Source organism: Mytilus galloprovincialis, chromosome 8, assembly GCF_965363235.1.
Source record: "Mytilus galloprovincialis chromosome 8, xbMytGall1.hap1.1, whole genome shotgun sequence".
Taxonomy (NCBI): domain Eukaryota; kingdom Metazoa; phylum Mollusca; class Bivalvia; order Mytilida; family Mytilidae; genus Mytilus; species Mytilus galloprovincialis.
This window is the reverse complement of record NC_134845.1, coordinates 43,731,884-43,803,972: the sequence shown is the minus strand read 5'-3', so window position 1 is coordinate 43,803,972 and position 72,089 is coordinate 43,731,884. Positions and strand designations below refer to the sequence as shown.

At 36.2% G+C, this 72,089-nt stretch overlaps 1 protein-coding gene and 2 long non-coding RNA genes across 3 annotated transcripts; 2 read left to right on the top strand and 1 right to left on the bottom strand.

The window, feature by feature from the left end:
• Positions 1-207: 207 nt before the first annotated feature.
• LOC143042006 (uncharacterized) lies at positions 208-6,440 on the top strand. Its single transcript, XM_076214210.1, has one exon. It carries the CDS (start codon positions 939-941, stop codon positions 1,968-1,970), a length of 1,032 nt encoding a protein of 343 aa, XP_076070325.1. The 5' UTR covers positions 208-938; the 3' UTR covers positions 1,971-6,440.
• Positions 6,441-30,566: 24,126 nt separating this feature from the next.
• Positions 30,567-71,738, top strand: LOC143043306 (uncharacterized). Its single transcript, XR_012968303.1, has 5 exons — positions 30,567-30,725; positions 40,571-40,681; positions 41,210-41,285; positions 43,397-43,653; positions 71,521-71,738. It is a non-coding gene; the product is annotated as an uncharacterized LOC143043306 (long non-coding RNA).
• Positions 33,412-34,390, bottom strand: LOC143043305 (uncharacterized). Its single transcript, XR_012968301.1, has 2 exons — positions 34,329-34,390; positions 33,412-33,801 (listed from the first exon to the last, which is right to left on the bottom strand). It is a non-coding gene; the product is annotated as an uncharacterized LOC143043305 (long non-coding RNA).
• Positions 71,739-72,089: the final 351 nt, after the last annotated feature.

Genomic DNA, 72,089 nt, shown 5'->3' with positions numbered 1-72,089 from the left:
ATCGCTTCGATCCAAATAAGCCAAATTTTCCTTAGGATGTAACGAACAATTTGTAAAAAGAATTTTGTCGCTATCTTTTTTTGTTACAAAGGAGATGCACTCTGATGATAAACAGTGAATAGGGAGATAACTCTTACAAAGAAAAATGTTCGGCTTAGCAGGGTTAAATGTAAAAGCGCATAAACTGTACGATACAATAAGATTTATTCCTATGAAGAATAAATCCGGTTATCGGAGGAAAGTGGGCATACGTTTTGGGAGTTGTTCCGCTTTGTACACGTTATGGAATTAATATATTATAAGTGACGTTGATTATTTTAACCTTGATAACTGTGACGTCATTCATTCTTTCTTTCCCACGCCACAGCAGAGACAAGACGTAGAAAATTAGGTTCCGTATAAATTAACAAATGTTGTTTCAAAAGATAAAAAATTTGGTTGAATATTGAATTTTATCTATTTAACTTGGTATATTGAATGAATGTCTTTCAAAAAATCGTAATTTTATTGAAGTTTTGAAAGTTTGGAAGATAGGAAAAAGCACATGGTCTTGATCCTGTTAAGATATTTTTTAATTTGCCTTTCTCTTCTGTTAAGATAAACGAGAATTACTATGATATGTCATTGAGATTTTTATTTGTTTGTTCAATTCAGTTGAACTTATGAATTTCGTTTCCAGAAAATAGAAATGTTAACAGACTGATAAAAACTACGCACATGGTTTTATGACACGTGTCGCATGGACGTATGCGAATTGGAAACTATTGTTGTATGAAACTTTTACAACAGCTACGATGCGAGCAATTGGAAGTGAAACCAATAATGAATAAATGTAGATAAATAAATAAAAATAAATAAATAAAATATAACTTTTCAAAGGTGATTTCACTAATATTATTGTAGTATTTTTTAGTTTAAAAACCATACATCGTACAGAAATGGGGAAGACAGTGCGTATGTCGCAAAGGCCTTCTAAAAGTCCGTACGCAGCCAAGAAAAGGTTAAGGTCATCAGCACAGCAGTCCGACGAGGTTATATACCAAAGAGTACAGCCAAGGGATGTACCGGCACAGTTGGGAAACGGATCTAGTAATGTCGCTGGACAGCCTACTTCCACGCAAGTTTCAGCTCAGATGACTCCAGAACTTAGGAATGAAGTTATTCAGACGGTCAATGCCCTTGTTCACTCACCAGCTACTGTTACATCCCCTGATTCAATCAATGAAAGTCAACAATTGAATACAGGTATAACACCTAATATTTTACCAGTATATAGTGTAAATGATAATCTAGGTTTAAATGTTTCACAACAAACTCAGGACAAAATAATTAATGGTGAATATGTAGATTTAAGTATTTTGCTTACAAATGCAAGCACAGAGCAATCAAGTTCTTTAACTTTAGATACAAATGGACAGCTGGTTATCCAAGCAAAACCAAGTAAAAAGATTACTGATATTAGCACATGGATAGATGCTTTCCTAATTTACACAAGTATTTATGTTGGTGTGCATTTAGAAGACACACAAACTATTTTAAAATATATGTATTCGGTTAAGTTGGGTGCAAGTCGTTCAATTGGGCTAGGTTGGAAGGACTATGATCAACAGTTTCGTCTAAAGAAAGCTAGAAATCCAGCTTTGTCATGGGCTACAGTTGACCAAGAACTTTGGCTGTTATATATTCATACAGGGCAGTCAACTGCACCTAGTTCTGGGGTTAATATGGTTAACACATACAGGAAGTGTTACGAGTACAATAACAAAGGTGCATGTATGTTACCACAATGTCGATACATTCACAAATGTTTGAAATGCAATGGTTCCCATCCTGCCATCAATTGTAGGGTCCCTCAAAATGGGACTGGTTCACGAAGGGGTAATTTTCGTCCGTTCAATAGAACAAATTTCAGACAAACCGGAAGTGGAACAGATGCAGGTAGACAGATACCCTTTATCCGAAATACATAGGCTGTCAAAATCTCCAATTAAGGTCGAAGTTTTATTAAAATTGGTTACAAATTATCCTAATCAGGTGGACAAACAGATTTTATCTGATGGTTTTTTATATGGTTTTAAAGTGGGTTATGGAGGACCAAGGTTGCCTACAAATTGTCATAATTTAATTTCAGCATATCAAAACAAAAAAAAAAGAACTTGAAATTAAACTTTTAAAGGAGTTAGAGTCGGACCGAATTGCGGGTCCATTTTCATGCAGGCCATTCAAAAATCTACGTTTATCTCCAATAGGTCTTGTTCCTAAAAAACCGTCTGGATGGCGTCTCATTCATCATTTGTCATATCCATTTGGAAAAAGTGTAAATTCTTTTATTGATCCTCAGAATTGTTCTGTACAATACACTTCTTTTGACAAGGTTCTTGATACTATAAGTGAAATAGGACCAAAATCGCTGATGGGACGAATGGACGTGTCCTCGGCATTTAGATTGATACCATTACATCCCGATGATTTTGATTTATTTGGTTTTAAATTTGATGATAATTACTTTTTTCAAAAAGCGTTGCCAATGGGGTTAGCGGCTGCGTGTAATTTGTTTGAAAAGTTTGCCACTTTTGTTGAATGGTTGGTAAGGTTGAGATCGGGACAGGAATCTGTGGAGCATTATCTGGATGATTTTTTCTTTGTCGGGAAAGTAGATTCAAACAATTGTTTAATACTTATGAACACTTTTCAAAATGTTTGTACCGAAATGGGCATTCCTCTAGCGGAAGATAAAACTACTGGTCCATCAAGTAAAATAACTTTTCTGGGTTTAGAAATTGACACTATAAACATGGTTATAAGAATTCCGCTTGATAAGTTGAGAGAAACAAAAAAAAATTATCCTTCATTTTAAAAAGTAAAAAGGTTACACTAAAAGCGTTACAATCACTAGTTGGTTTATTGAATTTCTGCGCAAGAGCAATTCCTGCAGTGAGAGCTTTCAATAGACGCTTTTGTGACGCAATGTGTGGAGTAGTTAAACCAGAACATTTTATTCGAGTTTCTGTTAGCATGAAAGAGGATATACATATGTGGTTAACATTTCTAGAATTATTTAATGGAAGTTGTAAATTTGATAAAAATATCTGGTTGACAAATGAACAGTTAAATTTGTACACTGATAGTACAGGAAATTCCAAACTGGATGTGGAGTATTTTTTTCTGGAAAATGGGCATACTTTGATTGGCCCGTTCAATGGCACGAAACAGAAATAATGAAAGATATGACATTTTTAGAACTTGTACCAATACTATTGGCCATATATCTATTTACGTCCGAATTGAGGGACAAACAAATTATGTTTCACACAGATAACTGTTCTTTGGTTGCTATTTTGAATAAAAAATCATCAAAATCGAAACGAGTTATGCAGTTGGTTCGACCGCTCGTATTGCAAACAATGGTGTATAATATGCAATTTAAAGCATGCTTTATCGAAGGACGTCTCAACTGCATAGCAGATGCAATTTCTCGTAAACAGTGGGAAAGATTCAGAAGCATAGATCCAGCTGCAGATCCATTACCAAAACCAATACCACGAGATTTTCTGAGGCTGATATCGATGTTGAAATTAACAAACTAGTGGATTCTTCAGTATCAGTGAACACTAAAGAGACATATCGTACAGGTTTAGTGGTTTTCGAAGCGTTCCGTAAATTGTATAATTATGATATCATTTGGCCACCACTTTTATCGCATGTAACTACATTTATTGCTTATATGTCACTCAACAAAAGGGCTTATAGGACAGTTAATTGTTATCTGTCTGCAATAAATTTTCGTTGTAAGTCAATGGAACATTCTGGGTTTTCAAAAAATTTCCTGGTTCAAAAAATGGTTGAGGGTTTAAAACGTATAAACAAATCTAAAGATACAAGATTGCCAATTACAAAGGAAATATTAATACGTATCATTGATAAATTACCAAATGTTTGTTCTTCAAAATTTGAAGCAAGCTTGTTTTCATCTGCGTTTTCGTTGGCTTATCATGGGTTTTTTAGGATAGGTGAAATAGTACGCAATAAAAAGTGGCAGGCGCACCAAGTAATAGCAATTGAGAACGTTACACTGTCAAAGAAAGATTACATTGAAATTGCTAAAATTGTTATCCCATTCTCAAAAACTGATCAATATGGTCATGGTACAGTTATAGAAATAACGGAAACTAAACTAAAAGATTGTCCAATTTATTGGTTGAAAAATTATTTAATGCAAAGACCAAAGGTTAAAGGCCCCTTATTTTGTCACTTCGGAGGATGTCCAGTGACAAGGTACCAGTTTTCATGTGTTCTAAGTAAGGTTTTAATACATGTAGGGATAACCGATTCGGTTTCATTTCGAACACATTCTTTCCGTATCGGTGCTGCTTCAAGCCACTTTGAAAAGGGAACCTCTGAAGAAGAGATAAAGAGACTAGGTCGCTGGAAGTCAAATGCATTTAAGGGGTACATTCGTTAACTAGTTGCAAAGTACGACAAGATCTGATATTGATTTTCTTTCAAAAAACTTTAAATTCAATTAATGCAAAATTTATGTACACCAGCTTGTTAAATATCCAATTAACAAATTTACAATTCATACTTTTTTATTAGATGAATCTTCAAGTCAACAAGAACTCAATTCAATTTGGGTTGTTGGGTCTTCGATTGTAAAACATGCGTTTATAGAAGCGAAAAGATCATTTGATGGCTGTAGTTTAGGACTACATAGAAAAAGTTACAGGGTATGGTGGCAAGGTAAAGGTGGCATGAAATGGGGGGAGCTTGTACCAAGAATAAAATTTCTTCTGCAAATTGAATCCCCTCCTAAAATTTTAGTTATACATTGTGGTGGTAACAGTATAGGGGCTATATCACTCTTTGATTTTAGAGAAACCTTGAGGTCTGATATTATGAAATTACACGAAATGCTTCCACAAACAAAAATTGTGTGGTCCCAGATTCTCCCGCGTTTTAAGTGGAGATATGGTAAAAACCAACAAGCAATGAATATAGCAGCCACAAGAATTAATAACTTTGCCGCTTGGCTATGTATACAATTGGGAGGGTGTTACATAAAATACCCGGAAATATCATATAACAATCCCGGAATGTTCACATCTGACGGCGTTCATTTATCTGATTTGGGAAATTGTTTTTTCTTATTTCATTTACAGGCTTATTTAATGAATATGGTCATTTAAAAGTACGGTCACGGCGGTTGTGTTATGTCGCTACCGCATTTGTGGCGGTGGTCGAACTCAGTGTCCAATAACACTCGGAATAGCCACTGAATTCGACCATATGGCGAAAATAGCGACACAACATCTACAAATATATTAGGCTTCTTATAATGGAATTATGTATCCGCTGAGCTTCTGTTTCCCAGGGCCAGCATCCGATATATTTTGGAAGCAATAATGTTAATAAGGATATTATGTTGATATATAAGAAAATGACATTATAAGGAATAACAATAAGGTGGAAATAAGCAATAAGGAATGGACAATAATGTGGAAATAAGGAATGGACAATAAGGTTTAATTATATTATATACATGTACTAGGGACTTGCCAATTATGTTTCTCGGCAGTCCCATTCTTTGTGAAGCCGTGGCCGTACAATTTTGTACTTTTGCCAAATAAATATTTCTTACTTTATATTTGTATGTCATTTTGGCCCAACGTTGTCTCAGATAATAAGATTTATTCCTATGAAGAATAAATCCGGTTATCGGAGGAAAGTGGGCATACGTTTTGGGAGTTGTTCCGCTTTGTACACGTTATGGAATTAATATATTATAAGTGACGTTGATTATTTTAACCTTGATAACTGTGACGTCATTCATTCTTTCTTTCCCACGCCACAGCAGAGACAAGACGTAGAAAATTAGGTTCCGTATAAATTAACAAATGTTGTTTCAAAAGATACCCACCCACCCACCACTTAAATGTAATTAATATGTATATATGTTATATCATGTTGTTCGATGTTCTGCTGTTTTTGTTCTATTTTTCAGGTTGAAAAGATTGTTAGTTTATTTCAATTATAATCCCAGTCCTTCGTCACGGCTTCAGACAAAGACTTCCAGACTTCCACCATTTGGCGAAAATAGCGACACAACATCTACAAATATATTAGGCTTCTTATAATGGAATTATGTATCCGCTGAGCTTCTGTTTCCCAGGGCCAGCATCCGATATATTTTGGAAGCAATAATGTTAATAAGGATATTATGTTGATATATAAGAAAATGACATTATAAGGAATAACAATAAGGTGGAAATAAGCAATAAGGAATGGACAATAATGTGGAAATAAGGAATGGACAATAAGGTTTAATTATATTATATACATGTACTAGGGACTTGCCAATTATGTTTCTCGGCAGTCCCATTCTTTGTGAAGCCGTGGCCGTACAATTTTGTACTTTTGCCAAATAAATATTTCTTACTTTATATTTGTATGTCATTTTGGCCCAACGTTGTCTCAGATAATATGAGAAATATCTAAGCGACATATTGCGAAACAAACATTTGTCGCAATATCAATATTAGGCGGAAGAAAAAAAAAAAAAAAAAAAAAAAAAATAATAATCAGAAGAAATACAATAGGTCTTTCCACAGAAAAGTGGAAAGACCTAATAATTAAAAACCAATTGTTCAGAGAACAATTGAAAGTCTTTCCACACCAAAGAAATTATGATAATAAGATAGTTTCTTCATACTGATGCGATTAATAATGGTTTAATTATATTTTTGAGTGATATAAGGGAAATAATATGTAACTTCCGGTGAAATTAATGTCACTTCCGGTCTCATATGATAGCTTCTTTCACACTGATTCCAAAAATATATAGTTTTTATATACTTTTGTATGTAGAATAGGAGATAATTGGTCACTTCCGGTTTGTTGGAAGTCGTTTTTAGTCGTCAGTAATAAGTTTATGTATCTGTTCAAGACCCATTTTTACCTTTGGGCATTTACTAATATTTACTTTTATTTCAACAGTTTTTATTATGACTGAAAATATATTGCAGTTCATGACTTTTAGTTAAACAGTGCACTGGCCGATATTTTTTCATCAGAGTAAGAGATTAAACCTTACGTTCCGGAATGGACACATCTTATTATGTACGTATTCCGGTCATCTTTACTGTCCATATCAATCATATTTTATCCTGCACCCCGAAGTAAGTTTCAGCTGGCCACGATGGTTTCATGATGGGTACAAGACAGAAACAAATATGTAATTGTACTGTCGTGTGCTTTTCGCAAGTCGGTCGTGTTTACAAAACTTTGAATTTTTCGACAAAACTAAGGACATTCTTATCCCAGGAATAGATTACCTTAACCGTATTTGGCACAATATTTTTGGAATGTTGGATCCTCAATGCTCTTCAACATTGTACTTGTTTGGCTTTATAAGGATTTAGCTCTGAGCGTCACTGGTGAGTCTGATGTAGACGAAACGCGCGTCTGGCGTATTAAATTATAATCCTGGTACCTTTGATAACTTTTTTCATATCAACTACTTGTTTTTGAATAAAAGCGTAAACCGTATCAGTGAATCAAAATTAATTCCAAAAATATGCCATCATTAATCACCTGACAACACTATCGTATTTAGCATATCTGTTTAAAGTTTGGTAATGACGACATTTTTGCGCTTTGTAAAGAATATTACCTGATACAAGATACATTATAGGATGTGAAATACCTGAACATACAAATGTACGAGATGTCTGCTTGCTGTTTACGAATATGTATTTTGATTTCTTAGCAATGACTTCTAACATTCGATGATAGAACTATAAGTTGATTATATTTGTCTTCTTCATTTTTTTTATTCGATATACTTAGAATTATTCGAAAAAAAATCATTTGAATTCCAATAAAAAAGTTGTTAAAGTGTGGAACACTTCGTCAAACGATATGGTCACTGGCGAACTTGGCACCATTCACCAGAACTTACCATTTCGTCTACATAAGACTCACCGTGAGGAACACTCCGTCAAATTATATGGTCACTGGCGAACTTGGCACCCTTCACAAACACTTACCGTTAGGAACACTCCGTATAATGATATTGTCACTGGCGAACTTTACACACTTTACAAGCACTTACCGTGAGGAACACTCCGTCACATGATATAGTCACTGGCGAACTTAAAGTGAGGAACACTCCGTCAAATGATATGATCACTGTCGAACTTTAAGTAAGGAACACTCTGTCAAATGATATGGAACTGGCGAACTAAAAGTGAGGAACACTTCGTAAAATGATATGGTCACTGGCGAACTTAAAGTGAGGAACACTTCGTCAAATGATATGGTCACTGGCGAACTTAAAGTCAGGAACACTCTGTCAAATGATATGGTCGTTGGGGAACTTAAAGTGAGGAACACTTCGTTAAATGATAATTATGGTCGCTGGCGAACTTAAATTGAGGAACACTCCGTCAAATGGTATGGTCACTAAGGAACTAAAGACAGGAACACTCTGTAAAATGATAAGATCACTGGCGAACTTAAAGTCATGAACACTCTGTCAAATGATATGGTCACTGGCGAACTTAAAGTCAGGAACACTCTGTCAAATGATATGGTCACTGGCGAACTTAAAGTGAGGAACACTCCGTCAAATGATATGGTCACTGAGGAACTTAAGTCAGGAACACTCTGTCAAATGATATGGTCACTGGCGAACTTAAAGTCATGAACACTCTGTCAAATGATATGGTCACTGGCGAACTTAAAGTGAGGAACACTCCGTCAAATGATATGGTCACTGAGGAACTTAAGTCAGGAACACTCTGTCAAATGATATGATCACTGGCGAACTTAAAGTCAGAAACACTCTGTCAAATGATATGGTCGTTGGGGAACTTAAAGTGAGGAACACTTCGTTAAATGATAATTATGGTCGCTGGCGAACTTAAATTGAGGAACACTCCGTCAAATGGTATAGTCACTAAGGAACTAAAGACAGGAACACTCTGTCAAATGATATGGTCACTGGCGAACTTAAAGTCATGAACACTCTGTCAAATGATAACGTCACTGGCGAAATTAAAGTGAGGAACACTCCGTCAAATGAAATGGTCACTGAGGAACTTAAGTCAGGAACACTCTGTCAAATGATATGATCACTGGCGAACTTAAAGTCAGAAACACTCTGTCAAATGATATGGTCACTGGCGAACTTAAAGTGAGGAACACTCCGTCAAATTGTATGGTCACTGGCAAACTTAAAGTCAGGAACACTCTGTCAAATGATATGGTCACTGGCGAACTTGAAGTCAGGAACACTCTGTCAAATGATATGGTCGCCGGCTAACTTAAAGTGAGGAACACTCCTTCAAATGGTAGGGTCACTGGCGAACCTAAAGTCAGAAACACTCTGTACAATTATATGGTCATTGGCAAACTTAAAGTGAGGAGCACTCCGTGAAATGATATGGTAACAGAGGAACTTTAGTCAGGAACACTCTGACAAATGATACATTGTATGATCCCTGGCGAACTTAAAGTGAGGAACACTCCGTCAAATGGTATGGTCACTGGCGAACTTAACGTCAGGAATACTCTGTCAAATGGTATGGTCACTGGGGAATTTAAAGTCAGGAACATTCTGTCAAATGATATGGTCACTGGCGAACTTAAAGTCAGGAATACTCTGTCAAATGATATGGTCACTAGCGAACTTAAAGTCAGGAATACTCTGTCAAATGAAATGGTCACTGGCGAACTTAAAGTCAGGAACACTGTCAAATGATATGGTCACTGGCGAACTTGAAGTCAGGAACACTCCCGTCAAATGATATGGTCACTGGAGAACTTAAAATGAGGAACACTCCGTCAAATGATATGGTCACTGGCGAACTTAAAGTCAGGAACACTCCCGTCAAATGATATGGTCACTGGCGATCTTAAAATGAGGAACACTCCGTCAAATGATATGGTCACTGGCTAACTTAAAGTCAGGAATACTCTGTCAAATGATATGGTCACTGGCGAACTTGAAGTCAGGAACACTCTGTCAAATGATATGGTCACTGGCGAACTTAAAGTCAGAAACACTCTGTCCAATTATATGGTCATTGGCGAACTTAAAGTGAGGAGCACTCCGTGAAATGGTATGGTCACTGAGGAACTTTAGTCAGGAACACTCTGACAAATGATATGATCCCTGGCGAACTTAAAGTCAGGAACACTCTGTCAAATGATATGGTCACTGGCGAACTTAAAGTCAGGAATACTCTGTCAAATGATATGGTCACTGGCGAACTTAAAGTCAAGAACACTCTGTCAAATGATATGGTCGCCGGCGAACTTAAAGTGAGGAACACTCCTTCAAATGGTAGGGTCACTGGCGAACCTAAAGTCTGAAACACTCTGTACAATTATATGGTCATTGGCGAACTTAAAGTGAGGAGCACTCCGTGAAATGATATGGTCACAGAGGAATTTTAGTCAGGAACACTCTGACAAATGATATGATCCCTGGCGAACTTAAAGTTAGGAACACTCTGTCAAATGATATGGTCACTGGTGAACTTAAAGTGAGGAACACTCCGTCAAATGGTATGGTCACTGGCGAACTTAACGTCAGGAATACTCTGTCAAATGGTATGGTCACTGGCGAACTTAAAGTCAGGAATACTCTGTCAAATGATATGGTCACTGGCGAACTTAAAGTCAGGAATACTCTGTCAAATGATATGGTCACTGGCGAACTTAAAGTCAGGAACACTCTGTCAAATGATATGGTCGCCGGCTAACTTAAAGTGAGGAACACTCCTTCAAATGGTAGGGTCACTGGCAAACCTAAAGTCAGAAACACCCTGTACAATTATATGGTCATTGGCAAGCTTAAAGTGAGGAGCACTCCGTGAAATGATATGGTCACAGAGGAACTTTAGTCAGGAACACTCTGACAAATGATACATTGTATGATCCCTGGCGAACTTAAAGTGAGGAACACTCCGTCAAATGGTATGGTCACTGGCGAACTTAACGTCAGGAATACTCTGTCAAATGGTATGGTCACTGGCGAACTTAAAGTCAGGAACACTCTGTCAAATGATATGGTCACTGGCGACCTTAAAGTCAGGAATACTCTGTCAAATGATATGGTCACTGGCGAACTAAAAGTCAGGAATACTCTGTCAAATGAAATGGTCACTGGCGAACTTAAAGTCAGGAACACTGTCAAATGATATGGTCACTGGCGAACTTGAAGTCAGGAACACTCCCGTCAAATGATATGGTCACTGGAGAACTTAAAATGAGGAACACTCCGTCAAATGATATGGTCACTGGCGAACTTAAAGTCAGGAACACTCCCGTCAAATGATATGGTCACTGGCGAACTTAAAATGAGGAACACTCCGTCAAATGAACTTGAAGTCAGGAACACTCTGTCAAATGATATGGTCACTGGCGAACTTAAAGTGAGGAACACTTCGTCAAATGATATGGTCACTGGCGAACTTAAAGTCAGGAACACTCTGTCAAATGATATGGTCGTTAAGGAACTTAAAGTGAGGAACGATTCGTTTTATGATAATTATGGTCGCTGGCGAACTTAAATTGAGGAACACTCCGTCAAATGATATGGTCACTTAGGAACTAAAGAGAGGAACACTCTGTCAAAGGATATGATCACTGGCGAACTTAAAGTCATGAACACTCTGTCAAATGATATGGTCACTGGCGAACTTAAAGTCGTGAACACTCTGTCAAATGATATGGTCACTGGCGAATTTAAAGTGAGGAACACTCCGTCAAATGATATGGTCACTGAGGAACTTAAGTAAGGAACACTCTGTCAAATGATATGATCACTGGCGAACTTAAAGTCAGAAACACTCTGTCAAATAATATGGTCACTGGCGAACTTAAAGTGAGGAACACTCCGTCAAATTGAATGATCACTGGCGAACTTAAAGTCAGGAACACTCCGTCAAATGATATGGTCACTGGCGAACTTGAAGTCAGGAACACTCTGTCAAATGATATGGTCGCCGGCGAACTTAAAGTGAGGAACACTCCTTCAAATGGTAGGGTCACTGGCGAACCTAAAGTCAGAAACACTCTGTCCAATTATATGGTCATTGGCGAACTTAAAGTGAGGAGCACTCCGTGAAATGGTATGGTCACTGAGGAACTTTAGTCAGGAACACTCTGACAAATGATATGATCCCTGGCGAACTTAAAGTCAGGAACACTCTGTCAAATGATATGATCTCTGGCGACCTTAAAGTCAGGAATACTCTGTCAAATGATATAGTCACTGGCGAACTTGAAGTCAGGAACACTCTGTCAAATGATATGGTCGCCGGCGAACTTAAAGTGAGGAACACTCCTTCAAATGGTAGGGTCACTGGCGAACCTAAAGTACGAAACACTCTGTCCATTTATATGGTCATTGGCGAACTTAAAGTGAGGAGCACTCCGTGAAATGGTATGGTCACTGAGAAACTTTAGTCAGGAACACTCTGACAAATGATATGATCCCTGGCGAACTTAAAATCAGGAACACTCTGTCAAATGATATGGTCACTGGCGAAATTAAAGTGAGGAACACTCCGTCAAATGGTATGGTCACTGGCGAACTTAACGTCAGGAATACTCTGTCAAATGGTATGGTCACTGGCGAACTTAAAGTCAGGAATACTCTGTCAAATGATATGGTCACTGGCGAACTTAAAGTCAGGAACACTGTCAAACGATATGGTCACTGGCGAACTTGAAGTCAGGAACACTCCCGTCAAATGATATGGTCACTGACGAACTTGAAATGAGGAACACTCCGTCAAATCATATGGACACTGGCGAACTTAAAATGAGGGACACTCCGTCAAATGATATGGTCACTTGCTTACTTAAAGTCAGGAATACTCTGTCAAATGATATGGTCACTGGCGAACTTGAAGTCAGGAACACTCTGTCAAATGATATGGTCACTGGCGAACTTAAAGTGAGGAACACTCCGTCAAATGGTATGGTCACTGGCGAACTTAAAGTCAGGAATACTCTGTCAAATGATATGGTCACTGGCGAACTTAAAGTCAGGAACACTGTCAAACGATATGGTCACTGGCGAACTTGAAGTCAGGAACACTCCCGTCAAATGATATGGTCACTGACGAACTTAAAATGAGGAAAACTCCATCAAATGATATGGTCACTGGCGAACTTAAAATGAGGAACACTCCGTCAAATGATATGGTCACTGGCTAACTTAAAGACTTCAAGTCAGGAATAATCTGTCAAATGATATGGTCACTGGCGAACTTGAAGTCAGGAACACTCTGTCAAATGATATGGTCACTGGCGAACTTAAAGTGATGAACACTTCGTCAAATGATCTGGTCACTGGCTAACTTAAAGTCAGGAATACTCTGTCAAATGATATGGTCACTGGCGAACTTAAAGTCAGGAACACTCTGTCAAATGATATGGTCACTGGCGAACTTAAAGTGAGGAACACTTCGTCAAATGATCTGGTCACTGGCTAACTTAAAGTCAGGAATACTCTGTCAAATGATATGGTCACTGGCGAACTTAAAGTCAGGAACACTCTGTCAAATGATATGGTCACTGGCGAACTCAAAGTCAGGAACACTCTGTCAAATGATATGGTCACTGGCGAACTTAAAGTCAGGAACACTCTGTCAAATGATATGGTCACTGGCTAACTTAAAGTCAGGAACACTCCCGTCAAATGATATGGTCACTGGCGAACTTAAAGTCAGGAACACTCCGTCAAATGATATGGTCACTGGCGAACTTAAAGTGAGGAACACTCCGTCAAATGGTATGGTCAGTGGCGAACTTAAAGTGAGGAACACTTAGTTAAATGATATGGAACTGGCGAACTTTAAGTAAGGAACACTCCCGTCAAATGATATGGTCACTGGCGAAATTGAAGTGAGGGACACTCTGTCAAATGATATGGAACTGGCGTACTAAAAGTGAGTCAAACTCCCGTCAAATGATATGGTCACTGGCGACTTTAAAGTGAGGAACACTCCTTCAAATGCTATGGTCACTGGCGAACATAAAGTCAGGAACACTCCCGTCAAATGATATGGTCACTGGCGACTTTAAAGTCAGGTACACTCCTTCAAATGATATGGTCACTGGCGAACTTAAAGTCAGGAACACTCCCGTCAAATGATATGGTCACTGGCGAAATTGAAGTGAGGGACACTCCGTCAAATAGTATGGACACTGGCGAACTTAAAGTGAGGAACACTCCTTCAAATGATATGGAACTGGCGAACTTAAAGTGAGGGACACTCCGTCAAATGATATGGTCACTGGCGAACTTAAAGTGAGGAAAACTCCAGTCAAATGATTTGGTCACTGGCGAACTTAAAGTGAGGAAAACTCCCGTCAAATGATATGGTCACTGGCTAACTTAAAGTCAGGAATACTCTGTCAAATGATATGGTCACTGGCGAACTTGAAGTCAGGAACACTCTGTCAAATGATATGGTCACTGGCGAACTTAAAGTGAGGACCACTTCGTCAAATGATATGGTCACTGGTAAACTTAAAGTCAGGAACACTCTGTCAAATGATATGGTCGTTGGGGAACTTAAAGTGAGAAACACTTCGTTATATGATAATTATGGTCGCTGGCGAACTTAAATTAAGGAACACTCCGTCAAATGATATGGTCACTTAGGAACTAAAGAGAGGAACACTCTGTCAAAGGATATGATCACTGGCGAACTTAAAATCATGAACACTCTGTCAAATGATATGGTCACTGGCGAACTTAAAGTCATGAACACTCTGTCAAATGATATGGTCACTGGCGAATTTAAAGTGAGGAACACTCCGTCAAATGATATGGTCACTGAGGAACTTAAGTAAGGAACACTCTGTCAAATGATATGATCACTGGCGAACTTAAAGTCAGAAACACTCTGTCAAATAATATGGTCACTGGCGAACTTAAAGTGAGGAACACTCCTTCAAATGATATGGAACTGGCGAACTTAAAGTGAGGGACACTCCGTCAAATTGTATGGTCACTGGCGAACTTAAAGTCAGGAACACTCTGTCAAATGATATGGTCACTGGCGAACTTGAAGTCAGGAACACTCTGTCAAATGATATGGTCGCTGGCGAAATTAAAGTGAGGAACACTCCTTCAAAAGGTAGGGTCACTGGCGAACCTAAAGTCAGAAACACTCTGTCCAATTATATGGTCATTGGCGAACTTAAAGTGAGGAGCACTCCGTGAAATGGTATGGTCACTGAGGAACTTTAGTCAGGAACACTCTGACAAATGATATGATCCCTGGCGAACTTAAAGTCAGGAACACTCTGTCAAATGATATGGTCACTGGCGAACTTAAAGTCAGGAATACTCTGTCAAATGATATGGTCACTGGCGAACTTAAAGTCAGGAACACTCTGTCAAATGATATGGTCGCCGGCGAACTTAAAGTGAGGAACACTCCTTCAAATGGTAGGGTCACTGGCGAACCTAAAGTCAGAAACACTCTGTACAATTATATGGTCATTGGCGAACTTAAAGTGAGGAGCACTACGTGAAATGATATGGTCACAGAGGAATTTTAGTCAGGAACACTCTGACAAATGATATGATCCCTGGCGAACTTAAAGTTAGGAACACTCTGTCAAATGATATGGTCACTGGTGAACTTAAAGTGAGGAACACTCCGTCAAATGGTATGGTCACTGGCGAACTTAACGTCAGGAATACTCTGTCAAATGGTATGGTCGCTGGCGAACTTTAAGTCAGGAATACTCTGTCAAATGATATGGTCACTGGCGAACTTAAAGTCAGGAATAGTCTGTCAAATGATATGGTCACTGGCGAACTTAAAGTCAGGAACACTCTGTCAAATGATATGGTCGCCGGCTAACTTAAAGTGAGGAACACTCCTTCAAATGGTAGGGTCACTGGCGAACCTAAAGTCAGAAACACTCTGTACAATTATATGGTCATTGGCAAACTTAAAGTGAGGAGCACTCCGTGAAATGATATGGTAACAGAGGAACTTTAGTCAGGAACACTCTGACAAATGATACATTGTATGATCCCTGGCGAACTTAAAGTGAGGAACACTCCGTCAAATGGTATGGTCACTGGCGAACTTAACGTCAGGAATACTCTGTCAAATGGTATGGTCACTGGCGAACTTAAAGTCAGGAACACTCTGTCAAATGATATGGTCACTGGCGACCTCAAAGTCAGGAATACTCTGTCAAATGATATGGTCACTGGCGAACTTAAAGTCAGGAATACTCTGTCAAATGAAATGGTCACTGGCGAACTTAAAGTCAGGAACACTGTCAAATGATATGGTCACTGGCGAACTTGAAGTCAGGAACACTCCCGTCAAATGATATGGTCACTGGAGAACTTAAAATGAGGAACACTCCGTCAAATGATATGGTCACTGGCGAACTTAAAGTCAGGAACACTCCCGTCAAATGATATGGTCACTGGCGAACTTAAAATGAGGAACACTCCGTCAAATGATATGGTCACTGGCTAACTTAAAGTCAGGAATACTCTGTCAAATGATATGGTCACTGGCGAACTTGAAGTCAGGAACACTCTGTCAAATGATATGGTCACTGGCGAACTTAAATTGAGGAACACTCCGTCAAATAATATGGTCACTTAGGAACTAAAGAGAGGAACACTCTGTCAAAGGATATGATCACTGGCGAACTTAAAGTCATGAACACTCTGTCAAATGATATGGTCACTGGCGAACTTAAAGTCGTGAACACTCTGTCAAATGATATGGTCACTGGCGAATTTAAAGTGAGGAACACTCCGTCAAATGATATGGTCACTGAGGAACTTAAGTAAGGAACACTCTGTCAAATGATATGATCACTGGCGAACTTAAAGTCAGGAACACTCTGTCAAATGATATGGTCACTGGCGAACTTGAAGTCAGGAATACTCTGTCAAATGATATGGTCACTGGCGAACTTAAAGTCAGGAATACTCTGTCAAATGAAATGGTCACTGGCGAACTTAAAGTCAGGAACACTGTCAAATGATATGGTCACTGGCAAACTTGAAGTCAGGAACACTCCCGTCAAATGATATGGTCACTGGAGAACTTAAAATGAGGAACACTCCGTCAAATGATATGGTCACTGGCGAACTTAAAGTCAGGAACACTCCCGTCAAATGATATGGTCACTGGCGAACTTAAAATGAGGAACACTCCGTCAAATGATATGGTCACTGGCTAACTTATAGTCAGAAACACTGTCAAATGATATGGCCACTGGCGAACTTGAAGTCAGGAACACTCCCGTCAAATGATATGGTCACTGGAGAACTTAAAATGAGGAACACTCCGTCAAATGATATGGTCACTGGCGAACTTAAAGTCAGGAACACTCCCGTCAAATGATATGGTCACTGGCGAACTTAAAATGAGGAACACTCCGTCAAATGATATGGTCACTGCTAACTTAAAGTCAGGAATACTCTGTCAAATGATATGGTCACTGGCGAACTTGAAGTCAGGAACACTCTGTCAAATGATATGGTCACTGGCGAACTTAAATTGAGGAACACTCCGTCAAATGATATGGTCACTTAGGAACTAAAGAGAGGAACACTCTGTCAAAGGATATGATCACTGGCGAACTTAAAGTCATGAACACTCTGTCAAATGATATGGTCACTGGCGAACTTAAAGTCGTGAACACTCTGTCAAATGATATGGTCACTGGCGAATTTAAAGTGAGGAACACTCCGTCAAATGATATGGTCACTGAGGAACTTAAGTAAGGAACACTCTGTCAAATGATATGATCACTGGCGAACTTAAAGTCAGAAACACTCTGTCAAATAATATGGTCACTGGCGAACTTAAAGTGAGGAACACTCCGTCAAATTGTATGATCACTGGCGAACTTAAAGTCAGGAACACTCTGTCAAATGATATGGTCACTGGCGAACTTGAAGTCAGGAACACTCTGTCAAATGATATGGTCGCTGGCGAAATTAAAGTGATGAACACTCCTTCAAAAGGTAGGGTCACTGGCGAACCTAAAGTCAGAAACACTCTGTCCAATTATATGGTCATTGGCGAACTTAAAGTGAGGAGCACTCCGTGAAATGGTATGGTCACTGAGGAACTTTAGTCAGGAACACTCTGACAAATGATATGATCCCTGGCGAACTTAAAGTCAGGAACACTCTGTCAAATGATATGGTCACTGGCGAACTTAAAGTCAGGAATACTCTGTCAAATGATATGGTCACTGGCGAACTTAAAGTCAGGAACACTCTGTCAAATGATATGGTCGCCGGCGAACTTAAAGTGAGGAACACTCCTTCAAATGGTAGGGTCACTGGCGAACCTAAAGTCAGAAACACTCTGTACAATTATATGGTCATTGGCGAACTTAAACTGAGGAGCACTACGTGAAATGATATGGTCACAGAGGAATTTTAGTCAGGAACACTCTGACAAATGATATGATCCCTGGCGAACTTAAAGTTAGGAACACTCTGTCAAATGATATGGTCACTGGTGAACTTAAAGTGAGGAACACTCCGTCAAATGGTATGGTCACTGGCGAACTTAACGTCAGGAATACTCTGTCAAATGGTATGGTCGCTGGCGAACTTTAAGTCAGGAATACTCTGTCAAATGATATGGTCACTGGCGAACTTAAAGTCAGGAATAGTCTGTCAAATGATATGGTCACTGGCGAACTTAAAGTCAGGAATACTCTGTCAAATGATATGGTCACTGGCGAACTTAAAGTCAGGAACACTCTGTCAAATGATATGGTCGCCGGCGAACTTAAAGTGAGGAACACTCCTTCAAATGGTAGGGTCACTGGCGAACCTAAAGTCAGAAACACTCTGTACAATTATATGGTCATTGGCGAACTTAAAGTGAGGAGCACTACGTGAAATGATATGGTCACAGAGGAATTTTAGTCAGGAACACTCTGACAAATGATATGATCCCTGGCGAACTTAAAGTTAGGAACACTCTGTCAAATGATATGGTCACTGGTGAACTTAAAGTGAGGAACACTCCGTCAAATGGTATGGTCACTGGCGAACTTAACGTCAGGAATACTCTGTCAAATGGTATGGTCGCTGGCGAACTTTAAGTCAGGAATACTCTGTCAAATGATATGGTCACTGGCGAACTTAAAGTCAGGAACACTCTGTCAAATGATATGGTCGCCGGCTAACTTAAAGTGAGGAACACTCCTTCAAATGGTAGGGTCACTGGCGAACCTAAAGTCAGAAACACTCTGTACAATTATATGGTCATTGGCAAACTTAAAGTGAGGAGCACTCCGTGAAATGATATGGTAACAGAGGAACTTTAGTCAGGAACACTCTGACAAATGATACATTGTATGATCCCTGGCGAACTTAAAGTGAGGAACACTCCGTCAAATGGTATGGTCACTGGCGAACTTAACGTCAGGAATACTCTGTCAAATGGTATGGTCACTGGCGAACTTAAAGTCAGGAACACTCTGTCAAATGATATGGTCACTGGCGACCTCAAAGTCAGGAATACTCTGTCAAATGATATGGTCACTGGCGAACTTAAAGTCAGGAATACTCTGTCAAATGAAATGGTCACTGGCGAACTTAAAGTCAGGAACACTGTCAAATGATATGGTCACTGGCGAACTTGAAGTCAGGAACACTCCCGTCAAATGATATGGTCACTGGAGAACTTAAAATGAGGAACACTCCGTCAAATGATATGGTCACTGGCGAACTTAAAGTCAGGAACACTCCCGTCAAATGATATGGTCACTGGCGAACTTAAAATGAGGAACACTCCGTCAAATGATATGGTCACTGGCTAACTTAAAGTCAGGAATACTCTGTCAAATGATATGGTCACTGGCGAACTTGAAGTCAGGAACACTCTGTCAAATGATATGGTCACTGGCGAACTTAAATTGAGGAACACTCCGTCAAATAATATGGTCACTTAGGAACTAAAGAGAGGAACACTCTGTCAAAGGATATGATCACTGGCGAACTTAAAGTCATGAACACTCTGTCAAATGATATGGTCACTGGCGAACTTAAAGTCGTGAACACTCTGTCAAATGATATGGTCACTGGCGAATTTAAAGTGAGGAACACTCCGTCAAATGATATGGTCACTGAGGAACTTAAGTAAGGAACACTCTGTCAAATGATATGATCACTGGCGAACTTAAAGTCAGGAACACTCTGTCAAATGATATGGTCACTGGCGAACTTGAAGTCAGGAATACTCTGTCAAATGATATGGTCACTGGCGAACTTAAAGTCAGGAATACTCTGTCAAATGAAATGGTCACTGGCGAACTTAAAGTCAGGAACACTGTCAAATGATATGGTCACTGGCAAACTTGAAGTCAGGAACACTCTGTCAAATGATATGGTCGCTGGCGAAATTAAAGTGAGGAACACTCCTTCAAAAGGTAGGGTCACTGGCGAACCTAAAGTCAGAAACACTCTGTCCAATTATATGGTCATTGGCGAACTTAAAGTGAGGAGCACTCCGTGAAATGGTATGGCCACTGAGGAACTTTAGTCAGGAACACTCTGACAAATGATATGATCCCTGGCGAACTTAAAGTCAGGAACACTCTGTCAAATGATATGGTCACTGGCGAACTTAAAGTCAGGAATACTCTGTCAAATGATATGGTCACTGGCGAACTTAAAGTCAGGAACACTCTGTCAAATGATATGGTCGCCGGCGAACTTAAAGTGAGGAACACTCCTTCAAATGGTAGGGTCACTGGCGAACCTAAAGTCAGAAACACTCTGTACAATTATATGGTCATTGGCGAACTTAAAGTGAGGAGCACTACGTGAAATGATATGGTCACAGAGGAATTTTAGTCAGGAACACTCTGACAAATGATATGATCCCTGGCGAACTTAAAGTTAGGAACACTCTGTCAAATGATATGGTCACTGGTGAACTTAAAGTGAGGAACACTCCGTCAAATGGTATGGTCACTGGCGAACTTAACGTCAGGAATACTCTGTCAAATGGTATGGTCGCTGGCGAACTTTAAGTCAGGAATACTCTGTCAAATGATATGGTCACTGGCGAACTTAAAGTCAGGAATAGTCTGTCAAATGATATGGTCACTGGCGAACTTAAAGTCAGGAACACTCTGTCAAATGATATGGTCGCCGGCTAACTTAAAGTGAGGAACACTCCTTCAAATGGTAGGGTCACTGGCGAACCTAAAGTCAGAAACACTCTGTACAATTATATGGTCATTGGCAAACTTAAAGTGAGGAGCACTCCGTGAAATGATATGGTAACAGAGGAACTTTAGTCAGGAACACTCTGACAAATGATACATTGTATGATCCCTGGCGAACTTAAAGTGAGGAACACTCCGTCAAATGGTATGGTCACTGGCGAACTTAACGTCAGGAATACTCTGTCAAATGGTATGGTCACTGGCGAACTTAAAGTCAGAAACACTCTGTCAAATAATATGGTCACTGGCGAACTTAAAGTGAGGAACACTCCGTCAAATTGAATGATCACTGGCGAACTTAAAGTCAGGAACACTCCGTCAAATGATATGGCCACTGGCGAACTTGAAGTCAGGAACACTCCCGTCAAATGATATGGTCACTGGAGAACTTAAAATGAGGAACACTCCGTCAAATGATATGGTCACTGGCGAACTTAAAGTCAGGAACACTCCCGTCAAATGATATGGTCACTGGCGAACTTAAAATGAGGAACACTCCGTCAAATGATATGGTCACTGCTAACTTAAAGTCAGGAATACTCTGTCAAATGATATGGTCACTGGCGAACTTGAAGTCAGGAACACTCTGTCAAATGATATGGTCACTGGCGAACTTAAATTGAGGAACACTCCGTCAAATGATATGGTCACTTAGGAACTAAAGAGAGGAACACTCTGTCAAAGGATATGATCACTGGCGAACTTAAAGTCATGAACACTCTGTCAAATGATATGGTCACTGGCGAACTTAAAGTCGTGAACACTCTGTCAAATGATATGGTCACTGGCGAATTTAAAGTGAGGAACACTCCGTCAAATGATATGGTCACTGAGGAACTTAAGTAAGGAACACTCTGTCAAATGATATGATCACTGGCGAACTTAAAGTCAGAAACACTCTGTCAAATAATATGGTCACTGGCGAACTTAAAGTGAGGAACACTCCGTCAAATTGTATGATCACTGGCGAACTTAAAGTCAGGAACACTCTGTCAAATGATATGGTCACTGGCGAACTTGAAGTCAGGAACACTCTGTCAAATGATATGGTCGCTGGCGAAATTAAAGTGAGGAACACTCCTTCAAAAGGTAGGGTCACTGGCGAACCTAAAGTCAGAAACACTCTGTCCAATTATATGGTCATTGGCGAACTTAAAGTGAGGAGCACTCCGTGAAATGGTATGGTCACTGAGGAACTTTAGTCAGGAACACTCTGACAAATGATATGATCCCTGGCGAACTTAAAGTCAGGAACACTCTGTCAAATGATATGGTCACTGGCGAACTTAAAGTCAGGAATACTCTGTCAAATGATATGGTCACTGGCGAACTTAAAGTCAGGAACACTCTGTCAAATGATATGGTCGCCGGCGAACTTAAAGTGAGGAACACTCCTTCAAATGGTAGGGTCACTGGCGAACCTAAAGTCAGAAACACTCTGTACAATTATATGGTCATTGGCGAACTTAAAGTGAGGAGCACTACGTGAAATGATATGGTCACAGAGGAATTTTAGTCAGGAACACTCTGACAAATGATATGATCCCTGGCGAACTTAAAGTTAGGAACACTCTGTCAAATGATATGGTCACTGGTGAACTTAAAGTGAGGAACACTCCGTCAAATGGTATGGTCACTGGCGAACTTAACGTCAGGAATACTCTGTCAAATGGTATGGTCGCTGGCGAACTTTAAGTCAGGAATACTCTGTCAAATGATATGGTCACTGGCGAACTTAAAGTCAGGAATAGTCTGTCAAATGATATGGTCACTGGCGAACTTAAAGTCAGGAACACTCTGTCAAATGATATGGTCGCCGGCTAACTTAAAGTGAGGAACACTCCTTCAAATGGTAGGGTCACTGGCGAACCTAAAGTCAGAAACACTCTGTACAATTATATGGTCATTGGCAAACTTAAAGTGAGGAGCACTCCGTGAAATGATATGGTAACAGAGGAACTTTAGTCAGGAACACTCTGACAAATGATACATTGTATGATCCCTGGCGAACTTAAAGTGAGGAACACTCCGTCAAATGGTATGGTCACTGGCGAACTTAACGTCAGGAATACTCTGTCAAATGGTATGGTCACTGGCGAACTTAAAGTCAGGAACACTCTGTCAAATGATATGGTCACTGGCGACCTCAAAGTCAGGAATACTCTGTCAAATGATATGGTCACTGGCGAACTTAAAGTCAGGAATACTCTGTCAAATGAAATGGTCACTGGCGAACTTAAAGTCAGGAACACTGTCAAATGATATGGTCACTGGCGAACTTGAAGTCAGGAACACTCCCGTCAAATGATATGGTCACTGGAGAACTTAAAATGAGGAACACTCCGTCAAATGATATGGTCACTGGCGAACTTAAAGTCAGGAACACTCCCGTCAAATGATATGGTCACTGGCGAACTTAAAATGAGGAACACTCCGTCAAATGATATGGTCACTGGCTAACTTAAAGTCAGGAATACTCTGTCAAATGATATGGTCACTGGCGAACTTGAAGTCAGGAACACTCTGTCAAATGATATGGTCACTGGCGAACTTAAATTGAGGAACACTCCGTCAAATAATATGGTCACTTAGGAACTAAAGAGAGGAACACTCTGTCAAAGGATATGATCACTGGCGAACTTAAAGTCATGAACACTCTGTCAAATGATATGGTCACTGGCGAACTTAAAGTCGTGAACACTCTGTCAAATGATATGGTCACTGGCGAATTTAAAGTGAGGAACACTCCGTCAAATGATATGGTCACTAAGGAACTTAAGTAAGGAACACTCTGTCAAATGATATGATCACTGGCGAACTTAAAGTCAGGAACACTCTGTCAAATGATATGGTCACTGGCGAACTTGAAGTCAGGAATACTCTGTCAAATGATATGGTCACTGGCGAACTTAAAGTCAGGAATACTCTGTCAAATGAAATGGTCACTGGCGAACTTAAAGTCAGGAACACTGTCAAATGATATGGTCACTGGCAAACTTGAAGTCAGGAACACTCCCGTCAAATGATATGGTCACTGGAGAACTTAAAATGAGGAACACTCCGTCAAATGATATGGTCACTGGCGAACTTAAAGTCAGGAACACTCCCGTCAAATGATATGGTCACTGGCGAACTTAAAATGAGGAACACTCCGTCAAATGATATGGTCACTGGCTAACTTAAAGTCAGAAACACTGTCAAATGATATGGCCACTGGCGAACTTGAAGTCAGGAACACTCCCGTCAAATGATATGGTCACTGGAGAACTTAAAATGAGGAACACTCCGTCAAATGATATGGTCACTGGCGAACTTAAAGTCAGGAACACTCCCGTCAAATGATATGGTCACTGGCGAACTTAAAATGAGGAACACTCCGTCAAATGATATGGTCACTGCTAACTTAAAGTCAGGAATACTCTGTCAAATGATATGGTCACTGGCGAACTTGAAGTCAGGAACACTCTGTCAAATGATATGGTCACTGGCGAACTTAAATTGAGGAACACTCCGTCAAATGATATGGTCACTTAGGAACTAAAGAGAGGAACACTCTGTCAAAGGATATGATCACTGGCGAACTTAAAGTCATGAACACTCTGTCAAATGATATGGTCACTGGCGAACTTAAAGTCGTGAACACTCTGTCAAATGATATGGTCACTGGCGAATTTAAAGTGAGGAACACTCCGTCAAATGATATGGTCACTGAGGAACTTAAGTAAGGAACACTCTGTCAAATGATATGATCACTGGCGAACTTAAAGTCAGAAACACTCTGTCAAATAATATGGTCACTGGCGAACTTAAAGTGAGGAACACTCCGTCAAATTGTATGATCACTGGCGAACTTAAAGTCAGGAACACTCTGTCAAATGATATGGTCACTGGCGAACTTGAAGTCAGGAACACTCTGTCAAATGATATGGTCGCCGGCGAACTTAAAGTGAGGAACACTCCTTCAAATGGTAGGGTCACTGGCGAACCTAAAGTCAGAAACACTCTGTCCAATTATATGGTCATTGGCGAACTTAAAAGTGAGGAGCACTCCGTCAAATGGTATGGTCACTGAGGAACTTTAGTCAGGAACACTCTGACAAATGATATGATCCCTGGCGAACTTAAAGTCAGGAACACTCTGTCAAATGATATGATCACTGGCGAACTTAAAGTCAGAAACACTCTGTCAAATAATATGGTCACTGGCGAACTTAAAGTGAGGAACACTCCGTCAAATTGTATGGTCACTGGCGAACTTAAAGTCAGGAACACTCTGTCAAATGATATGGTCACTGGCGAACTTGAAGTCAGGAACACTCTGTCAAATGATATGGTCGCCGGCGAACTTAAAGTGAGGCACACTCCTTCAAATGGTAGGGTCACTGGCGAACCTAAAGTCAGAAACACTCTGTCCAATTATATGGTCATTGGCGAACTTAAAGTGAGGAGCACTCCGTGAAATGGTATGGTCACTGATGAACTTTAGTCAGGAACACTCTGACAAATGATATGATCCCTGGCGAACTTAAAGTCAGGAACACTCTGTCAAATGATATGATCACTGGCGACCTTAAAGTCAGGAATACTCTGTCAAATGATATGGTCACTGGCGAACTTGCAGTCAGGAACACTCTGTCAAATGATATGGTCGCCAGCGAACTTAAAGTGAGGAACACTCCTTCAAATGGTAGGGTCACTGGCGAACCTAAAGTACGAAACACTCTGTCCAATTATATGGAACTGGCGTACTAAAAGTGAGTAAAACTCCCGTCAAATGATATGGTCACTGGCGACTTTAAAGTGAGGAACACTCCTTCAAATGCTATGGTCACTGGCGAACTTAAAGTCAGGAACACTCCCGTCAAATGATATGGTCACTGGCGAACTTAAAGTCAGGAACACTCTGTCAAATGATATGGTCACTGGCGACCTTAAAGTCAGGAATACTCTGTCAAATGATATGGTCACTGGCGAACTTGCAGTCAGGAACACTCTGTCAAATGATATGGTCGCCAGCGAACTTAAAGTGAGGAACACTCCTTCAAATGGTAGGGTCACTGGCGAACCTAAAGTACGAAACACTCTGTCCAATTATATGGAACTGGCGTACTAAAAGTGAGTAAAACTCCCGTCAAATGATATGGTCACTGGCGACTTTAAAGTGAGGAACACTCCTTCAAATGCTATGGTCACTGGCGAACTTAAAGTCAGGAACACTCCCGTCAAATGATATGGTCACTGGCGACTTTAAAGTCAGGTACAGTCCTTCAAATGATATGGTCACTGGCGAACTTAAAGTCAGGAACACTCCCGTCAAATGATATGGTCACTGGCGAACGTGAAGTGAAGGACACTCCGTCAAATAGTATGGACACTGGCGAACTTAAAGTGAGGAACACTCCTTCAAATGATATGGAACTGGCGAACTTAAAGTGAGGGACACTCCGTCAAATGATATGGTCACTGGCAAACTTAAAGTGAGGAAAACTCCAGTCAAATGATTTGGTCACTGGCGAACTTAAAGTGAGGAAAACTCCCGTCAAATGATATGGTCACTGGCGAACTTAACGTCAGGAATACTCTGTCAAATGGTATGGTCACTGGCGAACTTAAAGTCAGGAATACTCTGTGAAATGAAATGGTCACTGGCGAACTTAAAGTCAGGAACACTGTCAAATGATATGGTCACTGGCGAACTTGAAGTCAGGAACACTCCCGTCAAATGATATTGGCACTGGAGAACTTAAAATGAGGAACACTCCGTCAAATGATGTGGTCACTGGCGAACTTAAAATGAGGAACACTCCGTCAAATGATATGGTCACTGGCGAACTTAAAATGAGGAACACTCCGTCAAATGATATGGTCACTGGCGAACTTAAAGTCAGGAACACTCTGTCAAATGATATGGTCGTTGGGGAACTTAAAGTGAGGAACACTTCGTTATATGATAATTATGGTCGCTGGCGAACTTAAATTGAGGAACACTCCGTCAAATGATATGGTCACTTAGGAACTAAAGAGAGGAACACTCTGTCAAAGGATATGATCACTGGCGAACTTAAAGTCATGAACACTCTGTCAAATGATATGGTCACTGGCGAACTTAAAGTCGTGAACACTCTGTCAAATGATATGGTCACTGGCGAATTTAAAGTGAGGAACACTCCGTCAAATGATATGGTCACTGAGGAACTTAAGTAGGGAACACTCTGTCAAATGATATGATCACTGGCGAACTTAAAGTCAGAAACACTCTGTCAAATAATATGGTCACTGGCGAACTTAAAGTGAGGAACACTCCGTCAAATCGTATGGTCACTGGCGAACTTAAAGTCAGGAACACTTTGTCAAATGATATGGTCACTGGCGAACTTGAAGTCAGGAACACTCTGTCAAATGATATGGTCGCCGGCGAACTTAAAGTGAGGAACACTCCTTCAAATGGTAGGGTCACTGGCGAACCTAAAGTCAGAAACACTCTGTCCAATTATATGGTCATTGGCGAACTTAAAGTGAGGAGCACTCCGTGAAATGGTATGGTCACTGATGAACTTTAGTCAGGAACACTCTGACAAATGATATGATCCCTGGCGAACTTAAAGTCAGGAACACTCTGTCAAATGATATGATCACTGGCGACCTTAAAGTCAGGAATACTCTGTCAAATGATATGGTCACTGGCGAATTTGAAGTCAGGAACACTCTGTCAAATGATATGGTCGCCGGCGAACTTAAAGTGAGGAACACTCCTTCAAATGGTAGGGTCACTGGCGAACCTAAAGTACGAAACACTCTGTCCAATTATATGGTCATTGGCGAACTTAAAGTGAGGAGCACTCCGTGAAATGGTATGGTCACTGAGGAACTTTAGTCAGGAACACTCTGACAAATGATATGATCCCTGGCGAACTTAAAATCAGGAACACTCTGTCAAATGATATGGTCACTGGCGAACTTAAAGTGAGGAAGACTCCGTCAAATGGTATGGTCACTGGCGAACTTAACGTCAGGAATACTCTGTCAAATGGTATGGTCACTGGCGAACTTAAAGTCAGGAATACTCTGTCAAATGATATGGTCACTGGCGAACTTAAAGTCAGGAACACTGTCAAACGATATGGTCACTGGCGAACTTGAAGTCAGGAACACTCCCGTCAAATGATATGGTCACTGACGAACTTAAAATGAGGAACACTCCGTCAAATGATATGGTCACTGGCGAACTTAAAATGAGGGACACTCCGTCAAATGATATGGTCACTGGCTAACTTAAAGTCAGGAATACTCTGTCAAATGATATGGTCACTGGCGAACTTGAAGTCAGGAATACTCTGTCAAATGATATGGTCACATGCGAACTTAAAGTGAGGAACACTCCGTCAAATGGTATGGTCACTGGCGAACTTAAAGTCAGGAATACTCTGTCAAATGATATGGTCACTGGCGAACTTAAAGTCAAGAACACTGTCAAATGATATGGTCACTGGCGAACTTGAAGTCAGGAACACTCCCGTCAAATGATATGGTCACTGACGAACTTAAAATGAGGAACACTCCGTCAAATGATATGGTCACTGGCGAACTTAAAATGAGGAACACTCCGTCAAATGATATGGTCACTGGCTAACTTAAAGTCAGGAATACTCTGTCAAATGATATGGTCACTGGCGAACTTGAAGTCAGGAACACTCTGTCAAATGATATGGTCACTGGCGAACTTAAAGTGAGGAACACTCCGTCAAATGGTATGGTCACTGGCGAACTTAAAGTGAGGAACACTCCTTCAAATGATATGGTCACTGGCGAACTTAAAGTGAGGAACACTCCGTCAAATGATATGGTCACTCGCAAAATTAAAGTGAGGAACACTCCGTCATATGGTATGGTCACTGGCGAACTTTAAGTGAGGAACACTACGTCAAATGATATGGTCACTGGCGAACTTAAATTGAGGAACACTCCGTCAAATGATATGGTCACTGGCGAACTTTAAGTGAGGAACACTACGTCAAATGATATGGTCACTGGCGAACTTAAAGTGAGGAACACTCCGTCAAATGATATGGTCACTGGCAAACTTAACACCCTTCACCAGCATTCTATCATGAACATAAACCATAAAGTATACAGACCCCATACATTATGTAAAGGTCGCTTTTTGCAAACTCTGAAATTCTTTCATTCCCAGAAAAATAAACTTACTAGGCATAGAACAATTAAGGTTTGGTAAAATTTGTGTTCAAACCAATACATTATAAGCTGGACAAACTAGAACTCTATTATATTCATTTTTGATAACATACATTTCACAGCATCCTCATGAACGATTTTCTCTCGTAATATTAGTGTAACGACCAACTTACATTATAGTTGTTAATTTTTGTGTCATTTGAGTCTCTTTGGAAATCATACCACATCTTTTTTTATAATTGAACTCTAATGTTCCACTACTTACATTATATTTCTAACAGACAGACGTTATTAGGTCCATTAGAAGAAAAAAGTTGTTATTTGCTATAGGACGCATACAGGGGCGGATCAGTCCATTTTATAAAGGGGAAGAGTTTCAACTTTATGTCCCAATTCAAATGAATTGATCGACAAAAAGGGGGTTCAAACCCCCGGACCCCCTCTGGATCCGCCACTGACGCACGGTAGTATTTACATTCCGGAATTTAGGTTGCTCTGTCTTTTGTGTATATATATAATTATGTATCTGAACAGAGTGATTGGTAAAAAAATAAGTATCAACTGAACAAAGTTTTCACAACTGAGGGACGAATGAGGTTTAGACAATTACAAGTATACAAACAGGTGAAAATGAATTTTAGAGAATTTTTCAAAAATTTGTATTTACTGCACGATAAAAGTCCTAAAAAGGCTGGAGGTTTTTAAAGATAACAACAACAACAAGTAAATGATCATGATACATATTCAAATTCATTTCTGAATATTATAATGTAAGTAATTCAGTTTACTGTGAACGCAGAAATTTGGGCTGTGTTAGAAAGTTGGGAAATTAAATTTTATAAACGCTATCAGTATGCCTATGGGCCAGTAAATACTTCCTTGCCACCTACACACACACACACACTGTTAAAACAAACAAAAAAACAGTATCATGGATATTTACACACTTTTTTTTAATACCTTGTAAACTGAAAATTGTGGTAGATAGTTCAAATTTAGATATGATTTGTTATCAGTACTAGGTAAATACATATAATATGTACAATATGAAGCGATAATAGGAAAATAAAGATACATATATTTATTTTATAGACGAAATTTGTTAATTTAAAATGGTCCAGGAAAGTAGATTGAAAATTCTTTTCTTGTTTTGGTTGAAACTGGCGTTTGTTGCTTGTTGTTGCGTTCCAGACCAATGGGAAGGACGATTGGCAATAAAATTTGGAGAAATTGAAGATGGCCGACTTAGTGCTGGTTGGGTACGTTTATGTCATTTGAGTATCGAAGTATAATGGCTACATAATTATGAATACCAAGTTCTTCCTGTAGGAACACAATATTTGAATGCAGTAACATGCAATTTGGTACATTCTTTTGGTAAATGTTTGTTGATGGTTTTTTAAATTCATTACAGCAGATTCCAACGAGTATGAAGCTACATGTAGATTCTTTGGTTAGCTTCCTTGCTAACTCAACCATGAAATCATTATTAGGTAAGGTAAACAAGCCTATGGGTGAAGTCAATAGTTTAATAGAGAACCAATCAGAACTAGTGACAGAATATAAACATTGTAAAACTAGTTTTACAAGTCAGTTTAAAAATAAGTTTTCAATCTAAATTTAAAATGTATTGATAATTATAATCTTATTCACAAGCATGCTGTAGGTGTGTTTGATTTGCCAATTTTATTTCAATCAATACTCAGTTCATTTATAAATCCAGTTATGTGTATGTACTTTACTATGGTACAATCACGGCGTAAATATAAGGTTTATGATTATGTAGCCTTTGAATTACAAATTGTTCAAACTGCAATAGTAAACAAACAGCGAAGATAATGAATAATGAAGATGGACCATTTTCACCCCGTATAACCCCGATACAAATGAAACCGGACGTTGACGCGTTCGAGTCGAGCACACCTTGAACAACCGAGGTTAGATAGACTAACAATTACAATTTTAAGGTAAGTCCTTTAATATTTCTCATGATATTTTGCTTCAATATATACTATGATATGTTACTTATATTGTATTGCTATTTTGTTTTTAATACTTTATTTCAAAAGGCTAAAATTAACGAAACGCACGACCTTGGCAATAGTAAAAGCATGTTTTCTATTTTTAATCGTTATAAATTCTAAGTTTCTCGCATCTTTTACTTTTGCAAACATACATTTCTAAAAATCTTATCGTTTTACCTAAACAAAACACTTAAAGTTGTAGATAAACATGCTATATAGAAAACGAAAAGTGCATCTCTTTGTGCATCTTTAATTTTTAACTCTGTACGCTTCGTTGTCTTTACACTGTTTTAAACTGTACGAGTCGTTGCGACAATATTGCGTTTTAAAAACAAAATTATCATGTTTTAAAACATATTTTTGTATGTAAATATTAATATACACGTTGCAATTTTACTACCATAAGCCAATATATTATTCTCATTGTACAGACAAATTCCAATTTCATGTATTTCAATTCATTTGTGCATATAAGAAGTTTCATTAACCATGCGAACATGTATATTATTTTGAAATTCAATCGGTCGACAAATTTCAGATGTTATTGATTGAGCGGACGGCTACCTGTCAATCTGTCATTAGAAATCCTTTCTAGTATTGGGCAACAATAATTTTATTTTTTTCTCAGGAAGGGGGAGGGGGTGGATTAGAGTCCTGAGGAATAATTTAAAGGCCTGGTAAACGCTGAAAACAAGCAACCTTACAAGAAACAGGATTAAAATTATATTCTGAAGTGTAAAATGTCGGAAAACGATTATTGTTCAACAATGAAAAATAAAATTTTCGCACGATTATGCCAGTAAAGAAAATAAAAATTATATTCTTCTGCCCCCATATCAAAAAGTCTTCTCCGTATGTCCAGTTATGTAATGTGATATACAAAAGGAATAAAAAAAATAAGATCAAATTTATACTACAAAGGCAAATAAAGCATGGCAGCAAGGTAGCAACAAAAGACATACAGTAGGTTTTATAGGCTTGTGCTTACAAAAAAGTTCAACATTATTTTTTAATAACAAATAGATAATCTTAAAGCTTACGGGGGCCTGCTGACCACTGGTCCCTTCTAAAAATGTTTTCGAGTGGCTATGTTACTATGCTCTTGGCTTTATGCTAGTATAAAACACGAACACATATGACAAAAATACATGAAATACCGATCTAACTTAAGAGTAGTTGTAGTTACTGGGAGCTACTGCAATGTCAATTTTTCAACTACATTTTTTTTATTTGAGTTGAATGTAATACATGTACTTTTTAAATTTCAGTATATCTCTAATGGAGGAGGAAACAGTCGAGGGGTCCGATGACTCAGAAAAAGAAGAAGTGGAATATCACAGATGTAACCTATGTGTGTATGGAACCAAAAGAAAGTTTGACCTCAAACGTCACAAAAATAGAGTTCATGAAAACCAAAAACAGGACAGTGTTCCCGATGATAGTATAACTTATCGCTACCTTTGTCATATTTGTGGCCTTATGTTCCAGTCAAGATCTGGACTATCAATACACATTAAGGACAAACACACATTAATATTCAGATACAAATGTAGCACTTGTGGTGATGGGTTTAACCGGCTTTGGGACTTTAGAGGACACGTTAATCTACACAATAACATCAGAACAGAGAAGTGTCCCCTGTGTAGTAAACAATTCGCGTACAAGAATTCCCTGAATGTCCACATTAAGGCTAACCACTCAAAAGAAAAAGAAGTTCCGTCCTACCTGTGTAGCACTTGTGGTTGTAGATACAAGTCCTTGGACGCGCTGAGGGAACACGGGAAAGTGGTTCATGAAGGTCGCCTTTTGTCCTGCATATGTGGGAAACAATTCAAATGGCGATCAAGTCAAAAGTATCATTTATCTGTTTGTAAACTTGTACAGAGAAACACATAATAATAAAAAAAATTCACTACAAATGTTTTTCTTATTTAATATGCTAGTTATCTAATTTAGTTTCGCCTGACGAATGACACAAAAATCAATGACATAATGATGGTTACAGCTTGACCTCATTTTCCTGTTGTGTTGGATTTCATGATTACTATAAAAAAAAAATCGAACCACTTCTTTCAATACAAAACGTAAAAATTATAACAGAAGAGGGATCTAAAATTAAATATCCTCTGATTCGTCATTGAATTCAAGTCCTTTGCGAACATGAGGAAGTATTTTTGATTCATCTAACCGATGGAATTGGCGAATAGGTCGTATTTCTCTGGCTGGCATCGATGGATCACTGATGCAAGATTTCACTCGTCGTCTTGTCCTCGTTAACTTTGACCTCTCAGGTTTATCAAATGGGTGATTTCTTCAAAATAAGATTATTTTTTTTAGCAAAAACAAGCATAAACACATAACACACTAGCCATAAAAAAACATACAAACGCACAATTTATTTTTTTAAATCATTCTTAGCTAAAGAAACAATAACTGCAAAACCGTTTATTTCTTGTTCGGGTTTAGGTATTATTTTATGAATGATTTTTGTAAGTCAGCATATCAACATTTGAGTTATGTTTTGTTGGTCTGTCATGTTACTTCAGAGGCATAAGTTGTCGGAATGGATATTTCATGCAATACACAATTTATCGTTTATGATTATTGTAAAATGCCGATATTTAATGCTGTCCTTCGTTACATTATTAAAACGCCCCCATATGACGACAGTTTCACTAACATATAGCGTTAAAATTTGGTAACGGTTGTGATAGATAAAACTGTGAAATTTCACAGTATACATTGACATATGGATCTTTTAACGTCATTTTTCTGTTCTCAGTCTTTTATACCTTAGTTTATCAATTACAACAGTTTGAAGCTATTTATGTGACTAACCTTGGTTGTAAAGTTTTGACACTAGAAGGGATACTGAAGGTTTCTGCTGACGGTGTTATACTTCCAATAGTTCATGGAAAGGGTACACTCTTGCTCTGCTTGTTTGGAGATGAAATCCTCTTGAAAAAGTGAATATTATGATAAGAAAACGATTATTCATACATGTATCACTTCAATGCAAAATATTATCATCCTAATGTTGCAACTTAAAGTTTTATCATTAATTTTCCATGTTTTCTAGCATATTCATGTACATCTTTTTTGTTTTAATTCTTGTTTTACAAATGACAGACTGAAAAAAAAGGTTGGAGCATCCAATGAATCCCGCAATTGCATTGTTGTGGAAATTGAGGCGTTCTAACAAAAATCTCACACACAAATTGTACCATTGACCGTCAAACGAAATAACTGGTACATACAGTCCTTTTTCGAAACATCTTATGAAAACATCTTTAAGCATTTTTCTCATTATATTTGATGACATGCTATATCCTTTTAAAGCAAACGCAATAGGTACAGCATGCTCCATTTCACTTTTAGACATTCGATCTAAATCGCTAAGGAGAAACACTAAAACTTCACTAGCCTTATGTCTCAGTAATCGATACGATGTTTCAATAACAGTTTTACATTTGGAAACGACATCAAGAGCATCATCTTATGTTGTAAAAGTTGATGTGGTATCAGTAAGATCCATGAAATGTCCTAACCGAATACTACCATTAGAGCATAAATCATGTGAACATGGAAATGCCTTCAGGGAAGGAACTTCTGCAATGAATAGTACATGAGCTTTTGCGTAATCATCAATTTGTTGTCGCAGAGTAGGAATCAACGGATGTAACTTGGTTGGCATTTTGTGATTACTGCCATAAACGTCGTTTATAATTTTACAAATTAATGTCCAAATGCTTTCGTCGAAACTTGCTTCTAACACTGAAGTACTTTCTTGAGAGTAGGAAAGAAATATGAGTTTATCCGTTTTCAAAACAGCCATTTCGCATAATATTTGTGGTATGTAGTATTTTGGAATAGCATATTGAACTGGCGTCGTAAAAGTTTTTCCTGGGTATGGACATTTAATTTCAACAGCAAGAATGATTTGTCCATTGTTGTTTCTTATACTTCCATCAGGACTAACAGGGCTTAAAATTTTTTGTTACAGCTAACTAGCCCAGGACTTATTGGCAGCAGGATTTTACTAGCCCTGTTGGAAGAACTGCTAGTCCATCAAAACTGACCTGCTAGCCCTAGTATGCTTAAAAATCAAGAGTTTTCTGCAAAATACAAAATGGGTGTCCTTTGTTTTGAAGGAGACATTATACACTGTATTTAATCATTTTTGTTGATCTGTTATTTATTCTTTTGGTGCTTAACCTAACTTAGTTGTTTCCATATTCAAAGCAGACTTTTTTTTTTGCGTGTTTGGGGCAACTAACGGCAATATTCACAGAGCATTGTCTGTTTTTTCATCAGCAACAGCCAACCTTGCCAGGGGAATCATTGTGTCCCAGTTCTGCCAACTTTTCAGGAAGTGAATGCGTGATTTGTTGGCCAAATTGTAAAGATGAAAGAGAAAAACAATAGTTCAAAGGAAAATGCCGCCAAATAAGCATGAACATGTGTGAGTCTCGCGCTAAAGATTTGGCAGCCCTTCTGTCCTGGACACCATTCATTTTTTTCCGCGGCTTTTCCCTGTCATATTTAGCATTTTTGTGGGATGAATTTTCAGCCTCGTTACTCCTTTCAACTTCCGTTTTGCGTTTTGAAACTGGCGAAGTTCCTGGGGTTCCCGTACTAAAATATTAAGAAATATTTTGTTGCATGGTTTCGTGCTCAAGAGCTGTGCAACAAGACAGGTCAAAACCAATCAATACATCATACCCCCAAATACCGTTAATTGAAAATCTCGGCACGATAAGCAATGTACTATACCCCAAGCCATGGTATGAGAAATCGGTATTTAAAGTACGAGAATTGCGATCAACACATGATACCAGGCCACCCAGACATGCCAGAGTTATTTGTTCTATTTTTAAAATATGTACAACAGGACCTGTACAAACCAGTTCAAATTCTTGGAATCCCAGATGATTTAATTTAATCGAATTGGCTAACATAGAATAGTGATGAAGGGATTTTTCACTTTCTTTTTTGAAAACGTCAAGATTTTTTTTTACTAGTCCGTCGGGCATATCGGATTACACATTTTAATTGCCCGAGGCGTAAATGATCTAGTCCCGGGCGTCGGGCTAGTGGATTTTTTAACCCCTGACTAACAATAACAGTAGGCATAGTCTCTGTAAAACCATTCCTACAGGTATAACAGCCTTCTTCAAAATAAGAAGATTGCTCATAAAATACTGGTAACACCTTTCCTGTTAGAGTTGCTACACAGTTTATTTCGTTTGCAGTGCCGTAATCAAAACGCATTTGCAACTCTTTTGATGGACTTTCAGTGACATGTTCTTCGTTAAAGACCTGTTTGTAGTGAATTTGTTGCTTTTTTAATGTTTCAAGACCTAGTGCTTTGTTACAAGTACTTCCTGTGACGTGTGCTGTATTTCGTATTTTATGCCATGCATCTGATCTCTGTTTTACGATACTTGAATCTGAGACGTCTGATTTATCATTTTGGATTTGGAGACAATAAAAGTTGTCCTGTCGGTTTAAGTCTAAGACCTTACCCTCGCAGTAAAGGTTTCGTAACCCTCTCATCTCTGCTGTTATGCATCCTAATTTATCTATGCAACTTAATGCATCTTCTATGCAAGATGATATTTCGAATAGTGATGTTTTTAGGGAACTGATTACAAAAGCATATCTTGATTTTCTCCAGTCACCTTCTGTCATTTTAAGAAATTTGTCATATGCCATATGTTTTCCAACTTTCGCTTTTCTCAAATCTCGAATTTTATTCCCTATTGCCTGTATAGTGTTAATACAATGCTCAATAAAAACAGGTTTTATGTGCTGTGCACAATCTGAAATACTTTCAATTCTCTCACTTTGAATATCCTGCAAAATATTTCTCAACTGTTCAATGTTTTTTTGTCTTCATCGAGTTGTTTCATTTTACTTGAAAGTGTTGGTGGGTCTTCATGACCCCATAGGTTTACGTCACCTAAATTGCCTATGGTAGATGAGTTGATCTTTTTTTCCATCAACACATAACTTGAAAGTTGCTATTTTGTCCGGATCGTTCTCGTGTAATATGTTTATCATTGTATCGATTAACCCAGGTCTGAAGGTTTCCGTACTTACGGGTGTAATCATTTTGTCAAGAACACTCCAGGAGGGGACAGCAAAATTTAACTCAGAATTCATTGGCTCGTATTTCCCTCTCTCAGACATTCCTTCGTTTATATTTCCCGTGTTTTTTAGACCTGACATGAAACGAAGAAATTTCCCTTTAAATAATTTGTATCCTGTTCTCCAAAATCGTTTGACAAGTTCTGAGTAGCGCATTGATGAAGTGTTAGATAATGTATACCACTGTACAACGTCACAGAATAAACGGTACGCAATGTTTTCAAACGGAAAGGAACCAGAAGCCAAAAGTTCATTAAACTGTACAAAAGAATTCAATTCGCCGACATCTCTCAAATTTGATATCACCTTCGGCAAGATAGACGATAAACGTTCAAGGACGTCTTTTTCAAATATCCTACCGTCATCAGATTCTATAAAAGTTTGGTTATCTAATACATCTGGTGAACAATGGTCAACGAGCTCGTCTGGTCGTTGTCGTTTCGGCAAACTTGGACCAACAACTGCATTTTGACGAGGCTCGAAATCGTGAATATTTAGAGATATCGAATTTGTATTGGCTGTGATATATTTATTTTTTGACTTGATTTCATCTGGAATAACATGGAAATTGCGAGTTTTCAGTATACTTTTGCCTTCAGATGTGCGCTTGATTATACATTTCAATTCTTGCTTTGGATGACTGATAATTTCATGGTCTACTATTTCGCCAAAGTTGACAGATGACAGTTTACAATAGAAACACAGAAAAAAGGTTGCTGCTGCCATCACGAGTACCTTAAAAAGAAATTTATTTGTGACGATTTTTGTCAACGAACTGTACAGTGGTTATTTGTCATTGAGGAACGAACTTGACACATTTGGTGGAACGAACGATACAGTACGAGATGACCTAATTTTGTACAATTTCATGTTTAATTACATTTCTAGAGAACATTTGAAGCTGACGAGATGAATTAACTAGTTATTGTTTATCATTGATCAAAGTATCGCTTCGCAAAAAATTATATAAGATGAGATATTGACCATTGTTTATCCCAAAAAACGAAGAATATCACACCATGACTGTGCGTTTTACATATTGCAGTTTTATCAAACGCTTTTTACAAAATCTGGAATTTACAACCATTTTATAATGGATTATATAAACTAAAATGCTTATGTACATATTGATATATACTCACATAAATTCGAGAAAGGCCCTTGAAGTTGTTGTCATTCCAAATGTTGTCCTAATTATCGCTTCGAACGCGTCAACGTCCGGTTTCATTTGTATCGGGGTTATACGGGGTGATTTTGTACATATACAAAGGGGAAACTTCAAGCAAGCATTATTATTTATTGTTTCATTGCATTTCAAAGTTAGACGGGATTTTGTGGCAAATAAACCAAGATTTTTGTAGAATATCCACAGATATTTTTGTTATAAAATTTTTAGCATAGATTACTGACTTGATTTTCTATATGATATGTTAACGTTTATTGTTTACAAAAAGTCCTAAACAATCTTATTTTTATTTTATTTTAAAACGTGCTAAGTCACGAAAGTCGAGCGCACCCTAGGATGTGTACTTGAATTGGTCCATATTCATATTAGTTTAAAACAATATCGAAATTTATAAACTTGATTTTAGGAAATCATTGCTAGTACTGCTTGAAATAATACTCCATTTATCAAGCACCAAAATGCCAACTATGACAGTACAAGGGGAAATGCTGTGAATTTTGTATAACATTTCTATTTTTTTTTGCATTGAATCAACATAAGGGTAAATTATCCTTGAACAAAACATAAACCGTAACTCCGCTTTTTACTTTATTGTAATACAAAGATTTTTTTTTATTCAATCAAAAACTATAAGAAATGAAATTTAATTTGCAAAGTTGTTTAGGTAAACCTGTCTGTATGAAACATCCATATTATAAACAGGCCATTTATTGAGTGTTTTCATTGGATGATGAATTGGTACTATGCTCCTCCCAATTTTAAGGTAATAATCACTTCATGGTTGAGCTAACAAGGAAGCTAACCAAAGAATCTACCTGTAGCTTCATACTCGTTGGAATCTGCTGTAAGTCGAAAGTAAATCATTTTTCGGATACAAGTATTAAGAAATATTTTATGCAAGCTATACTTTATTGTAGTTTATCATGGGTAGGCGTTATATTTATTATTAATTTTGCCCGACCGATAGTGCGGGCAAAAATAAAACATGAATATAATGCCTACCAATGTTAAAACTACAATAAAGTATATAGCTTGCATCAGTTATTTCGATTCTGATCAGGACAATTACGATAATTTCTATGTTCGATGTGTATAGGTGAAGAGCGTTTGTGTAGGCTCTTCCGTGAACCTCCCTTTTATGTTGTGAACACGGCATGCAATGTGTTTTTCAGAGGGAGGGGTTTGTTCAGCCAACATGAACGTTGTCGTATCTAGGTCAATATGTCAATTATAAATTGTAACACAATTGTAGTTAGTAACCGCTTGTGCCTCGATTCAGTTAAAAGTTCAAGTTTAAAGTGTTTTTAAGTTAATGAAATACATTAATTTCATTGTTCTGCAGTGGTCATCATACGCATGTGCAAACAAGTTTTATTTGATTTCAAGCATGGGTTTGTTTACAAGGCAAAAGAACAACTCATATTGAAATTACTCTTTATTTGAACAAGTTGGCCTATCATATTTTCTTTTAAATGAGATTTGAAGAAGCTCATAAAAAATGACCCAGAATAATAATTTATGGACTATCCCGGACTATACGAACATATTGTCCACATTCTTTTATAATCCTGTTCTCGTACCAATGTATTCGGCACATATGCTTAAGGTCAGGACTAAAGCGAAATATTGTCTCAATAAGAATTGTTTCTAGTACATGGTCCGAATGCTCACATGATTAAACTTGTATAATTATAGTTGTTGAATAATTGATGGAACATTATATAGATTAGTTATATTTGTTTAGGAGTTTTACAATATGTCTTTTGATGCCACCAATCAAAAAGTCGCTTATGTTGGTCATATTGGAGTCGACGAATCAGAATGGTATGAACAGGTGTTACAGGATTATTCAAAGGTAAGCTAACTTACTACTCATAATTAACATAATACAGTTTCTTGGATTGAAATACACTTTTCAGGAGTGCAAATTGGAACCACATTTGACTGTCCCTCTTGTATGTTTTGCCTCTGATTAGTTAAGTGGAAATTTCAAATCTATCTTTATCATAATTAATCCAACGATCAAACAATGAAATAATCAAAGCCTCTAGAAATAATAATTATAGGTCAGCGTACTTGTTTTTTTCTATGATTAAAAAAAGTAGATTTGCTAACTACGCTGAATAATCAGAAAAGGATTATCGCGATAAGGACTTATATATAACACCTTACCTGAGATGTCTCCAGTATCAATCTAAGTGGGTGTGTGTGTGTGTTTCAAATAACATAAAAATGATGTGGAGTCTACCTCAAATAAAAACAGCTTATACCTTTTAAAATATTTTAGTTCATACGATGACAACTGAACAGAGCAATCAAAGTCACTTTGTCTTGTATTTTAGTTTATTTATAAAAAAAACCACGTCATATCTAATATTTATAGGGCAAACAATATGCAGTTAAAGCTGGAACCTGCAAGATAACACCATTAAAAGGAAACGTAACGACATGCATCCCATGTAAGTCAGTTAAGTGAAATATGTGTATATTAAGTTTGATTGGGGTTTTAAGTAGGGAAAATCTTTGAGTTCAAAACTACACAGTTAAAACATTTAGGCAGTATAACCAAAATCAATTTTAGAATAATCTGGATTATTCTTTGAGGTTTGTTAACAGACAAAGATGTATTAAGTAAACGCTTGATAATATAGGACGCAATGAGATATACATAATCATTGATATTGGTTACTGTACTTCTTGATTGCTTACAACTGATGCAATATAAATGAATATAAACCATATCAACTTTCATCCTTGAAGTTTACTTGTTACAAGCGGTTATACGAACGGCTCTTATAAAGTAGGAATATTTTACCGGCTTGTAAATACTATGAAATCCCCTTGGATAGTTCAAGGGCTACGTCACTTCAATTTATTATTATTTTGTACCAGAGGCGAATTAAGAGGGTTTTTCAGGGGACCTGGTCCCCTTTTGTATGAAAATTTGGTGGATTTTATATAGGGAATCACTAAAGTATGAATTTAGTGGGCACCCTCTTAGGCAGTCAGTGTCTGCCCTCCCCCCTCCCCCCATATGAAAATTTCTGGATCCGCCCGTTCACTACTCGATCTGTGGAACTTTGTTTACCTTTCTTTCTTTATTTTGACATGCTGTTGTACATGTGGGTTTGTTTTTATTGTCTTTTCTCCTCGATTTTAGCCTTGAACTTCTTATCAGCTACGAATTAAAAATCCCGGGCATCATAATTGCCTACAACTAATAGTTCACACATGCAGTATATAGACAGCCTTTTTACAGCATTTGTTGCATACTATATAAACCTCCATGGCGTTAATATATACAGTATATATTCAAATGAAGAAAAAAAATCAAACTCTTAAGCTTTAATAGGTTACATTAGACTTTGATGTTTACAGAAAAGTTACATTCTTAACGTTATTTCAGTGTTGAAGACCATAAAACCGAACTTTCGGAATACCTCAGCACTAAGCACATTGATCACTTGACTTACGTCATAAATGTATATAATATGTAGTCAGAGAATGATGCGACATTACGACACATAGTTTCTGATTATCGCATGGTATATAGTCACCACCAAAATAAACAAATACCGATCTGACTTGAAAGTGTGAAAAACATTAATAATTCAACCAACAGTTTGGTATCACCGAAACCTTAATTTGATAACCGCCCTTCGCACATTAACATACTTTAACAAGATTATAATTCGTGCATAAATGAATGACATATTAATAAATACTTATTGAACAATCATGTATAACTTTTAGATGAAATTAATTATGCTATAAATGAAGCTAATTTAAAAGTATTATAATATCTAACAGTGACTATACATTTATTTAAGGTGGCCTTTACCTTCTGATCGAGCAATATCTTTTATATCTATTGCATCTTTCTCTTCCACCATTATCTTCTGTCTCAGGTCAGCAATCCAAATCGATGTAAAAATTTAGAATTTTCACTTTCCTGGACAAAACCAGTAACTGCCGCCCGCTAGCATTCAGTGCATTTTTGGGAGAATGCTGGCGAACCTTTACATGTGTTCATTCACCGTTGTTGAATAAGATATCATTAACCAATCACACAGCCGGTAACTAATGATAATCTTGACCCTGATTAAAAGATGACCATACTGTCATTAACAACTTCCATAAGTTACAGACCACCCCAGGTACATTTACAGTTTTACATAGATCTTGCTTAGAATAATAGTGGGAGGGTTGGGATCCCGCTAACATGTTTTACCCCGCCACATTATTTATGTTTGTGCCTGTCCCAAGTCAGGAGCCTGTAATTCAGTGGTTGTCGTTTGTGTATGTGTTACATATTTGTTTTTCGTTCATTTTTTACATAAATAAGGCCGTTATAGTGTTCTCGTTTAAATTGTTTTACATTGTCTTATCTGGGCCTTTTATAGCTTACTATATGCGGTATGGGCTTTGCTCATTGTTGAAGGCCGTACGGTGACCTATAATTGTTAATGTTTGTGTCATTTTGGTCTTTTGTGGATAGTTGTCTCATTGGCAATCATACCACATCTTCTTTTTCATATGTCGAGAATTTAATTTCTTCTTTTTTGTACAGCTAACGCTAAGATGTTACTATCCTCATATTTTGGTTTTGGCCAGGACAAATTAAGTGTCAATTTCTACCAGTTCACATTTAATCAAACATCGATAGAAGTATCTGTTGTGAAGGAAAGCTGTGTACCAGTAACCCAGCACGTAGAGACACAGACTGCAGTTGGCGAAATGCATTACATAGGGGTTGCGGCAGGAATTAGTAATAAAAAAGTCTTCGACATCCCATTATCCTGTCAGAATCGAATACAATCTTCAGTGGTGAGTGTGTCAGATGATCTTATCTTCTCTAAATATTCCATGATTAAAATATGTAACTACATGATCACATGCACAAGCGACGATTTAATCATTTCTTATAACCCCATAATGTAGGTTAATAAGAAGTAAAATCACAAAAATACTGAAGTCCGATGTAAATTCAAAACAGAAAGTCGATCCCTTATCAATTGTCAAAATCAAAAGCTCAAACACATCAAACGCATGGATAACAACTGCCATACTCCTAACTTGGTACAGACATTTTCTTATAAAGAAAATGGTGGATTGAATTCGAACCTGTTTTATAGAGAGCTAAACCTCTCACTTGTATGACAGTCGCATCAATTTCCATTATACTGACAACAATGCGTGAACAAAACAAACAGACATAAAAGGTAAAAATGTCAATAATACAGCAGTCTTCATTGTGCTATAATCCTAATCACTTTAAAAAAAAAAACATACAAAAGTAAATAGTACGTATACAGAAAAATACTTCAGGCGCTCCAAATTTATATAAAGTGTCATTTTTTTTAATAGTAATTTATTTCTGTGTTAATTTAAAATTATTATCAAACCAAGGTTAGAACTCCTTCAGTCTTCGTTGATATTTGGTCCCACTGTTGCTATTCTTTGTAGATTCTTTTGGTCACATATAATATTTCCTTATATAATCAGTATATATTTATACATCCGTGACTGTATGTGTTTGCCCCTCACTTACTGCTCTAGTTATGCATCTTTATATCTTGGATTATTGCAACTTAATTCGTTTCCACTCTCTAACTGTTTTGTTCATTCATTTTATGTAAAACTCATACACAGTGATCAAAATCACAACATGCAGTAATAATTCGAATTTGGTCACTTAATTAGATAGTTACCGTTTCAATTATATTATTCACTTTTTAACTTAGCTTGAGAAGGGACATTCGTGTCCTTAGACGTTTCTTTTTTTATATAAGTTTGAACAAGTATTTACAGTATTAAAGAGGCATAACTCAAAAACAGTAAAAATGATAGAGTGCGAATTAAATCAGCAAATTTGGCAATTTTGCATTTTTTTAAAGAGCGATGTTACGAGAACGGGTTAACTATAATTGATACCATCCAAATTGGAACTTGAAAAATGTTTGGTGGTAATAAGCATTGTGTTAAGTTTTCATAATATTTGGTCGAGGCCAAGTAGAGTTCGAAATTAGCCTATTCATTTCTACCAGTGATTATTCCTTAAAATTTTGTGTGAAGGTATTTTATGATTTGAGGAACAAAATATGATGAAAAAAAATGGGGGTCACCGACTTAGTTTTGTCACTATAGCAACCTCAGTTTCCTGTTTTCCCGAATATTAACATAATATTTGCTTGTTATCTAAACTCTCAAAAAAATGCTTTATATCAAACCTACAAGAATAATTCTTGTTTCACGTTAAACAGTAGATTTGTATCTTTCAAATACAGGTTCAAGAGTTTAAGGCTCATATTGACTTGATCGTTAAAAATATGATTTATTTCATTCCCGCCAAAAATTAAACGTAAAACTGAAAAACGTTTCCAGTATTAAAAAATATCTACTAGTGATTTATTCATAAAAATTTAAAGAAGGAAAGTGCCATATGTACTCTTCAAAATAAAGCAAAAAAAAGTGTATGTCACCGACCTTTCAAAAAAGTTATGAGTACAATGTAATTTTCATGATTTTTTCTCGTTCGTTTTGAAGAAAAGAGTTGTCTTTCTTCAGAACATTGCATCTGACGTCATAGTACAAACTTTCCTTGCTGGCGCACTATTTGAAAAAAGAAATCGCAAATTGGACGTATGAAACCCACATTAAAATTTCCAAGAGTAACAACTATATTCGCCTACTTTATTGTCCAGTAATACTAGAGATTAAGCTTCTTTCAGTTTCAGATTTTTATGATGTTGCCGCACAATATAAACCTTCAGAAACACCATCCGTCAGAATGGAAAATTGTTTGAAATAAGATCAAATAACCTTTCACGCCGCTTTTGTATTGAAAGTCTGTTTTTGTCCTTTGTTCCACATGACCAGAATTATTTAAAAAAGAATAAAATGAAAGATTGCACTCGTTAACTTACAGAGTATTTGACTATACTAAACGGACAAACACTTATCATATACTATTATTTTTCCCGACTAAGACGAACGTTTAGAAATTATTGCATCAAGTTTGTGAATTCATTATTTTTGAATATTTAAGATATAAGGAAACTAAAGTTATAGGTATAATATATGAATGAAAGTTTGATTCTAAAACATTATACATCTATATATCTTAAAATACAATCCTTTTATTACTACCTCCAGTGTTTTCAATAAACGAGACAGTAAATATTAACGGAGTGGCTATTTGTCCGGCTAGCCGGACGAATAGTGTCAGGGCTATTTGTCCGGCCATTGCTATGCGCATGTCATTATGAGCGTTCGGAAGTGCGTGTAATATTATCTTCTGTGGCACCAGGGGGTCGCGTGTAATCCGACCACTGATTTTCATTTTAAGATCATGGCTGAATATCAATATTAATTTTGTGATAAATTTTGCAGTTTTCGGATTTTTACAATGGAATACGATAGAATGAACTTCAAAGAATGATACAATACTCGCTATATACAGCTGTATAAATGTTGGAAAAGATTTTCAAAGCAAGAGTAGTTGAGAAAGGCCTTTAGAATGGCATGGTGTCTAATTAAATTATATTTATTTCGCAATTGAATCTTGCAATTAGATCTCGAAATTGGATATAGTGGGGTGTGGGTGGCCGGGGACGAGGTCACCAAAAGTGGGGATGTTAGGTATAGAATTATAAAAAGTGGGGTAATGAAATATGACGGACAACAAAGGTAAGATCTGGAAAAAAAGTCACCCGACCCCCTCATGAAAATTAAATAAATTCCCACCTTGAATTTCTGAATAAGATTTTTTTTTGGGGGGGGGGGGGGGGGGGTTATAGAAAAATCTCCAACCTCTCACTCAAAATATGGATAACGTTATCGAAATATCTATAATTCTCTTTGACAACTACAGACAACCTGTTTCCGCTAGACAAAAACCTTTATGTTAACTTAATTACACGAATTAAACACGACCCGAGTTTGTTTTACATGTAATTTCTTCTCTCTTCTTGAAATGGAAATATATATGAGTTTTTTTCTAATTATTCATTGTCCACATTGGACTACATACTAGTATAAAGAAAACAACAATTTCAATTACCAGTAACAAGATTCCATGGGCCTTATCAATAACATGAATAAAGATTAGAAACATTTGCTACCCCCTGGTGCTGCTGAAGATAATATTATTATAGAGAGATTTTCATTAAATGTTCTCCAAAGTTTAAAGTATAATATAATCATAGTTTAATTTCACTTGTCCGGATAAAGGACCATGTATAAAATTTTATTGACCATGTACAAATTTAGCCAGTGGGGTTTATGATGTGAATAAATACTACATTCAGATAACTGAAAGACCATGTTACATAAACACCATGACACATGTTACTTTTAAGTGTATTGGGAGAATTAAGACTTTAAATAAGGGTACTTCATCGGTCACTTCAAAGTTGCAAAAGTTAAGTACCGACATTTATGACTTTATTTGAATAATGGGATAATTTGTCCGGGTACTATATAAGCAAGTTTGTTCAGTTGGGGGACTATCTGTAAAGTGTACACTATAGTGACATGCGCATTGTATTGGCCGGACAAATAGTGCTGGTACTATTCGTCCGGCTAGCCGAACAAATAGCAACTGCCAAATATAAAATACAAAAAGTTTTTGATTAAACAATTAATTTAGAAATAATTTCCCGTTAAAAACTACAGAGTAAGATTTCTCCAACAGGATAAAATATGATAAATCTAAATTGCTCATTTTGAAAATTAAAACAAAGAAAAAGTTGTTGCCGGCATTGAAAATCGATTTTTTTTTCAATCTTTCCGGTCACAGTTGTAGCTAAATGAAAGGGAGCGATTTTTTTAAAGATATTATTCTTCGAGCAATTGTTTTTGTCATAAGCTAAATTTACAACAATTTAGTTTTAAACACTGAAAATTATTATTTTAATTCACATTCGCTGAGTAGTATTTGGTTTATGAATATTTCTTGCCTTACAGCTAATTTCCTAATGCATGAAGGGTAAAACTTTGGTTGGCTTCCTTGCGTTGTTTGTATTAATGTTTACTCAAGCTCTGAAATTAATATTGACATCTTTATATATAGGTATGTAAACTTGTATATACGTTATCAAAATATAATTATACAAAATATACAAACAAAGCAAGCAGGCAAAACCAAAATGCTGATCCACAGGTAGTAGGAAATTAGCTGTAAACTTTAGTGAGATTAGACGATATGATTATCATTTCTCTTAAAGACATATAAGACCATAAGAGTTTGTCAAATAAGCAGTATAAAGAGGGGGGGCAAGGGGTTTAACTGTTATGCTGTTATGGGCCAATTTAATTCTTTGTTATCTGTTATTCTGAAAATATATTTGCTGTTAGCTGTTATTGTCTTATTCATTGTTAGCTGTTATTGGACTATTAGTTTTTTTGTTATCTGTTATTGTGATAATATATTTGCTGTTAACTGTTATTGAAAATTCGAATGTTAGAATTTTTTTTGACAGCCCATATTCGGTAGAAATTGAAGATTATTGGACATTGGGGTCTACCACTAGTAATATGGTGGTCCCGTATTCGGCGAAGGATTTCATTAATATATACCCATCACAGATCAACACATAAACATATTAATATCAGTGAAATCCAGGACAATTACAGTATATCTTATGATTATCCTTTGTAATAAAATCCATTTTTTTATGAACATGTAGCTTGCTGTTCGGTGTGAGCCAAGGCCTCATGTTGAACGTTGAAGGCTGTTTTTTTTTTTTTACCTAAAATGGTTTACTATTATAAATTGTTACTTGGATGGAGATTCGTCTCATTGGCACTCATACCACATCTTGCTTTATCTGTGTATTTAGAATTTTTTATTGTATGGGGATAATGTTCCTCGTTTCCCGTACGTACATATTAAATTCGAGCATTTCTTAATATGACAAAAAGGAAAGTATATGGCCAGGGATATCTGATGAGGATCTCAATTAAGAACTACATGGAGGTCTTTACTACCAGTTAACATTTTATATCATAAAGTACACAAACTCAGATCTGTGATTCTTTTGAAAGCAGAACCAAATACATTATACAATGAAAGTTCAAACCATGTACTGGGTTCCGAAGCTGCACATAACTCATTACAAACAAAGATGTATTTCGTCTTTAAGCCATTGTTCCACTACTAGACTACGTATTCTACTTACTAGTACACTTGGAACACTCAAAACCCTGATAATAAGATGTTTAAATAAGGCCTTTGAAAATAGTGGAATAATTGGAGTGTCAAAATTATTTTAAGTACTTGATAAATTGCATGCTTATAATTTGTGCTTTTGATTTTCTACGCTATATACCACTGTGCCTCGTAGTCTTATTAAGAAATAAATCCCACACCTCACGCATTGAAAGTGCATTTAAAAAAAATCAGAATGCAAATATATATATTCAAACTCTTTCAGGTCATTTTTTAGTAATAACAAACAAAAGAACTATGTCAATTAGACCTGCTTTGATACCATAACTGCCCTTAAATGTTTACTAGATATCATTTTTGTCTGCTATGGAGTTTACGTATATTGTCAAGTTATCAGAATTCCAATGGGGAATAACTGTGCACCACTTATTGCTGACCTGTTTCTGTTTTGTTATGAGTTACAATTAATGAAAAAAATCAGCAACGGTAGGGATTGTGCTTGATTTTCATATGATGGAGACATAATCGTTCAATCAGTCCAGGACCACACTTATTTTAATATTTCATTTACTGTTATCTGTTTTTGTCCATTTTAATTCCTTGTTATCTGTTATAAGCCAAATCAATTTGCTGTTATGCTGTTATTGGGACCCCCCTTGCCCCCCCTCTATAAATAAATTTTAACTGCATTGCAAGATCGGACATTATTTTACAAGAATCATCCAGACATCAGTTACATGCACATGTTACCAGTAGGTCAAAACATTAGGGATAATTGATTATCGGCCTAACCTTGTGAATACTCAATTTTTATTTTTTTGAAAAATTGACACTTAAAAATTAACCAAGAACTTTAACCTAAAGCGGAACAGACGGACGAACGAACGGACGCACAGACCATAAAACAAATTTCACCTAAGCTAACCGGTACAAACGAAAGACAAATATCTACGCAAGTGAATAAGAAAAAAATGAAATGCAGATCGACACAAATACATGTACGAGACAAAATCTACGCATGTGAAAGAATAAAGATAAAATAAAATTTAGAACGGCGCAAATGCAAAAAGTCGAGATCATAATTTATATAATTTTTTTTTATTGGAACGAAGGTTAATGAGTTTATTTAAATATAGTGTAGTATCTTATGTGTTCATTTGTGTTAAATATCCACATGATATTTAAGTAGCGCGACGCATAATATTTCCTCTTTTCTTGGGAGATGTAGCGTACCTACGTAGCGTACACCATGCGTGCTTTCCATTATCCGGTTCGTATCGACGGAACCGGTTCAGGATAATAGAACATCCAAGGGCAGACGATACGATCCAAGATGGCTTCCGCTGTACCAGTTATTTCTTATAGTTATCCCTTTTTAGACGATTTTTTAGATACATCTACACTTTTTGATTATTTTATGCAATTTGAAGATTCAGTTTATAATGACCATTTTGTTACACCTTTAAGAAATAACATTAACCGTATACAAAATTATTATGAAACGGTTATTCCAATTTATACCTTGGATGAATTTAGGTCTCATTTTCGTATGAGCAGGTCTACTGTTGAACAACTTTGTTCACAGTTAGTACTTACTGGTGAAATACCCACCATACATGAACACGGAAGGTCCCCGATAGAGTCGGAAAAACAGCTCCTGATGTACATATGGTAAAATTTATCATAATAGTAGTAAAAAGAAACAAAAACGAACATTAGTATCCATTACACACGTTTCACAGAAGCCCAAAAGTATGAACAACACAAAAACCATCATATTCATGATATTATTGATTGAAACCCAGGGCTCTAGAATGGAACGCAAAAGTTACTGCTCCACATGTGGCACCAATTATATAATATACCATCAGTGGCAGTGTCATTGAGATCTGCCAAAGAGATGTGTAGGATATAAGAATTGTTCTTTTGAATAAAATGTCAGGATTTACAAGAAACTGTACTGTCTTTAATAAAAGAGATAATGAAATTATATAAAAAAGAAGATGTGGGATGATTGCCAATGAGACAACTATCCACAAAAGACCAAATAGTTATCAAAAGTACCAGGATTACCAAAATGACACAAACATTAACAACTATAGGTCACCATACGGCCTTCAACAATGAGCAAAATAATAGCTATAAAATGCCCCGATAAGACAATGTAAAACAATTCAAAGGAGAAAACTAACGGCCCTATTTATGTAAAAAAATGAACGAAAAAACAAATATGTAACACATAAACAAACGACAACCACTGAATTACAGGCTCCTGAATGGCATGTAAACCACATGATAAATATGATATATTTCAGTTGACTTATATACATGTAATTTATGAAGAATAAACATAAACCTGTGGCTAGACATGTAAACCTTACAATAATTTCATACACCATGTACACCAAATAGAGTAAAACTGTTGTATAGAGTATAATAAAAAAACAGACCAAAACACAAATACTTAACTATAACCACTGAACCATGAAAATGAGGTCAAGTTCAGATGACACCTGCCAGTTAGACTAGTCCTATAATATATGGCTGAAAGTACACCTTATAGTCCTTCTTAGTTCTATACACCAAATATACTTGACCTATTGCTTATTGTATCTGAGATATGGACTTTACCAACAATGAGGTACACACATACCAAATATAGTAATCCTATTATCAAATGAATACAAATGACACAACATAGAAAATTAAAAAATAAACAACACAAACCCCACCAAAAACTAAGGGTGATCTTACGTTCTCAGAAATGTTAAGGAGATCCTGCTCCACCTGTGGCACCCATTCTGCTGTTTATGTGATTGGTTGGTTTTCCCGTTTGAAAGGTTTAACATGTCTGGTACATTGACCTATAATCAGATTATGGTTTACTTTTATAAATTGTTATTTGGATGGAAAGTTGTCTTATTGGCACTCATACCACATCTTCCTATATCTTCTAAACCACAAAAATGAGGTCAAGAATATTGGACATATAAATTATTATTTGGATGGAGAGTTGTCTTATTGGCACTCATACCACATCTTCCTATATCTACTAAACCATGAAAATGAGGTCAAGAATATTGGACATATAAATTATTATTTGGATGGAGAGTTGTCTTATTGGCACTCATACCATATCTTCCTATATCTACTTAACCATGAAAATGAGGTGAAGAATATTGGACATGTTTCTGATAGAAATTTTGTAACATGAGGCATCTATATATAAATTATGAAGCATCTCAGTTTTCTACCTTCAAAATTATCAGGCTTTACAAATTAAAGATTGAAAACCCCAATGTATGGCGTTCATTATCACTGAACGAGTATATATTTGTTTAGGGGCCAGCTGAATGACGCCTCCAGGTGCGGGAATTTCTCGCTACATTGAAGACTTGTTGGTGACCTTCTGCTGTTGTTTTTTTTTTATTGTCAATAACCAAAATTTTTTCTTGTTCTACAGAATTTTCTTGTTCTGTCAATATGTTGACTCCATCTTTATCCAAAAGATGCCCCTGCTCATTAATTAATTTTTGTAGATGCTCTGGATCTACAATGTAAGGATACATATTTTTAAATGTGAGGTGGTTTAGGTGAGACACATTAAAAAATATAGTTTGTAATAACAATAAAAAATGGAATTCAAATGTGTTAGAAAAATGTCTATTTTTTCTCGCATACGTAAAATTACATTACATTATGGCAAGTTATTGTGATTGGCTTACATTTACAACAACATCATGTCATTTTAAAATCAACCTTCATTTAATTTCCAATCAAAAATGTAACATTAATGATGAAAATACATGGAGCTACAATGTACTACAGTAAAATGCATACAGTACATATAGTTAAATAAAATAAAAACTTGATAGGAATTGTATTTTCATTATTCTATCAAAGAAATGTTATTATAGGAATTGAATATGGTGCATACATGTAAATTTGTTTTTTCCTGTCCTAAGTCATGTTACTGACGTTCAGTGGTTATCATTTGTTGATGTTTTTTTTAAGGATTTCTGTTTGTTATATATAGACCGGATCTAGGCCATTGGTTGACCTCTTTGGATTGTTCATTGTTGTTTGGCACAGTCAATTTTTGGGATTTTAATAGCTTTGTGTTTAGTTTAAGCCAAGACTCTGTGTTGAAGACCATAATTAAATCTTTATTTGTTTTTACAAATTGTGACTTAAATGGAGAGTTTGGCCTTCGGGCTAGGGTCGAATTTACTTTTCAGTTAACCCCTAAAAGGGTTCGTTTAATATGGCTGTGTATGGGTTTGAAATTAAAAAAATTTGAAAAAATAAACCAACAAGTTACATGCTACACAATTAGCCCGAACTCCAGACTGGTTTAATTTTATTCAAACTTTCAGTTGGTTTGTTTTTACAAAATCTTATCATTTGCTTTTCATGTTTATGACAATGTTAGTCCGAGATTACTCTGACGTCCGACGGCTGTTTTGCCAGGCAAGCTGGGGCCGTGGGACGTCAGAGTAATCTCGGACTATGACAATGTATGATCTGACAATATCATCTAATCATGTTATTAGACAAACAGTTGGTTAATAATATTTTTCTGGGAGACAGCTTGCTCATTCATTTCATTGTTTAAAAAATTGTCAATATTAAGGTAAATCATTTATATAAACATGATTTTCCTTATTAATACTTACTGTCATGGTAAAAACTCATCATACTATATGAAGATTGAAACCTGTAATTTTGAAATTCATAGTTTAGTATGGCCTCTGCTTGCATTGTCTGTTAGTGATGGATACCTTATATATTTAAAGAAATGAATTGACTTCAGTCTACTGTACCGGAGGCAGATGTCAGATGAGAAGAGTGCAGACGACAATGAAACAATTAGAATTCAAACGACGAAAAAATTAATCTATCCTTACATATCAAATGGCACCTCAAATTTATAACAAAAAGGTGCACAAACGATATAAAAAGACGATTTTTATTGCATCTCAAGCAGACGAGAATACTGTTACTTTCATTCATGTATTTGGATGAGCTTTTATGAATGGGCTGGAAAATCACAAATATGCGGCATTTTCACAAATGAAAACCCCCCAAAATAACTCGGTTGTGTAATTATATGTTTCCTTTAAAATCGTAAGTGTTCTGTGCCGTTGAAACATCATCATATATCTTTCCTTTTCTGTAATCTGTAATTGCAAATTGTTTACATTCTTCTTAAACTCTATTTTCCGCCATCTTGGATCTGTATTGGATCGGGGAAATCGACGAATCAGACGAACCGTATGGTACGGCGCGTTCCATTTCAGGTTCGAGGGGTTCAGCTGGTACGTACCGCATAATGGAAAGCACCCCATGTTGGAGTCCGTGAAAAACGCGAAAAAGGACGTTACAATTTGACGTTTATTCATTGCTAGAAACAACGTCATAGAGCTTTTATGTCACTACCAAGTTGCGTTAGCTGATGCGCATAAACAATAGGCTGTTTGGTCTTTAACGTTTTCTGTGCCATGGGCCGATTTTAGGCCGATTTGTATATACTACGTTGACTGCCAAGGGCCGATTTCAGGCCGATGTTTTTTTTCTTGACGTCGAACAATAGGTGTCAGTGACGTCGCTTCTTTTGTGTACTGTGGGAGGAGCTACAACACGTTGCGTTTAAGCCGCGTTGGCCATACTTTTATGCAATTTTTAATTTGTTTTAATTTGTGTGGATTTTCTGTTGATTTTTCTTTTTTGTATTGTATAAAAAATCATATCAAAGAAATATTACAGTTTCATTAAATAATGTTAGCAGTCGAAAAGTTTAATAACTGAAACCAATTTTGATGGACTGCATGTGCACCTTTTATGGAATAATGATTCTTCAGAAGTACGCTGAATCGAAATTAAACAATACAACAAGCATAAAACATTCAATGAGCGAATTCCAATCCAAATAGAATGACCGATTAAAATCAATTAAAAAAACCAAATACCATCAAGAAATAGGTCCAATAGGATAATTTCAAAAGTGGTTGTCATGCTCCTGGTACAGAGACATCTTTATGTGAGGAATGAGGATTCGGTGCATTATAAATGACTTATTCATGTAATTGTAATGGGTTGTCTGAACGCCTGTTATAAAATAAAAACATTTGATTAGAAACAAAAAAATATATTTTAATCATGATTCAACACATAAATGGTTGTCTTTGCACTCCCGATGAACACCTTTTCCGCAAACTCGACATACAGTTCTACTCCTCCTTCGACCCCCGTAACCATTTCTGATCCCGTGTTTGTTCTTATTTTGTCTATTGTCGTCTTGGTTTTCGTTTCTTAGCACCATATGATCTTTAGCGAGATCCTCTATTAGCCTTTGTGTGAAGGATAGTCTCGACAATTTCGGATTATCGGAAGTGTTTTCTTTATAAATAATATATGCATTTATTACCATACGGTGCATAAGATTAAAAACAACCTTTTCCCAAACCTTTAACGTTTTTCGTCCATCATTGTAACTCTCTGTCATCATGTCAGCCAAATCTACGCCCCCCCATAAATTTATTATACGAGCAAATCGTAGCCGGTTTATCATTTTCTTGTACTGCTTTAGAAAAAGAGGATATGATTCTAACTTGTTTTCGACCATTCCTTTCTTTATATGCACATAACAGAATTCTTCCTTGTCTAATATAAATGCTCTCCTTTTCCTGCAAAACAGGATTCTTGATTGTGTTTGGCATCTGACGATTAGCGCGTAATGTTCCAGTGAACAATGTTCCTTTTGCTAAAAGCTCTTTAGCCAGATTAATTGAGGAGAAAAAACTGTCAGTAAATAAATGATAAGCTTTGTTAAACAGTCCTGCGTCATCTAACAGTTTGTTGACTACGTAAGCACCCTGTAAGATTCCTTGTGGTGTTGGGTCATATTGTTTGCCTTTGTAAACACTGATTTGACAAATATAGCCACTGACGGCCTCGGCTAATACCCAAAGTTTGACTCCAAATTTCGCCGCTTTTGAAGGAATATATTGTATTATTGATGACAGCCCTTTAGATGCGATTAAGCTTTCGTCAATGCTTAGGTTCTGTTTTGGAATGTAATGGTGTTTCGACTGTCGATTAAAAACATCAACGAAGCACTGAAATTTTGATGTAGGTGAATAATTATCGTCGTTCCGATTCGGTATTGTAGTATTATCTACGATATAAAAAAAAATTAAAATGCTCTAAAATCGATTTCTAGAAAACATGTTACGAAACCAAACAGTATCCTGGCTTTGAAATTTGGTGTTCCAATATTCTGTAATGGATGGTTTACGTATGAGGTCCATGTTAAGTATTACTGATATAAATCCTTTCATCTCATCTAAAGTTACAGCACCAACTTTAAACCAGGAATGAAGACGCGAAAATCTTCTTATCCTCTGCTGAGTGATGAAGTCTTGTGCATACCTGTAAAAAAAAAATGACAGTATAATTGATATTGTAACGCCGAAGGGCTATGCTTAGTTCTTGTGTACCTTAAACCTTTTGATAAAACGATTCGTATAATAGTGGGACTTTGACTGTTTATAGTTTTACCGGTCAAAGTTACACCAATATACAAGAAAGGACTGTACTATCCAGACAAGACTATTAAATACAAGAAGAACCTTTAATATAGCCACGACATTATGTTATCTATAAGGGATCGTTGAGTCTCTGGCTTTTGGTGAATATAAATGAGAAAGTTGGATATACAATATATAATTTATTAATTATGTATATGATATATTTATAACATATTATGAATAAAAATGTTCTATTATTGTCAATATATTTCTGGGTAGCTGCCTGATCCTCTTGCACAATGTATTTTTCTTCGAAAAAAATACTCGGAACCTTTATATAGATATGGAAATAACGGACAGTCTTCTTTCTTTAACTGACGGTTGCTATGACGTAGTAATATTCTATATTACAACTCTATACAATTTATAACGTATCTAACTCGATACGTTATTTATTTGTACGATAATAATTTATACTGTTGCTTTAACTCGGACAAGTAACTAAATTCCTTTATATTCAGGAATTTTCTATAGGAAATAAATATACATATATTTTTCCTTAAATAATACTTTATTTGCTTTTAGCTGAATTTATATTTAAATTCAACTTTTGTACTTCTGAACCTTAATTGTTATGTACGAACACCGTTCACAATTTATTACTTAACTAAGTGTAAGTAAAAGACACCCTCTTTGTATATTAAATTAATTTCTCTTTCAGAAATATTCAGTCTATAGAAACCTTTCCTTGTTTCTCTTTTAGACAATTAATTAAAACTGCTCTTGCCTTCCGCCTAGCAGTTCTTTTTATTTTTAGCTTCCGCCTTGAGTCTTGAAGCCAGACTGCCTTGAGCCTTGAAGCCAGACTGCTTAACACAGTCTGTGCATGATGTTTTATAATAATATTTACGTGCAATATCCTCGTGCTTCTCACGAGGTCCCCTATGGTTACCTCAACAACCAATCAGCCAATCAGAAACTGGTTTCTACGGGAAACGTCATACTTCCGTTTCCTACCTGAACAGACTTTTGTAAATATCTCTTTATTCCGTATTAACATCGTCGGGAAATTTGTATAATTATATTCTAGACATGGAGAGGAATTTAAGCATGTCTCGTTTATTATGATACGAGTTTTCTAAGTGATCAGCCGCATGAAACAGCCATGAATATTGTGCCGTCTAGATTTCGATTGGAACAACGTCAGTTTGTTATCAACTCTAGACCGCATATTTGTATATTCAGCTCTCACATTCTATTAAAATTGTTATGAAGTTATTCCTTGGATTATGTGTGTTCTATGGACTATTCATTTAAGCTGGTAAGACTTGTGTACGCCGAGAACGACGATTATTGCATCCAGATTATCTACCTTGTTCTAGACCGTGTTTGTTTACGTCACATTCCAAAGAATGACAATGTCATAGATGTGTATAAAATTACAATACACATCTCTAAACGTTATAACGTTTGTAACAAAACCGATGTTACCGGCTATGAATTTCTATAACTACAACAATATTTATGTATAAAAATACATATTCTTTATCAACTATGAGCATTACGACTCTTTGTGTAAAAAAAATAAATATAAGAACTGTAAACAGCCTGGCTGTTTGTTTTTCATTAAGACCTCTACAGGCTCTTGTGCGTACAATAATTTTTCATAGATATTCGGCGTATGGTACATGGTTCCTGGCCGTGACATTACCCCCGTCAACCTTTGGCATTTGGCCCCCAAAAGGTCGTACATTAGATAGGTTAGTTTACCATTGTTGAGGGAACATGCGACTATTAAGGTGATATAAGCAGTATAACAAAAACAATATATATAATAACTACGTACAATAGTGAACCGCAACATAAATACGATAACTAACTGCGTTTTGCGGTAACAAAAAGACATTTTATTTGTCTTTGAGGAATAACATAAATATTGCGTTTATGTTATTTTAAACCATGTTGGCTTCTCCTTTCCGTTATACCTTTTTAAGCGATTATGGTGTATAACTTTTGGCTTGTTCTTTGGCCCTTTTTGAATCCTGTATATTATATCATTCAATCTCTTTGTTATAATAAACGGACCATTCCATGGTCTATATAACTTCGGACAAAAACCTACTTTGCGTCTAGGTTCGTACAACCACACGGCATCACCTACCTCATAAGAAATGTGATTGACATTTCTGTCATGACATTTCTTTATCAAATTACTTGATTTATAAATTCGTCGTCTACCAAAGCTGTGTATGCTCTCTACTTTTTCTTGTAGTCTTTTTTCGTAAGTAGAGTAATTAATGCCATCATTGTTCTCTTCTTTAGGTCTACCTATTACTTTACACATCTGTTGAAAAACTTCAGATTCAAAACATGAGCCCTGGTCTGAGTGTATTTGTAATGGTACTCCTACAACACTTATGAAGTGGTCAATAAGTTTACGCGTGACTGTTATCGCATCTATTTTCTTAATTGCTATCGCCTGGGTCCACTTTGTAAAGTAATCGCCTATGACCATTATGTATCTGTTGGCCTTCTCGGTTTGCGGTAAGGGTCCCATTATGTCAATAGCCACCCTCTCTAGTGGTGCGCCTACATTATATTGTTTCATAGGAGCTTTGGCCTTCCGTTGTGGTGTCTTTTTACTTGCGCAAATGTCGCAAGTCTTACACCAGTGCTCCACGTCGGACCTTAACCCATACCAATAAAATCTGTTTGTCACTCTTGCTAGCGTTTTCTTTATCCCAAGGTGACTACTTGTAATATTGTTATGAAGCTGTTCCATTACGGTCCTTTTAAGCGCTTTTGGCAGTACTATTTGCCATATTATTTCGTCTCCTGGAATATTTTCAAATTTTCTGCATAAAATACCATCTTTGAACTCTAAAGAATCCCATTGATTCCAATATGACTTTACTTTATTTCCATGTCTCGATATGTCTTGCCATCCTGGTTTTACGTTGATATTTTTATAATCACTGATGACCTTGATATCTGAGTCCTCTTTTTGTGATTGTATCAGCTTTTCGGGTGTTATTTCACCCTTGAGCTCTAAAGGCAATTCTTCTGTCCTATTCTTAGCCATGTTTCTTGTTATTACATTCACGGGAATGTCAATGTGCATGTTATGTTTGATTTTTAATTCACTCGTTGTATCTTTATTACGGACCACTCTTTTTATTGGATATGCATCTGTAGCTAACCCATTGATAAATGGGTCGACATTTTCTTGATATATTGGTTTCTCAAGGGAGACAACCTGAAATATTTCTTTTCCTTCGCTAAGCGAGGACCGTTCTTTTTCTTTTACCAGGCTCTGCTGAATTACTCCGTTGTCAAAGGACAAATCTTGTAATTCTGTTTCAGCTTTAATGGACGTAACTTTTTCTAAAGATCCTTTTGCCACAGATTCTTTCTTTAAGATTCTGACTGCATGATCTTTCGCAGTACTTGTAAGATCTTCATAATTAGAAAAACATGGTATTCTTTCTTTATATAACATCATATAACCTTTACTTAACATCAAATCACATTTATTCTTAATTAGAAAATCCATCCCTAATATACCGTTATCCTTTATTTCTGCTAATAAAAACTCATGATCGTATGAGCATTTACCAATTTGTATATTTAACTTTACTTTCCCATGAAACGGTGACTTTTCACCTGTTGCAGTTAACATATTCATTTTTACAGGCTCTATTTCAGGTTTACATGAAGGATTCCAATCATCAAAAATTTGCTTACTAAGAATTGTAATATTTGCGCCTGTGTCTATTAGCATAGGCACATAATTACTCATAATCTTAGTTGCTACACAATATCTTTCGTCTTTATCACAACAACTTCTTAAAATCTTTGTTGGGGGAACTGCACTGTTTGTCGATCTTTGTCCCCTAAAGTCGACCTTTGCCAGTTTCCCTGGTTGCTGTTTGGTTTCTGGTCATATCTATTTGAACCATTGGCTTGGCCTCTTGAGGTATATTGATTATTTGTTCCTCCGTTTCTGTTACAATTGTTGCCTTTGTTAAACTTGGACCATGAACCTTGCGCTCTTGGTTCTACGTCATAGCTCCTATTGTTTCCATTAAATTCTTGAGATCTTGTCTCTTTTGATTTTAAGGTTTCAACTTCATTAGATACTCTGTCTATTTTCTTAATTACCTCGTCTATTTTTTTACTTAAATCGTTTGTCTCTGTCTCTACTCCTATCGCTTTGACATTACAATTTCTACTTCTGTCTGCCATGTGTACAGCGTCTAATCGTACAGCAATATTTTCTGCCTCTGCCACCGTTTTTGGACTGACTTCCCTAAGCCTTATTCTAATTTCCTTAAATGGTATGGCATCTATAAAATAATCTAATGCCAGTGTCTCTGTAACATCCAAATTAGCACTAGGATAGGCTTTCCTAGTTAGCTTCTTTATTGACTGTGCTAACTCAGGTATACTCTCATTGCGACCTTTTACACGAGTTTGCAACTCGCTTCTAAATACTTCAGCTTTATGAATAGAGCCAAATCGGTTTTTCAATGCATTCACGATTGCATCGAAATCTCTTCGGTCATGTTCATTTAACTCGTTAATAAGTCCTCTTGCGTCTCCCGTAAGATTACCGGCTAGATAAAGCGACTTTGATTTATAACCCCAGTTATTAAGTTCAGAAATTAACTCAAACTGTGTTAAATATTCTTCTAAATCCTCCTTGCCGTCATAATTCTGTGGTTTCATTTTTGACTTTTCCTGCATTGAGTCTCTCCAATTATTGCTATTAACATCGCGTATTTGGTAAGGCGTACTGTGTGCAATATTTCTTTCTTGTCTGTTTTCTACATTAGAATTTGTTTCTACTCTATTTATTGAGTCAGCCATTTGTCTTCTAGACATGTCTTGAGAATCGTCAGTCTTCTTTGACATTATTCCTATTAAATTTTGCATCTGATTTGACATTACATCAAAGCCTCTGACAAGTGCATGGTTAAACTCATCCATTTGTCCCTTGAATAGTTCTAAGAAATCATCTCTCTGTTCCTGTTTGTTTTTTAAATTATATTCTGTATCAACAATATTATGCCGTTCTGTATCTTGTTCCTCTGCCATACTTGTGCTAGGACCGAACGTAACTATGTCCGAACTTTCATCCATTCTTAGTTTGAAAAAATTCACCACCAGAGTTAAAAGCTTTACTCAAATATATATATATCCCACCGCTGCCACCAATGTAACGCCGTAGGGCTATGCTTAGTTCTTGTGTACCTTAAACCTTTTGATAAAACGATTCGTATAATAGTGGGACTTTGACTGTTTATAGTTTTACCGGTCAAAGTTACACCAATATACAAGAAAGGACTGTACTATCCAGACAAGACTATTAAATACAAGAAGAACCTTTAATATAGCCACGACATTATGTTATCTATAAGGGATCGTTGAGTCTCTGGCTTTTGGTGAATATAAATGAGAAAGTTGGATATACAATATATAATTTATTAATTATGTATATGATATATTTATAACATATTATGAATAAAAATGTTCTATTATTGTCAATATATTTCTGGGTAGCTGCCTGATCCTCTTGCACAATGTATTTTTCTGCGAAAAAAATACTCGGAACCTTTATATAGATATGGAAATAACGGACAGTCTTCTTTCTTTAACTGACGGTTGCTATGACGTAGTAATATTCTATATTACAACTCTATACAATTTATAACGTATCTAACTCGATACGTTATTTATTTGTACGATAATAATTTATACTGTTGCTTTAACTCGGACAAGTAACTAAATTCCTTTATATTCAGGAATTTTCTATAGGAAATAAATATACATATATTTTTCCTTAAATAATACTTTATTTGCTTTTAGCTGAATTTATATTTAAATTCAACTTTTGTACTTCTGAACCTTAATTGTTATGTACGAACACCGTTCACAATTTATTACTTAACTAAGTGTAAGTAAAAGACACCCTCTTTGTATATTAAATTAATTTCTCTTTCAGAAATATTCAGTCTATAGAAACCTTTCCTTGTTTCTCTTTTAGACAATTAATTAAAACTGCTCTTGCCTTCCGCCTAGCAGTTCTTTTTATTTTTAGCTTCCGCCTTGAGTCTTGAAGCCAGACTGCCTTGAGCCTTGAAGCCAGACTGCTTAACACAGTCTGTGCATGATGTTTTAATATGAGGAAGGCGCTACCTTAAATGCCAGCTTTATAATGTCCTAGATATTGATTGGTTGTTGGTGGTTTAACGTTCAGTGGCAAATATTTCATGCATGTTCAGAACGAATGTCCAAGGCTACAATAACGTTTTGTTTATATCTAAAATAAAATTATAAGTTCAGATGGAAAATGCTATTTTTCTTGAAAAAAATATTCTGATTCCCAAATTGATGAATAAAAAAGCATAGGACAAAAAAATATTTTGAATCCAGATCTTTGCCAAAAATGATTTTATCTTTCAGATATGCAAATTAAATTTAACTTTTATATATCTAAAAACATAAAAACTTCCCAAACCGCACATGTCAGTCTGTACACAGTATTTTTTAGGTGATAATAAGACTGTATTTGCCAATTTGTTATGATAAACCTTAATACTAGTGTTAAATTTTGACTAAATAATTTTAAATGATAGCGCTGAAGGGCTTCGGTAAAAAAAAATCTGACTCGAATAAAAACATTTGTATTTCTGATCATCTTCAGTTTGTGAGTTCTACATCAATATCTGACATGTACTATTTAATTCAGAGTCAGTTTTATGTCATTTCTTGCATATATTTTTTTTGTTACATGTACATAATGTAGCTTACTTTTCAAGTTCTTATATGATAGCAAAAAAAAATTGAGAATGGAAATGGGAAATACAAGCATGTTAAAAAAAAAACATTTGGTTTCAGACAATAACTTGAGTTAAGTAAATGGAATTCCATGAAATTTTACCAGGAGGTTCATACACAAAACTCAAAAGGAAGATAAGAATTGATTTTGGGGTTATAGTACATTATTGGAGGTATTTTTATTTTTATATATTGGGTTTTTCTTCCAAAAATTACCTTATTTACATCAATTATACTCATCTAGTACAGATTTGGCAGGAGATGCACTCAAAATATGGTGTTTTAAACATTTTATCTGTAGTCTGTGCATTTTTCCTATGATGTACATGTACTTCTTGATAATGTTGATGTGAGTATCATGATAAAGAAAATATATTTGGTAACCGTAAGTATATATTCACAATTGACATGCACCAGAGCGAGAAAAGGATCATCTTTCCCTTTAATTCCAAAAATTGAACATGATTTTTTTTCTCTCACAGAAACACATGAGTTATTTGGCAAATAAAACATTTGTCAATGTTTGAAACTTTCAGTAATAAAAATTCAGTTTAGCTTGTTTGAATGTTTCACTGATTGTGTGAAAATTTTAACAGCAATGTACAAAACACTTGAATAAATTTCATTATCTGCAGAATTATTGATAACTTTCCTCACAATAAATTCACAAGGACATAGAACTAACACATTGTCTATGCTATTCTGATCTGAGTTTTATACATACATATACTGGCATGGCTGTGCTGTTTCAAGTTGTCTTCTTTTTCTGTTTCCTAAGAAGTATTTGTTTAACCTGTTCAGTCACTATAAAGTGTTACAATTCTTATTTAGACGCAACACATAAATAGTGACCAAAAAGGTTCTGCTTTCACACGAGAGGAGCTAGAAAAAAATTAAATGTACACATTTTCAATAGTTAGTAGGACTTACTATCATATGGAATTAAGGAGATATGTACATGTAGTTCGAGACTTCTGCTGAATAGAAATATGTGGGTCTACCTGTGCCTGTTTTCAAATTAGTCCATATTGATCTAAAGGATCTAAAATTAAAATATGTTTGATTTCAACTGACATAAAAAAAAATGGTGTTATTTATATGCTCAATATACATCTGCAGTCGTATCAGGCTGTGCATGGCAAAGCATTTTATTGCCTTTAGGTTTGCACTTCTTTTTTTTTGTCATGAAAATAAATTTGCTACAAGAGAATACCCTAATTTTACCTAAATTGTCAGTTTTTTTTAACAAACTTTTTTGTACCAGACAAAGTTTATTCTGTGCTTATTTTGTAGACTTCCCTTGTTTACAATAGAGTTATACCAATTTAATTTTGAGTCCATGTACAGTCATTGAAAAATTAGTTTGAAATAACATCCAAACAATCCATGATCCTGTAATGAGACAGGAACCCAAATTCCATACATCTTTACATGTATGGTTAATTTCAAATCCTTTAAACTGGGATATAAAAAGAGATTTTGTTTTATTTCATGCTGTAACTATTATTTTTGGAAGAAAAGGATGTTCAAGGTAACACATTTAATTTGCTCATTTTATTGGAACCCAATTGAACCTTTCCATAGATTCACCTGGTAGTTACCTGTCCATTTAAACTTTTTGCAGTTCTTTTGTCCCATTGAACAAATACAACAGGTATTGTTCTCTGTATAGTTTATAGTCACTCAGACCTTTAAATTTCTTCGAAGAGAAATCTATCACTTATTAATTAATGTACCAGAGTAAAAAGATGATAATAAGATAATTTCACATGGTGAAACAAAACTTGTAAGTTTTTTGCAGGTATTTTTTGTTGAATAGGTGCAATTTGGTTACTGAGTACAATTTTTGTACTGTGATGTTATATCATAAGTGTGTATTGCTAAATAGGTTGAAATGTGAACCTGATAGTGATATAGTCATAAAGTACTTGGTAGAGTGAACATGTTTTGATCAGGGATAAACTGATGCATAAAATATGCAGGCGACTGCTGCAGCTTGAATTTTAAAGGATGTAGCCCACATTCTTCCAAGTAACATGCCCTATATACACATCATGGTTTATTCTCATGGGTTATCATAATAACTCCATCTTCCCATAAAATCCAATTTTGGACAATATTGAAGCATACAATATATACAGTAGTCAGTTCTAAATGTACTACTCAGACTCAAGTCTCCTTTTATGATTAAACTTAGAGAGAGAAAACAAAACAGTTTCCATTTCCTGGGACTGTATAAGGTTTGACATAATCAATGAAAAGGTGTCTTGAGAGTTTGCCATTTAGAAAGTACAGAATAAGAAGATTGTGAATTATTTGAATGTTTTAACTTTTGTTAAGTTTTGAATTAGTCTGTGGACTACCAAAGGATCCAGAGGGAGACCCTTTTCTTTAGGGAAAAAATGATGATTATATAGGGAATAACTGAAGCATGACTGGAGCGCACCGTCAGACCCACCCCCCCCTTTTTATGAAAAATGCTGGATTCGCCATTGACTACATGAATAACCGTGATCACATTCAACTGTATAATTATCACTGTTCCTTGGTGTGGGGAATAATGATATGTGGCAGATGAACATAAGGAGTCATGGTCAACCAGTGCACCGGAGTTTACCCCGCATGCCCGACATGGTCAATTTGTAAAAAGAAATGCGAAATATATTGCTTGCAGAGTTTTTTTCTGTGTTCCCATGGCTGGACGGAACTTTTACGCTAAATATGTTTTCGTTAACTATGATTTTGTGACTTTTGAATGAAGTACCTGTGATTATTTAGGACAGTTAATTTGCTTTGACCTCACTGATAATGGAATGTTGAAGCAGACGAAACATGGCGTCGGATGTTGTTGTCATTACTTCGGTAATTTCCGTGGTACAATAAAATTTAAATAAGCTACATAAGTAGCCAACATTTCTGAATTCTTGTTTTTGCAAACAAATAGAAATTCATGTCGTATTTAACATCGAATTTGTTCCGTTCTGCCTGTTTTTACAAGATCGCGATTAAACGAGAATTTTGGCAGCCATTAATAAAAAATAATCGTACGAGATTTAACGAGAGTGACGAAACTTTTCAGATGGGTCGTCTCAATCGTAACTACTCGGCCATTCTCGCTACGCAGTACAATAGCCTCGTATGCACTACGGAGAAATTCTTCTTAAATTGTTGGCCGGAATTGCAGTGATCCGCGACACAAAGAAGTTCTATCCTCCAGGTGGCGCTATAATTTGGTTACATATCACAGTAATCAAGAACTTTAACTCTGCCAAATATTTTGGCGCGAAAGAAGGGGCAAAGTAAATAAGTAATGGTAAAAAATTTGTACCATTCCAGTCGAAAAAATATAAAATTCAATCGGATCGGAAAATTTTCCGGACAGGAGCAAGTTAAATCAGTAGTGGTAAAAAAAATGTACCAGTCCAGTCGAAAAAATATAATTTTGAATCGAATCGGAAAATTTTCCGGACAATGATTCCTCCGCCTAATGCATACGAGGTTATTTCTTCGTGCAACCAGAAAGGCCGAGTTGTTCCGATTGGGGTCGTCTAGCAAGAGTTATCGTTCTTTGTCCCAAAACGATGCTTCTACCATAAGTGCCAGCATAGCTGGCATATAATAATATTTACGTGCAATATCCTCGTGCTTCTCACGAGGTCCCCTATGGTTACCTCAACAACCAATCAGCCAATCAGAAACTGGTTTCTACGGGAAACGTCATACTTCCGTTTCCTACCTGAACAGACTTTTGTAAATATCTCTTTATTCCGTATTAACATCGTCGGGAAATTTGTATAATTATATTCTAGACATGGAGAGGAATTTAAGCATGTCTCGTTTATTATGATACGAGTTTTCTAAGTGATCAGCCGCATGAAACAGCCATGAATATTGTGCCGTCTAGATTTCGATTGGAACAACGTCAGTTTGTTATCAACTCTAGACCGCATATTTGTATATTCAGCTCTCACATTCTATTAAAATTGTTATGAAGTTATTCCTTGGATTATGTGTGTTCTATGGACTATTCATTTAAGCTGGTAAGACTTGTGTACGCCGAGAACGACGATTATTGCATCCAGATTATCTACCTTGTTCTAGACCGTGTTTGTTTACGTCACATTCCAAAGAATGACAATGTCATAGATGTGTATAAAATTACAATACACATCTCTAAACGTTATAACGTTTGTAACAAAACCGATGTTACTATGAATTTCTATAACTACAACAATATTTATGTATAAAAATACATATTCTTTATCAACTATGAGCATTACGACTCTTTGTGTAAAAAAAATAAATATAAGAACTGTAAACAGCCTGGCTGTTTGTTTTTCATTAAGACCTCTACAGGCTCTTGTGCGTACAATAATTTTTCATAGATATTCGGCGTATGGTACATGGTTCCTGGCCGTGACAATATGAAATATACAAATAGTAAAAAATAATCTTAGAATTAAAACATGTTAACATTCTCAACGCGTGACTTAATAAATTATTAATTCACGAATGCTCGTAGCCCATTAGGTAATTTTTAGTGCTTTTTTGTTAAACGTCCAGCGACAAATTAATGTGTATATTTAGAACGAGAACATACTCATACTAACGTAAAAAAAATCCTCTGCTTTGTACTAGTTCAGAAGTTTACATTGCGCAGGAAGACATGTCCCATCCGACCAGTTATTGTTGTGGGGGGATAGGAGGGGTCCTGATCCCGAAATCCCGGGCTTAAAAAAACGTAATCCCGAAATCCCGCACTTAAAAACTTGAGATCCCGAGGTCCCGAAATTCGAATAAAAAAATCCCGGATCCCGAAAGGGTCAATCCCTAAATCTTTAGTTTATTTATTTATTTTATTAATTTATTTATAATATATTATGTGTTGAAACGACTGGGCAAAGGTAAGAAAAAACAAAGGCAAATGTCTTCATAATCGCAACCTGTGCATTAATATATCGTACTGAGTAAATTTATGACTATTTTCAAGTATAACGCAACAGTAAGTTGTAAATGTACCTGTTTGTCTCTCTGACAATGTGTCGTAGAAAATCAAGTGTCAGAAACAGCAAGAAGTAGTCAATAGGTTTAGCGTCGGCAGCAGGGACATTCTGAGGGCCACTGTTTTCTACAAATCTTTGGTCGTGTAAATAGTCAATCTCCGGAGGTCTAACTCGAAACCAAGGATTGGCATTCATGAGGGGGGATAGGAGGGGTCCTGATCCAGAAATCCCCGGCTTAAAAACACGAAATCCCGAGGTCCCGAATTTAAATAAAGTAAATCCCGACGTCCCGAAATTCGAAAAAAAGAATTCCCGGATCCCGAAAGGGTAAATCCCGAAATCCCGAGCTTAAAAACACCCGATCCCGGAGTCCCGATAAATGTCCTATCCCCCTTCATTCATTGGAACATCATTCATCTCATCTTCAGATTCTGAGCTACCACTTAAAACTTCAAAATCATCATCACTCTCCCCGTCTGAAAACTGCTCTGAATCACATGAGTCGGCCATATTTGATTCACGAGGAATATGACGTCAACCGATATATTTTTACATGACGTCAAACATTGAATCGGGTGATATCTTATTGCACCAAAAATGAACTTAATTGTGCCAATGCTACTTCTGCGCCAGTCCATTGAAAAAATATAGGTACTATTTGCGAAAACAAAAATATTCATCTAATTTCGCCAATATTTTGAATGTATTTTTTTTTTTTTTATATATTTTTGATATATCAACTACTTCGTAAATGTTTTTTTCTCTTGTCTCCTTCGTCCGGGCTTTGGACCGGAATTTTACCTACTGAGGTGAAGTCTTCCGGAGATTATTTTTGAAGGTCGTTTAAATAAAAGATGAGTTGCTTTTCGTTTGCAGGCGGTTCTTAATCATTTTGAAAATTAGCCGGTTCTATGCCTGATTCCGTGCCTAATTCACTGGGCATTTTGTTCGGATATCTTGCCAATTTGAACATCAATTTATTATTCGAACGAGCAAAATATATTCAAGACAAAGTAAATAATGTACTTTCAGAAAATGTTTTTTTATTAGTCCCAAAGTTGAACGAATTTGACAAATAGTAAAATTACAGGCAGAAAATAATTATACTCCACAACAAAAGAAACACATCAACTCAAGTGGAAAATTGTCAATTGTCTATGTCTGCATTATACATGAAAGTAACTGTGCTTGCAAATGGACCCATACATTTACACAATGCTTGTTGCTGGTTTTATTTGTTTTAAGCCGGTGTATAGAGGCAAGTTCTACTTTTTCCAATTGTTTTTTATGTAGTAATGTCTTAATACTAGTAGTTTCGAACCTTTCTCATCGATGATTTTATAAATTGTTTGGAAAAGAAAAAAGAAGGCGGAGAAAAAGGGAGACTAGTTTCAGTTTCAACAACGTATCCCTTTTCAATCATTAATTTGTAATTTTTTTAATTGCAAAGATTACTCTTCGTGTTTGCAATCATTTTTTCTTCTCCTAACTTTGGAACATTTAAGGCACAGTACTGGTATCTTGATAAAGAAAGTGCGTATTTAAACTATAATTTTTCTGTTTTCAAAAACTCTCCGAAAGTTGTTCAATTTTGTAACAGTATAAATTATAAAAATAAGGAAATACCAGTGTAATGATTGCCAATGAAACAACTATCCACTGTTTATTTGAACACTATGGAACCATCTTTCAACTAAAAAAAAACGAAACTTACTTTTAGTTTAAACAGTATTTATGAATGAAAAAAAATACATGATATATATATTACAATGTTACATAAAGTTCAAATAAGTGATTCGGAAACAAGTGTGAAAATTCTTATATAAATCCGTCTCCCTAAACTTACTTTTACCCATGGGATTTTTAAAAATAATTTTTCATAAAAGTATTACCGAAAAAGAAAATAATATTTCTACGCATAGAGAAGCAAGAGGTCTCAAAATTGTCAATCAATCACTGAAAGACGTCGTACCCTTTTACTCAAAATCTCATGACGCGACGTTATTGTTAACGTCACTGACGGCAAATATTCTTGTGTACTTTAGAAAAAAACAAGCTTGACAGTAAACGGAAGGTTGCGGATTTTTTCCTGGCACTGAAAGGGTTAAGATGAAATAGCAAATTCAATCCTTTTCCATTTATTAGGGGATATAACTAAAGAACGATAGAAATGACACAACCCAAAGTCAAACTTAACATGTGTTTGTTGATAATGATTATTGTAAATAAGTTTCAGAATATTTGGTTGCGGCAAAACTAGAGAACGAAACCCAATTTCGGCACGTACATGTACGAACAAACATACGGACAGACAGACGAATAAACTTTTTTAAAAGGTAAACCTGAATGCACCTCTGCATTCTTTTGAGGATAAAACCTACGTACATTTCACATATAACAGCTTTGTATGTAATCATTTTATAATGTTTTCACATATCTTGTGCATAATGTGTAATAAGGACTTAACTATGAGTCGTCGAAAACTTGCAGTAAGTTGTGACCCATTCTGTGAATTGATGGCCTATTTGTGACTTTGAGATAAAGTTCAGAATAAAAGTGTTCCCCTTTTGAATTGCTTTAATTCAAGTTACTTGGAATATATCATATCAATAAACTTTATTGATTTTCTGATCTATTGCATGAACCATTTTTCATTCCTGAGGTGGAAGCGTGGAATTTTTAAAATCTTAAAATCTAAAAATGAATTTGAAAATGAAGCAGAGGAAACATTTTCAATACATGTTTTCACTGACTGGTACAGACCCGAAAATTTACAAATAGACTTACCTTTCTAGAGAACCTTGGTAATTTGTAGACTTTTTAGTTGTCTTTTCGTCGAGATGTCTAATTATTATGTCGTATTTTTAAAACAAAACAAAAATCATTTTGTTCTTAATCATGACTTTATTTTGAGAAAACACTAGCTACTGTCTAGTTATATGAAAGCTTATGGTAATCTCGTGAACTAATATAATGGTGCACCGTCATATGTGCCGTCTCGTTTGTAGTAAAACAAAATTATACGCACAGTACATGCAAAACAGGTGTATTGGCAATTCAACCCAAACACAGTGAGCTATAGTAGTTGGGAGACGTTGTAAACCTACTTGTTTTAACTAGTATATATAATTGTTTTTTTTTACATTTTTAGGACAGATCGAGCAAGTGGGTTGACAAAAGACGAAACTTATTTAGCTCAGTATGGTGGTGATATTCAGTTCATTTCATGCGATATAGAAACATGTATCTTACTTCCTGTCTACATAATGCCGAAGTTAACTTTCAGATATTTTAGAACATTTATTAACAGCGTGTAGATTAAAATACATGTTAAAATGTAGCTTTCTTTCTAAATATGTATTCAAATTACACATTAGGTATTTGTTTTTGATGGGTATCTCTTTGTTTTTTTTTGTTACAATCATATGAAAACACGTACTTGACAACTCCTATAGCAAAGACCCATTTATTGTTTGTTTTTTTATTATGCTCAAAGTCCAAAACGAGTTATCGAACACGCATAAAGAACCTTTACAATAAAGAAATTATTTATATGGCAATGTGTAAGGTATGGACACAGATCAGTATGGATAATAATTTTACTAGTAGTATGTTGTGTGATGTGTTTATTTTTCGCTCAAAAGTTGATATATGGTTGTGTCATATCATTTGTTGTCTCAGCTTTTTCTATGTATTTCTCGGAGGGTTACATTCTATACT

Coding starts and splice junctions, on each gene's coding strand:
- LOC143042006 (XM_076214210.1), top strand. CDS start 939: ATGGGGAAGACAGTGCGTATGTCGCAAAGGCCTTCTAAAAGTCCGTAC.